Here is a 57,830-nt window from a genome sequence, read left to right on the forward strand (position 1 = left end):
CAATATTAAAGGAATGGATAATCATTGTATACAGTCAAGGAACATACTTCTAATGTTATCATACAACATTTGTGAGTAGGACACCAAAATATTTGCACACTAATACAAATGATTATACATAACCAATTTTTTCTGAATATCATACATATTATGTTAATAAGGCTATAACTTTTAGAAAGTCTTTACTTTAATTATGGTTAGTTAACATACAGTGTTATATTAGTTTCAAGTGTACAATATAGTGATTCAACAATTCCATACATCACCCAGTGTTTATCATGACAAAAGCACTCCCTAATTCCCATCACCTATTTAATCTATGCCCTGACTGACCTCCCCTCTGGTAACCATCAGTTTGTTCTCTACAGTTAAGAGTCTATTTCTCTTTTTTAATTATGTTTATTTAATTTTTTGGAGGGGAAGGGGCATAAAGAGAGAGATGGGCAGAGGATCCAGAGTGGGGTCTGTGCTGACAGCAGAAAGCCAGATGCAGGGCTCAAACTCATGAGCCCTGAGATCATGACCTGAGCCAAAAGTCAGACACTTCTTAATCAACTGAACTACCCAAGCACCCCAGGAGTCTATTTCTTGATTTGCTTCTCTCTCTCTCTCTTTTTCCCTGTTTCCCCATTATTTCTCTTAGCATTTTTTTAAGTTTTTATTTTATTTTTAAGTTTATTTTTAAGTTTTTATTTAAATCCAGTTAGGTAACATACAGTGTAACATTAGTTTCAGGTGTACAACTTAGTAATTCAAAACTTACCTACAACACCCTGTACTCATCACAAGTGCCCTCTTTAATCCTCATTTATTTTACCCATCCCCCCACCTCCCCTCTGGTAACCATCAGTTTGTTTTCTCTAATTAAGAGTCCGTTTCTTGGTTTGTCTCTCAATCTCTTTTTTACCATTGCTCCTTTGGTTTCTTAAATTCCACATATGAGTGAAATCATATGGTATTTGTCTTTCTCTGACTTATTTCACTTAGCATAATACTCTCTAGTACATCCATGTCATTGCAAATGGCCAGATTTCATTCTTTTTTATGGATGATTAATGTTCCATTATCTATATATCATCTATTTGTCTATCATCTATCTATCTATCTATCTATCTATCTATCATCATCTCACTCTCTCTCTCTTCCTTATCCATTCATCACTCAATGGGCCCCAGGCTGCTTCCATATCTTAGTTATTGTAATAACCCTGCTATAAACATCAGGGTGCATGTATCCCTTTGAATTACTGTTCTTGTAATCTTTGGATAAATACCCAGTAGTGTGACTGCTGGACCATAAGGTAGTTCTATTTTTAATTTTTTGAGGACCCTCCATATTGTTTTCCAGAGTAGTGGCACCAGTTAGCATTCCGACCAACAGTGCAAAAGCATTCCCACATTGTCCCTGACACCTGTTGTTTATTGCATTGATTTTAGCCATTCTGACAGGTGTGAGGTGATATCTCACTGCAGTTTTGATTTGCATTTCCCTGATGATGAGTGATGTTAAACATCTTGTCATGCTTCTTGCTAGTCATCTGGATGTCTTCTTTGGAAAAGTGTCTATTCATTTCTTCTGAACAAGGCTATAATTTTATAATAACAGGTAGCCAAGCATTTTCATAAACTCAAAAATGAACTTATTTGATTTTTTAGAGAAACAGTCACATAGATGACCAAATGCTCTATGTAGAATCACATAAAATCAGTGGTATGCTGGAGCTGGTGGCTTGAGAGCCAGTTGTGGGCATTTCTTCCCAAATCCATCACTGATGTCGCATCAATGGCTTGACATCAGCCATAGTAGTATTTACACCATGGAAATTAACAACTGCTACAGTTTTTTCTTCCCAGAAAGCCAGCTATTTAGCACTTATATGATACCACTGCATTCATTTATCATTCTCTCTATATATTACTCTATTGCATTAGTCGTCCTCTGTCTTTAGTTTCCTTCAATCTGAAATAATTCTTTAGTCTTGCCTTGTTTTTAATGACCTTGACAGTTTTTAGGAGTATCAGCCAGCTTGTCTATTTCTTCATGATTTATGAATTTTGGGGGCAGGAATACCTCAAAAGTGATGCTGTTGTTTTCTCTTCACTGTTTTGCATCAGGAAACACATGGTATAAATTTATGTCATATCTGGTGATGTTAACTCTTGTCACTCTGTTATTGTGATGTCTGCCAGTCTCCTCCTCTGTAAAATCGGTAAGTGTATTGTGCTTCTAAATTAATAAGTAATTGTTATTTTGTTGGAAATACTTTGAAACTTCTGTTGTAGAGTTGAATTTTCTCTTCTCCCCTATTTGGGTATTCATTTATTTATGTATATCAGTGTAGATATACATATGCTTGGATTCCTATTTTTACTTATTTGTAAGTTCCATTAATTACTGTGATCAAATTTGGCTAGTAGAGTTCCTTTAAGCTGACTTTTATGTCAAATTGACATCTCCCCTTCATTCTTTTTTTTTTTTAACAGAAGCTCTGTGAGAGATTCTTTCTACATCTGTTAATTCTCAATTGCCTTCAGCTCAAAATAATTTTCATTCCAAAGTGGCAGATATTGGGGTGGCATATTATAATCCCCTTCAGTGTTGTTCAAAATTTTGTTTTTTGGGCTGAAGGGTAGCCAAATATGCCACCCCAAAATATGCCCCTTTGGCATGCAGATCATTCTGAGCTGATTTTTTTTCTTTCTCAGTAAACTTTATTTTTTTAATATGAAATTTATTGTCAAATTGGTTTCCATACAACACCCAATTTGACAATAAATCCTCTTCATTCTTTGAGTACTTCCTTACTTTCTAGTAGATCATTTATTTATTTATTTATTTATTTATTTATATTTTTAATGTCTATTTATTTTTGAGAGAGAGACAGGGAGTGAGCAGGGGAAGGACAGAGAGAGAGAGAAGGAGACAGAGAATCCTTAGCAGGCTCCAGGCTCTGAGCTGTCAGCACAGAGCTTGACTTGGGGCTCGAACTCAAGAACCACAAGATCATGACCTAAGCCAAAGTCAGATGTTCAACTGCCTGAGCCACCCAGGCAAGATCTTTTAGACACATTCTGGTATATTTTTTTAACACCAAGCTGTTAATTCTGACACTATTTACCTAGAGATAGTGTCATATTCCAAAAGTTAAGGACTCAGTCCTATAAGACTGCCCTTCATTTCACACACCCTTGCAAGTCCAGGTTGTTACCTGTGCTTCTAACAGCTATAAATTGGAGGTTCCCACAACCTTCAGAGGTTTAGTAATTTGCTAGAGCACCTCACAGAACTCAGGAAAACAGTTTATTTACTAGATTGCTGGTTTATTATAACCCAGGAACAGCCAAATGGAAAGATGCAAAAAACAAGGAATGGGGTAAAGTGTGAGGCTTCCATGCTTTCTGGGTGCACCACTCTCTCCCCCTCTTCAAGAGTTCACCAACCTGGAAGCTCTATGAACCTGGTCCTTTTGAGTTTTATGTAGGTTTCATTACATATATTCTGTTGATTAAGTCATTGGCAATACTGGTGATTGCACTTAATCTCCAGCCTGTCTTCACTGAGTTTGGAAGTGGAGGTTGGGAGATGGGTCTAAGTTTTAACCTTTTAATCACATACTTGGTTCCTCTGATAACCAGCCCCATCCTTAGGGGGCTTTCCAAAAGACATATCATTAACATAAATAAGGTATGGTTGAAAGGTGCTTGTTATGAATACCAAAAGCCACCCTAATAGCTCTTACCATTTAGGAAATTCTAAGGGTTTCAAGAGCTCTGTGTGAGAGTATAGGTGGAAGAGCAAATATATACTTATTAATCATAATATCACACCTATTTTGTGTTTTCCCCGCCTCAGCCCTGGAGTCCACCATTTCTCAAAGGAACCTTCATTCCTTTTGTGGAAAACAGTACTAAAAGCTAAATTCTGGGTGCTAGGTGTGTTATTGTTTCTAAGCTGTCAAAACTGACAGAGCTAGGAACCATATGCATGCAGACACACATCTATCTACCTACCTACATACCTATCTACCTATACCTATCACATGTGTGTGTGCTCCACATATCTGTACATATAAAAAAAAAAGTGAGTTCATAGAGTTACCTTTCATTTTCTTCTTTCCTTTTTCTGCATTTTTTTATTTATTTTCTGACTGAGAAACCTCTCGGCACACTTAGGGAATTTTCTTATTTGCTCAATTCCTTGTTGATCAATTCTTGTCATTATTCATTATAATGTTCAAGCTGTCTCATAACTGGCTAGTGGAGCCTCTTCATCCTAGTTCCTACGTCCCCATCAGTTTCTGAGCACATTTGAATACACAATGTTCCAGATTCACCTGTACTTTCTCTGCTCCAACCCTGGAATCAGCCATTTCTCCAAGTTCATTTCAGTGAGAAGTGCCATTTAACACTGGATCTAAGCCCTAAGTGAACTCATTGCTTATGAAGTGTCATTGCTTCTAGACATTTTAGAACTAGAAAACATATACAAAAAGTATAAGAAATATACAAGCTAACCGATACTTCTTATCCAGTCCAGTAAGATTTACCTCCATCTTTCCTCCATTCCAGTTTCTTTCTGGTCTTCCACAGTGCATACTATGGCTAATGACAGCATGAATTTATTGTTATTCATTTGCTTTTTCTTACCATCCACACAAACAAGCTTTGGAATTCCCTATTTTTCTTAAAGAAAATCGTGTGTGTGTGTGTGTGTGTGTGTGTGTATTTATATGTATATATGTGTATACACACACATATAAGCAAAGGTTCCTCTTTTTGTTCCCTTTCTGCTGTGCTCTTTAGCCTTTGCTGACATTTTTGTGATGCTTCCTCCGTAGAAGCGGGAGAGCAAAAAGTATCCAGGAAGCCGCCAAAGACCCAGACCCGCAGGCAAAAGAGTGCCTCACTATAGGCCCAGGGTGGGATCTGTGGGCTCATAGGGCTGTAACCAGGTGTCACGGTCATCCTCTTCCAGGTCTTGTGTCCCCCTAATAGGCAATGGACAGATGGTTAGGGGATCCGGGTGTTCACCACCGTCGTGAGCTCTGGGCCTGAAATACGCACAGAGCGTGCCTGAGAAGGTGTCGGTAAAGGTGAAGATGTGGGTGCCGTCGGACACGTTGAAGAAGGACAGTTTTCCTGCCTCCCAGTCCAGGAAGATGCCCACACGCCGGGGCGGCACGCGCAGGGTGAGCGGGATGCGGTGTGGGTCCAGGACGAAGTACTCACAGTGGTTCCACAGCCCCATCACCCAGTAACCGCTGGCCGGGCTTAGGCGCACTGGCCCCAAGCGGGGAACTGCAGCCAGACACACACCCAGGAACCAGCGGCTGCGCCGTCCCACATACACTTCCCAGTAGTGTCGGCCAGCTGAGAAGCGCTCACAGCTCAGCACGCACGTCTGCTCAGAGAACCGCTGCTGGTCCCCCGCCACAGAGCCGGACACTGCTGCGCAAGAGGACACGCTCTTGCCATCCTCGGAGACCTCCAGGCTGCGGTGCGCCGAGGCCGGATCAAGGGTTACATGCACTGTGCAGAGGCACGGGTTTAAGGGTTGTGGAGGACGGTTCTGGGCCCTGCCTGTCCCCTTCCCTGACAAGTAAACCGTAGTGCTCCTGGTGGTCATTCCCACCCTAAAACCATCCCTGTTTACTGAAGCAGCTTGCAAGTCACTCCTGAGCACCTGAAAGCCGCAGGAGGAATCATATTTCTTTCCTGAAGTTTCCTGAATGCCATACTAGGTGCCACGGAGAGCAGAGATAGAAAGCAAGATAGATTCGTGGAGATGGAGGCAGGCTCACTTCTCCCAACTCCTGGTCAAGGTGAAGAGGCTCCTGGCTGGTCCAATTCCTGGATGCCACCACTCTGTGTGACCTTGAGATCATCATGTGAACTCTGAGCCTCAGTTTTATAGCAATGTTAGGATTTTAAAATGGAAAGGGACCTCTGAGATCATCTGGTCCAGTGCCCTGCACTTCAACACCTCACCCCTCAAAGCACGCCCATTTAATAGATGAGAACCTTAAGGATCTCTTCTTTCAGATAAGAGGTTCCTACAAACAGGCCCTAGCAGCCTTCCTGCCAGATGAAAACAAATCTGGTAAAACACAGAAAATGATGTGCTTTTAAAGAAGATATGCGCGTGTGTGAGTATAATGTGCATGCACAAAAATGTGCATGTGTGAGTATAATCAGATGTGCACATGCAGGCATATGTGTCATGTCATATATGTGCAAAGGTAGGATTATGCTGTATGTGTGTGTGTGCATGCAGGCTTCATACTTGGCTCTTGGACAGACCCTTCCTCTAATCTCAGATCTCTCCACCTCCCTTGTGTTTAAAATCCAGCCAACCCAATCACAAGTTACAGTCCCTTGACTTCAGTTACCTGCATACTGTTGGGCTGCTCTCCATTCTGAAACCAAGAAGAAAGGAAAACAGGTTTAGAGATCTGAGCCAGTAACTCTAGAACATTGAGGGAGACTCAAGATGCATGAGGAATGGCACAAACCCAATGATCTCCTTCCTACTGTGACAGGTAGAGTCCAGGCTGGTCTGGGTTCACCATGGCATTTCTCTGGGAATTTAGAATTGGGTAGGTGGGTGGTGTCATTGCTGGGTTATACCAAATCTGTATGCAGTCTAGCCTTGTGCTGAGAAAGGCAGGAGAACAAAGGATGTAGGCAAAGAGAACCAATACAGGTGGCTGAGATGCCCTGAAAGTTGCACATGAAGTTTCAATCTGACCAGCAGGCTCAGTCCAAGGGGGCCTGGTTGAACATGGCTCCTGTCCTAACATGTCCTTTAGACATTATGTCTTGCATCCTTTCTTAATATGAACCATTCTGAGTTGATTTCTGTTTTGTTTTATCTTATTTTGCTTTACAAAAGAGAAATCAACAAATCACAAAATAGCAAAAGTAATAGAAGTTTTCAGAGATTCATAAATTTATAGCAGGGCCTTTCAAACCTGTTTTTACATCAGAATAACTAGTAAAACTTTATTTTTTTAAGTCTATTTATTTTGAGAGAGCAAGCTAATGGGGGAGGAGCAGAGAGAGAGGGAGAGAGAGAATCCCAAGAAGGCTCGACACTGTCAGTGCAGAGCCTCATGTGGGGCTCAAACTCCCATGATGTGGGACATCATGACCTGAGCCAAAGTCAGATGTTTGACTGGGCCACTTAGGCACTTTTGGATTTTTTAAAAGGATTTTGTAAATTTATCCTAAAATTTAAAATGGACCTAAAAATGTCCGTTCACTTTTAAAAATGTCTGTTCACTCCTAGAAAAGGAGAATAACTTGTACTTTTGGGTACAAAAGCCACAGCAGTAAGAACAATGAAGTAATAGGTGGTCAAAATATAGTCCTATCTACACATGGGAACCAATTATTAACTAAGAGCAATACCCACATCAATGGGGAAATCACAGATGATGTAGTAGATGGCAACCTTCAGATGGATTAAAGACATACACATAACACATATAAAGTGAACAGAAGAAAGTGGAAGAGAGTATCTTTGTGACCTAAGTGTGAGGAAGTTTTTCTTCAGTAGAATTTCAAAAACACCTGACATAAGATAAAATTTTGATGAAGATATATCTGCATAAGAATATTAATCCCTCACTGGTATTAAACATTGTAAATTCCTTCTTTAATCTGTCACCTGCTATCAGCTATGTCCATAGTTTCCTACTGAAAAGAAATCATTAATTTTGATAAAATCTAATTCATCAAATTTTTATCTTATGACTTGAGTTTTTGAAACTTTGTTGGTGATATGTGTATGTATGTATGCATGTCTCCTTGAATCAATAAAAGAAAGATAGTAACCTCATACTAAAAATAGCCAAAGGACATGAACTGGCAATATTCAAAAACGAAGCCCCAAAAGTCATCTAGCAGATGAAGAGATGCCCAAACTTCTTAGTGTCCAGAAGAGGACAGACTGAAAGAACAATGAGCAATCATTCATCTCCATTGACAAGCTAACTTAGAAAGCTGGCTCATATGGGATGTAGCATGTGGAACCTCCATGTACTGCCAATGGCAGTATGATGATACTGCCTTTGGGGGATCCTTCTATCCCACTTAGTGACATATCCCCTCCCCCATGGACCAGCAATTCCCTTCCTGGGTACACATCCCAGAGAAATATCCACATAAAGCCAGAAGGCAACACATTTGAAGCTATTCAGTCAGCAATGTGTGTGGTGGTATGGAGTTAGAGGCAGGCTGGATGTCTGTTCCAAGAAGGTGGCCGGCTAAAATGGAGTACTCCACAGCAAGGAGACACAGACCAGATGTGGTGGCAGGGACGGGTATTAAAACAGTGATGAGTGAAAAAAGCAAGGAACAGCACAAGACTGTAAATGTCATTTACAGAAACTAAAATGCTTGTGCACAAAGAAGAAATTCACCTTTTGCAAGAATACATACAAAATAAAGCTACACATTAGACTGCTTTATGTAGGGAATGGAAGAAGGTATAGGGGAAAATATTTACATATAGGTCAACATGCCCATTCTAGACCCACAAGTCACAGTCTTTGAGGGTCGGTACCAGGATCTAGATAATTCTGATGTGCAACCATAATTTTCACCAATGGCTTACAATATGCTTACACCTCAGGACGATATGAAAGTAAATATGAGAGCAAAACTAGAATATGACTTCTATTAAGTGACATACATTAATGCATGCCATGTGCCTGTGGAATAAACCAGAATGAAGTGTGGGTGGTTAGTCAGAGTGAGTGACTGGGATGTTGAGATGTAAAGTGGACAGTGGGAGGGAGACAGATTTCACTCACCAGCCTGGCCTTCAGCCCTTCTCCAGTCTGAAGCAGTCATGGAAAAATGGAATCAGAACATCAGGTCAGTGCTGCTTCCCTGCTCACACACTGCATTTTGCACCCACCCCTGCCCTTCTCCCCTTTCTCCTGACACCCACATTGCTATCAGCATTTTCTCCCGCCACCCACATTGCTATCAGCATTCCATACTGGGCATCATAGTTGGTTGGGATATGAAAAGAACATACATGGAAAATCAGATGCTAAAAGATAGACAAGAAGAAATAATCCCAAAAGGGGTCACTTACCAAGCTCTGTCTGAAGCTTCCCTGTAAGCAAAACACACAGAGAAAACATCAGTCTTTGGGTAAGGGGAACTACCTTCCCAAGGTAGTTAGGCCACTGGGAAGAGGTTTCTTAGTCTTAAACCACTGCTCACCACATCTCATCTTTGTCTCTGTACCACCAATCTACGGGATTCTTATGCTTCATCCTATTCTTTGCTCTAAGGCAAAAATCTGCACAAGGCTGGAAAAGAAAAACAGGTCCTGATACTAAGGGGCTTCTTTCCAGGGCTCATGTCTGGTTTGAGAGACTACTGCTCTTTTGCCCTGAAGTCAGAAACTTTTCCTAGGGAGGAGGTCCTTCATAAGTCCAGGCATTGAACACAGCCTGTGTAAGTCTCAGGGTCACTTACTAGGTACACTATTTAAAAGACTGGGAAGACATCACACTCAATTATTTCCCTTGGCCAGATATTAAGACCTTGATATTTTACCACTAGAAATGCATTCCTTTGACTTCTCCACCTTATGTCTCATTTTAAAAGTAAATCATTCTAGCAAGAAGCTTGGGAAGATGGCAGAGGTGGAGGACCCTGAGTTCATCCCATCCCATATTTTCAACTAGACATCATCTACATCCAAGTTAATCAACCGGACAGCAATCTGAAGACTAGCAGAACAAACTCCACAACTAAACACAGAGATGAAGCTGCATCTGAAAGGTTAGGAAGGTCAGAAAGGTAAGGGAGGCTGTCTGTAGGAGAGAAGGAGCTGCACACATGGAAAGAGCAGAGAAATGGGCCCTCACACCAGGGTGTTCACATGTGGAAGAGTGAACCATATTTTAAATATTTTATTTCTTTTTAATTTTTAAAATATTTTATTTTAAATTAAAATATTTTAAAACCATAATATTTGGTTTTAAAAACCAGAGGGACTGAATTCCTTGAGTCTGTAAAACCAGTGGGACTTGGAGTCTGGAGTTTTAAAAGTCAGCTGACTCAGTTCTGGGCAAGTCCAAGGGTGAGTGATAGTTGGGTCACTGCCATTAAGGAGACAGCAGCCCACACAGAGAGGCAACATAAAAATCACAGTTTACACAACACTGGAGACAAGCAGGAGACAGAGCTGTTCATACTGGTTTCAGAGGATGTTAGGGGACTTCAAAAATGAGAGAGCTGGAAGATGCCATTTTCCTTCCCCAAACCCCAGCATAAACACAGAGCCACCTATGGGAGACAGGGCTGCACAGACACTTTCTATAAAACCCATTGGCAGTATGCCATGTCCACAAGTTCTCCTGGGAACTAGCACACACCAACCAACTTACTAGCTTTGATCCTGGGCTCAGGGAAAATTTTGTTAAGCCATGTCACCTCCAGTCATGCATCCCCAACCACTGTTGAGCACAAGTACCAGCCATGCCCAGCCATCCTCACTCTCTTGCCCAGGCTTTTGCCCCTAGAAACCCCATAACATAGCCACCAGCCCCTGGAGTGTTTCAGGGCATCTGGCATAGGATTAGTGATCCAGCACAAACTTTGCTAGCATTGTCACCCAGCTCCCAAGTTCCCCAGCAGTCATGCCCCCTTAGAGTTGAACTGCCTGGGTCCTACTAACATCACAGAGAGCAAGCACAGCCCACAACAGGCAGCTAATTAGAGAAGACAACTACACTGAAAGGAAAAGTGACTCAAGACACAACAGCAGGACATAAACAACACATATTGGATACTCTCATGAACTGCCAGGTGTGGTGAAGAGGGGACAATGTACTGCAGGACACTCCAGGACCCCTTCTTCATAAAGTCACTACTTCCAAATTCAGAAGACACAGTTGAATTTCTTGAATAGAAGGAGAGATAAAGAAAAAATGAAATATGGCCTTTTGTAGCAACGTGGATGGAACTGGAGAGTGTGATGCTAAGTGAAATAAGCCATACAGAGAAAGACAGATACCATATGGTTTCACTCTTATGTGGATCCTGAGAAACTCAACAGGAACCCATGGGGGAGGGGAAGGAAAAAAAAAAAGAGGTTAGAGTGGGAGAGAGCCAAAGCATAAGAGACTGTTGAGAACTGAGAGCAAACTGAGGGTTGATGGGGGGTGGGAGGGAGGAGAGGGTGGGTGATGGGTATTGAGGAGGGCACCTTTTGGGATGAGCACTGGGTGTTGTATGGAAACCAATTTGACAATAAATTTCATATATAAAAAAAAAATAAAAAAAAAAATAAAAAAAAAAAAAAAGAATCTCCCAGACACACAAAAACTAAAGGACTTATGACCACTAAACAAGTTCTGCAAGAAATACTAAAAATGAATCTTTGAAGATGTGGTATATATAAAATGGAATATTACTCAGGCATAAAAAGAGTGAAATCATTTGCAATGACATGGATGGAGGTGGAGGGTATACCATATGATTTCACTCCTGTGTGGAATTTAAGAAACAAAACAAAGAAGGAAAGGGAAAAAAATAAGAGAGATAAAGGCAAACCAAGAAACAGATCTCAATTATAGAGAATAAACTGATGGCTACCAAGGGGAAATGGATAGAGGAGGGGTTAAATAGGTGATGGGGAATAGGGAATGTACTTAATTTGATGATCACCAGGTGTTGTATGGAAGTGTTGAATCTGTTGAATCACTATATTCTTCAGCTGAAACTAATATTACAACGTGTGTTTACTAACTGAACCTAAACAAACACAAAAACAAAAAGACATAAGATGACAGAATGGTTAAAAAGGAAGACCCATCTAGGGGCATCTAGGTGGCTCAGTCGGTTAAGCATCTGACTTCAGCTCAGGTCATGATCTCATGGTTCATGGGTTCAAGCCCCATGTTGGGCTCTGTGCTGACATCTCAGCATCCATGTTCATTAGGGAATTTGGTCTGTAGTTCTCCTTTTTAGTGGGGTCTTTGGTTTTGCAATCAAGTTAATGCTGGCTTCATACAATGAGTTTGCAACTTTTCCTTTTATTTCTATTTTGCTATTTATGCTTTGCTGTGCAGAAGCTTTTTATTTTGCTGAGTTCCCAGTAGTTCATTTTTGCTTTTGTTTCCCTTGCCTCCATAGACGTGCTGAGTAAGAAGTTGCTGCGGCCAAGATCAAAGAGGTTTTTGCCTGCTTTCTCCTCAAGGATTTTGATGGCTTCCTGTCTTACATTTAGGTCTTTCATCCATTTTGAGTTTATTTTTGTAATACACATTCTTTTCAAGTCCGCACAGGATATTCTCCAGAATAGATCACATATTAGCCCACAACACAACCCTCAACAAATTCAAGATTGAAATCATACCGTGCAACTTTTATGACCATAATGCTATGAAACTAGGAAACAACCACAAGAAAAAAATATGGAAAGACTACAAATACATGGAGGTTAAACATCATGATACTAAACAATGAATTTCTGGTCAACCAGAAATCAAAGAAGAAATTTAAAAAGTACATGGAAACAGATGAAAATGAAACCACAATGGGCCAAAACTTCTTGGATACTGCAAAACTGGTTCTAAGAGGGAAGTTGAGAGCAATACAGACCTACCTCATGAAGCAAGAAAAAGCTCAAACAGCCTAACCCTGCACCAAAGAGGTTAGAGAAAGAACAACAAACAAAACCTAAAACCAAAAGAAGGAAAGAAATAATAAAGATTAGAAAATAATTAGGTGATATAGAAACTACAAAAACCATAGAACAGATTAATAAAACCAGAAGCTGGTTCTTTGAAAAAAAATCCATAAAATTTATAGCTCTTTATCCAGACTTATCAAGAAAAAAAGAGAAAGGACTCAAATAAATAAAATCACAATTGAGAGAAGAGAAAGAACAACCAACACCACAGAAATACAGTCATAAGAGAATATAATGAAAAATTGGACAAACAACAAATTGGACAACGTAGAAGAAATGGATAAATTTCTAGAAATATATAAACTACCAAAACTGAAACTGAAGGAAATAGAAAATTTGAACAGACTAATAACCAGCAAAGAAATTGAATCAGTAATCAAAAAAAAGTCCCAACAAATAGAAGTCCAGAACCAGATGGCTTCACAGGAGAATTCTACCAAACATATAAAGAAGGGTTGATTTGGCCATACTTTTGTGTGTCCAATTCTGGGTTCTCTATTCCATTCCATTGGTCTATGTGTCTCTTTTTGTGCCAATACCATACTGTCTTGATGATTACAGCTTTGTAGTACAGGCTAAAATCCGGAATTGTGATGCTTCCAGCTTTGGTTTTCTTTTTCCACATTACTTTGGCTATTCAGGGTCTTTTGTGGTTCCATACAAATTTTAGGATTGCTTGTTCTAGCTCTGAGAAGAATGCTGGTGCTATTTTGATTGGGATTGCACTGAACGTGTAGATTGCATTGGGTAGTATGGACATTTTAACAATATTTGTTTTTCCTGTTCATGAGCATGGAATGCTTTTCCTTTTCTTTGTGTCTTCTTCAATTTCTTTCATAAGTTTTCTATAGTTTCCAGGATACAGATCTTTTACATCTTTGGCTAGGTTTATTCCTAGGTATTTTATGGTTCTTGATGCATTTGTAAATGGAATTGGTTCCTTGATATCTCTTTCTTTTTTTAATGTTTATTTATTTTTGAGAAAGAGAGAGACAGAGAGCAAGCAGGGGAGGGACAGAGAGAGAGGGAGACACAGAATCTGAATCAGGCTCCAGACTCTGAGTCATCAGCACATGCCTGATGTGGGGATAGAGCCCACAAACCATAAGATCATGACCTGAGCTGAAGTCAAACGCTTAACTGACTGGGCCACCCAGGTGCCCCCCCCTTGATATCTGTTTCTGTCACTCCATTGTTGGTGTACAGAAATGCAACTGATTTCTGTACACTGATTTTACATCTTGAGACTTTGTTGAATTCATGTATCAGTTCTAGCAGTTTTTGGGTACAGTCTTTTAGGTTTTCCTGAAAGGTAGAGTATCATGTAACCTGTGAAGAGTGAAAGTTTGTCTTCTTCTTTGCCAATTTGGATGCTTTTTATTTCATTTTGTTGCCTGATTGCTTAGTCTAAGACTTCCAACACTATGTTAAACAAAAGTTATGACAGTGGACATCCTTGTCATGTTCCTGATCTTAGGGGGAAAGCTCTCAGTTTTTCCCCATTGAGGATGGTATTAGCTGTGGGCCTTTCATATATGGCTTTTATGATGTTAAGGTATGTTCCTTCTATCACAACTTTCTTGAAGGTTTTCATTAAGAAAGGATACTGTATTTTGTCAAATGCTTTTTCTGCATCTATTGATAAGATCATATGGTTCATATCCTTCTATTAATGTGATGTATCACATTGATTGATTTGCAGATATTGAACCAGCCCTGCAGCCTAGTAATGAATCTCACCTGATCATGTGCTATCAACAACAGTCAAATTATGGAAAGAGCCCAAATGTCTATCAACTGATGAATGGATAATGAAGATGTGGCATATACATACATACAATGGAGTACTACTTGGCAATAAAAAATAATGAAATCTTACCTTTTGCAACAACATGGATGGAACTGGAGGGTATTATGCTAAGTGAAATAAGTCAGTCAGAGAAAGACAGATACCATATGTTTTCACTCATATGTGGAATTTGAGAAACTTAACAGAAAACCATGGGGGGAAGGGAAGGAAAAAAATAGCCACAAACTGAGACAGGGCCAAACCATAAGAGACCCTTAAATATAGAGAATAAACTGAGGGTTGATGGAAGAGATTAGGGTGGAGGGTAAAATGGGTGATAGGCATTGAGAAAGGCCCTTGTTGGGATGAGCACTGGGTGTTGTATGTAGGTGATGAATCATGGGAATCTATTTCTGAAGCCAAGAGCACACTGTATATTCCGTATGTTAGCTAACTTGACAATAAATTATATTTTTAAAAAAGTAAAAAAAAAAAAAAAGAAAAGTTAATACCTATTCTTTTCAAACTGTTCCAAAAAATATAAAAGAAAACTTCCAAATTCATTCCATGAGGGCAGTATTACCTTGATGCCAAAACCAGATAAAGACACCAAGGAAAAAAAGAGAGAGAGACAGAGACAGACGGAGAACTACAGGCCAATATCTCTGATGAACATAGATGCAAAAATCCTCAACAAAATCCTAGCAAACCAAATCCAATAGTACTTTTAAAAAATCATTCACCATGATCAAGTGAGATTTATTCCTGGGCTGCAAGGGTGCCATATTCACAAAGCAATCAATGTGATACATCACATCAATAAGAAAAAAGATAAGAACCATATCAGCCTTTCAATAGATTCATAAAAAGCATTTGACAAAGTACAACATCCACGCATGACAAAAACCCTCAACAAAATAGGTTTAGAGATAACATGCTTCCACATAATAAAGGCCATCTATGAAAAATCCACAGCTAATATCATCCTTAATGGGGAAAATTGAGAACTTTTCTTCTACGGTCAGGAACAAGACAGGGATGTCCACTCTCAGCACTGTTATTTAACATAATCCTGGAAGTCCTAGCCTCAGTAATCAGACAACAAAAAGAAATAAAGGGAATCCAAACTGGTAAGGAAGTAGTAAGACTTTACTATTTGCAGATGACATGGTACTCTATATAGAAAACCCAAAAGACTCCACTAAAAAACTGCTAGAACTGATAAAAGAATTCAGTAAAGTCACAGTGTAACAAATCAACACATAGAAACCTGTTGCGTTTCTATACACCAAGAATGAAGCACCAGAAATAAATTAAGGAATCAGTTCCATTTATAATTATGCCAACATCAATAAGATACTCAGAGGGGCATCTGGGTGGCTCAGTCAGTTAAGTGTCCGACTTCGGCTCAGGTCATGACCTCACAGTTTGTGGGTTCGAGCCCCACATCAGGCCCTGTGCTGACAGCCCAGAGCCTGGAGCCTGCTTCCGATTCTGTGTGTCTCTCTCTCTCTGCCCCTCCTCTGCTCATGCTCTGTCTCTCTCTCTCTCTCTCTCTCTCTCTCTCTCTCAAAAATAAATAAACATTAAAAAATTTTTAATAAGATAATTAGAAATAAACTTACCCAAAGAGATAAAAGAACTGTATTCTGAAAACTATAAAACACTGATGAAAGAAATTTAAGATGACACAAAGAAATGGATAGACATTTCATACTCATGGATTGGAAGAACAAATATTGTTAAAATGTCTACACTACCCAAAGCAATCTACACATTTGATGCAATCCATGTCAAAATATCAACAGCATTTTTCACAGATCTAGTACAAACAATACTAAATTTTGTGTGAAACCATGAAGAATAGCCAAAGATATCTTGAAAAGGAAAAGCAAAGCTAGGTGAATCACAATTCTGGACTTCACCTTATATTACGAAGCTGTAGTAATCAAAACAGTATGGTATTGGCACAAAAATAGACACACATAGATCAATAGAACAGAACAGAAAACTCATAAATGAACCTACAACTATATGGTCAGTTAATCTTCAACAAAGCAGGAAAGAATATCCAATGGAAAAAGACATTGTCTTCAACAAATGGTGTTGGGAAAACCAGACAGCAACATGCAAAAGAATGAAATGGACCACTTTCTTACACGATACACAAAAGTAAATTCAAAATGATTGAAACACTTAAATGTGAGACAGGAAACTATTAAATTCCTAGGAGAACACAGGTAGTAACATTTTTGACATTGGCCACGGCAATTTCTTTGTAGATACATCTCCCAAGGCAAGGAAAACAAAAGCAAAAATAAACTATTGGGACTTCAGCAAAATAAAAAACATCTTCACAATGAAGGAAACAATCAACAAAACTGATTGTTTTGTGAATCTGATAAATTATTCACACTTTCTTGCAAATTAGTATCCAAAATCTATAAAGAACTTATAAAACTCAACAACCCCAAACCAAATAAACATGAATAGACATTCTTTTCCAAAGAAGACCAAGACATGGCCAACAGACACATGAAAATATTCTCAATATCACTCATCATCAGGGAAATACAAATCAAAACCACAATGAGCTATCACACCTATCAGAATGGCTAAAATCAACAACTTAGGAAACAACAGGTGTTGGCAGGGATATGGAGAAAGGGGAACCCTCTTGCACTGTTGATGGGAATGCAAACTGGTGCAGTCACTCTGGAAAACAGTATGGAAGTTTATCAGAAAGTTAAAAGTATAGACCAATTATGATCCAGTAATTGCACTGCTAGGTAGTTATCCGAAGAATACAATGAATACAATGAATACAAAGAATACAATGCTCATTATTGCAGCATTATTTACTATAGCCATGGAAGCAGCCCAAATGTCCATCAATTGATGAATGGATAAAGAAGAAGTGGTGTGTGTGTGTGTGTGTGTGTGTGTGTGTGTGTGTGTGTGTAATGTAATATTATTTAGCCATAAAAAGAATGAAATCTTGCCATTTGCAAGACATAGATGAAGCTGCAGAGTATGATGCCAAGCAAAATAAGACGGAGAAAGAGAAATACTGTGTTATTTCACTCATATGTGGAATTTAAGAAATAAAACAAACAAGCAAAAGGTAAATATAAGAGAGAAAGAGATAAAGACAAATCAAGAAATAGACTGGAACAAACAGAGGGGAGGTCGGCGGGGGTGGGTTAAATAGGTGATGGGGATTAAGGAGTGCACTTGTCTGTATGAGCATTGGGTGATGCATGGATGTGTTGAATAACTATATTGTACACCTGAAACGAATATAACACTGTATGTTAACTAACTGGAATTAAAAACTTTTAAAAAAAAGTAAATCCTCCTAGGGGCGCCTGGGTAGCTCAGTCAGTTGAGCATCTCACTTCAGCTCAACTCATTATCACCCAGTTCATGGGTTCAAGCCCCACATCGGGCTCTGTGCTGAACTCTTGCTCAGAGCCTGGAGCCTGCTTCAGATTCTGTGTCTCCTTCTCTCTCTGCCCCTCCCTTGCTCGTGCTCTCTGTCTCTCAAAAATAAATAAATGTAAAATTAAAAAATTAAAAAGTAAATCCTCCTAGGAAAGGCAACACTATACACTAATTTAGACCAGCGTGTTAATTACTTACAATAGTTGCCCTTCCACAGGACTAGGTGGACTACAACACAAGATTCTGGGACCTCATAATTTTGCCTGGAGTTTTATTGCAGCATGCAAGGTGGTTCCTGAGGTCTTCCCCCCACCCACCCACCCAATCCCCACACCTATTGTGGCCTTCTCCTCCATCTCTCCATTCCTTTGGATTCACTCTACCCTCCTCTGTTCAGGCACACAGCCCATGGTGCTGAGTTCCTTGGGGAGAAAAGTGAATCTGATAAATTACTCACACTTCCCTGCAAATTAAACGTGCCTCCCTTCTCAGTGTCATTTGCATTAAAAAGAGAAAGATATCCTAGGAAGATGAACGTTTAATGGTGGAATTGTAACCGAATCCTATAATTTGCAGGAGAGGGGCTGGCAGGGTTTGTCTGGGGGCGGGTCTGAAGTCAAACATACTTCACTGCTGCACGCGAGTTATTTGGGGGTGGAGAGGTGGGCGGAGCAGAAGGATGGGTTTAGAATTAGATTGTTGCGGTCCATCACTCTCCACAGGGAGCCTAAACTACTGAACATCTTCCACCCCGCACGCATCGGGTTACCCCACTAGTCGGTAGCCTCACTGTGGGCGTGGTACCCAGAACTTACCCAGCTCTTCTGTGAGTCTCCCTAGAGAAAAAACGAAGAAAAGAGGAACATCTCAATTGATGTACACTGAGGCTTCACTTCTCTAAAGAGCACAGACTCGGCCCCAGTGCGTTCTGAGGAACCAGGATGGGCTACACGCGAGGGAGGAGCGGGCTCCGTGGCAGGGGAAGTGGCAAAGCAAACCTCCGCCACCGCGTTTCTCACTTCCAAGCGCCCCGGGTCTGAAGTACTCGCCTTCCTGAACCAGCAAATTCCCCCTCTCCCCACCACCTTCAGCTAGTTAAGGGTGCGGGCAAAGAGCGCGCCTCTTTCCCTGCTTACCTTTGTCCTTCTCAGCCTGCTCCTTCAACTTTTCTGAAAAGAGGAAAGAAGGGGAGTGCACGTAACGGTACACACTCGCCTGCTGTTTCCAAGGCCCACCCCAGCCCCGCGTTTTCGCAAGACCGCACCTCTTTGGTGCCCTCTCCGCGGGCCTCCTCCTCCACTTTCCTCCCAGCAAAGCCTGAGCCTGGCGGGAGGCCCCCAGCCTGCCCCGTACCTTGGGACCTACGTTGCTTCTGAAAGAAGTACAGCGCCAGCGTCAAGAGAAAAGCCAGGAGGAATGGCAGTCCCACCAGAGACCCAAGGAAAGCTCTCTTCCAGGGTGAGGTTCCGGGTAAAAATGCATCTGGAAAACACCCCACAAGGAGTTGTTTCGCTTTAGGCACCACTAAACACTAAGTGAGAGGACTATTCTGGACCCAGCGTGCCGGAAATCCTTCCAAGTTGGCAGGCGTTAAACCTTCTGGGCAGCACCATAGCAATCTGTGAAAACGGGCATCATGACAGCGGCCGCACCACGCTCTCCCCAGGTAGGACCCTGAGGAATAGTGGCCAGCTCGAACTTGCTTAGTGGAAAAAGGAAATTGAAGGATGTGGAAGGGAGGTAGTGATGGACCCCACCTACTCTCCCAGCTTAGAACTTCTGTGACCATGGCTCTGTCCTCCCTCTACTCTCCACAATTGTCCTATATCTGAAGAACTTGAAAATCCAAGGTGTTGGTATCCAAAGAACGGTGAATTATTGCTCTCTACTGCTAGGGTCAACTCCACAAGTCATTTCATTTTGCCAACTTCTTACAAACACTTGCTTTTACTTCTCATCACACCTTTGGAAGAAATGTTAGCAAAATTGCTTAAGGGTTGACTACCAGTTCCCCCTTGTCCTCCCCAGGCTCACTGAGGAGGCTCTGCCCTGAAGCAAGATGTGGCCCAGGCCCACTCAGACAGGGGCTAGATGGCAAAGAGATACATGGAAAATGGAAGGTAACTCTTTCAAAATTCTTGTGGCAATTTAATGGAATAATTTGGTGTCTGTTAAAGATAATTATTTTTCAAGTGATGATTTTAGTTCAGTGGTCTTTTTAAAAATACATTTTTCTTTTTTATTGTGGTAAAATGTATAACATAAAATTTACCATCTTAACCATTTTTGAGAGTACAATTCAGTGGCATTAAGTTACTTTCACATTGTTATGGATCATCATCATCATCCATCTCCACAACTCTTTTCAAATTCCCGAACTGAAATTCTACTCATTAAATACTAACTCCCCATTTACCAGCCACCCCAACCCAGTCTCTGGCAACTCCTATTCTACCTTCCATCTCTAAATGAATTTGATGACTCTAGTCACCTCACTGTAAGTGAATCAAACAATATTTGTCCCTTGGTGTCTGGCTTATTTCACAGCATGGAGTTTCCTCAAGAGTTAAAAATAGAACTACCTTATGATCCAGCAACTCACAATTAGATATTTACCCAAGGATACAAAAACAGAATTCAAAGGGATTACATGCACCCGTATGTTTATTGCAGTATTATCAACAATAGCCAAGATATGGAAGCAGCCCAAGTGTCCATTGTCTGATGAATGGATAGAGAAAACATGTATACATATACAATGGAATATTACTCTGCCATAAAAAGGATGAAATCTTGCTATTTGCAAAGACATAGATGGAGCTAGAGAGTTTTATGCTAGGTGAAATAAATTAGTCAGATGGGGCGCCTGGGTGGCGCAGTCGGTTAAGCGCCAGACTTCAGCCAGGTCAGATCTCGCGGTCCGTGAGTTCGAGCCCCGCGTCGGGCTTTGGGCTGATGGCTCAGAGCCTGGAGCCTGTTTCCAATTCTGTGTCTCCCTCTCTCTCTGCCCCTCCCCCGTTCATGCTCTGTCTCTCTCTGTCCCAAAGATAAATAAAAAACGTTGAAAAAAAAAGAAAAAAAAAAAGAAAAAAAAAAGAAAAAAAATTGAAATAAATTAGTCAGAGAAAGAAAAATACCATATGATTTCACTCATGTGTGGAAATTAAAAAACAAAACAAAGGAACAAAGGGAAAAGAAGAGAGAGAGAGGCAAACCAAGAAACAAACTCTTAACTATAGAGAACAAACTAATGGTTACCAGAGGGGAGGTTGGGTGAAGGATGGTTAAATAGGTGATGGGGATTAAGGAGTGCACTTGTCATGATAAGTACATCATCACTGGGTGATGTTTGGAATTGTTGAATCACTATGTTGTACACTTGAAACTAATATAACACTGTATGTTAACTAACTGGAATTAAAGTAAAAACTTTAAAAAGTTATGGCCTTATTAATATACTATGTATGATATTCAAAAAAGTTGATTTTGTATAATCATTTGCATTAGTGTGCAATATTCATTTTACTGCTTTTGTGTTTCCTACCTTTATACTGACTGTCATTTTTGATCTCTTCTTTCCACACAAAGAGTCCCTTTTAATATATCTCCCAGGGCTGGTTTAGTAGGTCATTAACTCCTTAAGTTTTTGTTTGTCTGGGAAACTCTTTATCTTTCCTTCTATTCTTAATGATAGCCTTGCTAGATAGTATATTCTTGGCTGCAGATTTTTCCCATTCAGCACTTTGAATAATCATCATTTCCTTTTGGCTTGCAATGTTTCTATTAAAAAATCTGCTAACCTTATGGGCTTTCCCTTGTAAGTTATTGACTTCTTTTGTCTTGGTGCTTTTAAGACTTTTTATCACTATATTTTGCAAATTTATTTTTTATTTCTAAAAAAGTTTTTTAATTTTTATTTATTTTTGAGAGAAAGAGACAGAGCATGAGCGGGGGAGGGGCAGAGAGAGACAGAGACAGAGACAGAGACAGAGACAGAATCTGAAGCAGGCTTCAGGCTCTGAGCTGTCAGCACAAAGCCCAATGCGGGGTTTGAACCCATAGACTATGAGATCATGACCCGTCTTGATCAGTAATGTCCTTCAGTCTTTTCTCAAGTCCAGTGATTATCCTTATGGTTATTGCTTTAATTTATCTATCAGGTATGTTACTTATTTCTGTTTCACTTAGATCTCTTTGTGATAATTTTCTCTGTCATTTTGTCTGTTTCTCCATGTTAAGAAAGTTAGCTATGTTTTCTGCTTTTGAAAGTTACTTTATGAAGAATCGATCCTGGAGTGCCCTGCAGTACAGTGTCCCCTGTTTACAAGGAACAGGCACTTCAGGAAAACATCCTATGTGTTTTGCTTATGCCTTACTGTTGAGTTTGAGTCAGTTTTCTTTTCAATGTAGTTGTCTTCCCTCACTCTTCTCTTGTTGTGGGCTATGCTTGCTCTCTGTGACATTAGTGGGACCTAGGCATGCTAGCTGTGATGGACACTTGCGAGTGTGGTGGAGGTGTTAGCAATATTTGCATTGGACCACTTCTCGTATGCCAGATCCCCCGGAACACTGTGACAGCTGGGGGCTTTCACCAGGCTGGTAGGGAAATGAGGCTGGTCACAGCACTCAATGATGGCTGAGTGTGACTGAGTATGGCCCATGATGGTGGCTCGTGGTGCAGGGCTGGGCACTGCACTGCAGCTGGGCAGGGTAGGCTGTGGAGCTGTGCACCTGTCAGCTGGGTGGGATGCATGTGCAGCTTTAACAAAATTTGCCCTGAACTCTGGGTCAAGACTACAAGTGTCTGTGCAGCCTCACCTCCCACAGATGGCTCTGTGTTTATGCTGGGAGGTGGTGGAGAAAAATGTGCCTGCTAGCTCCCTCATTTTTGGAGAATTCCCCCAACACTCTCTGAAATCACAATGAACAGATCTGACCTCTGTTTACCCCAACTTTGTGTCAACTGCCTTTTTTTATGTTGCCTCTGTGTGCAGGCTGCTGTCTTTTTAAGTGACCCAGCTGTCACACTCCCAGCTCACCCAATGCCAAGTCAGCTGACTTTTAAAGCTCCAGGCTCCAAATCCCACTGTTTTTACAAACTCACAGAATTCAGCCTCTCCAGTTTTTAATGACAAACATTATGGGGAATAGTCTTCCCCATGTGAAATCCCTGGTGTGAGGGCTTGTTTCTCTGCCCTCTCTATGTGGGTAACCTCCCTTTGCATTTTTGACCTTCCTAACCTTTCAGCTGCAGCTTCTTCTCTATATTTAATTGTGGAGTTTGTTCTGCAAGTCTTCAGATCACTCTCTAGTTTGTTGACTTGGATGTGGATGATATTTAGTTGTAAATGTGGGATGGGATGAGTTCAGGGTCTTCCAACTCTGTCATTTTCCCAAGTTCCTCTCTTCCTTATGGGTTTCTTAATAACATTTTCTTTTTTCTAGCTTACTTGATTGTCAGAATACAGCATATAATACATATAACATACAAAATGTATGTTAAGCTCCTATTTGTGTTATAAATAAGGCTGCCAGTCAACAGTAGATTATTAATAATTAAGTTTTGGGGAGTCAAAAGTGGTCAGCACTCTTAACCCACTGAATTGTTTAAGGTCAACTGTAATATAACTTTATTTATACCAATGTGAAAAATGCTCCATAGGTTAGGTTTATCCTCAAGACTTAAAACAATTGGTCATGAAAATTAAAACCTTCAGTGTGTGCCTTATAATAAAATTTTGGCCCTAGATAATGGCCTCACCCTTCAGCTCATTGCCTAACCATCTTCTTCCCTGACCTACCACTTTTAAATCCACATACACACCCTACCATGCCCTAGCACACTTCCCTGCTTCATTTTCTGTACAGCACCTAAAATACTTCTTTTAGCACCTAACATCCTCTAACCTTACAATATAATTCACTCTTTTATTTGTATTTTCTCCACAGGAATGTGAACCTGAGTGCAAGAGTTCGATATTTATTGAGGGCTCTCAATAAATATCATTTAAGGGATGAAATTAGGAACACATGGGATCTAATGATGACCTCTAATTAATAGTTTCTGGATTTCAGGACATGGACTTTAGTGCATAAGTTGGTTCCCTGGGGCCTCCCCTGCATACTGTTTGGGTGAGTGGTAGCTGTTGTACTCTTAGTAGGTTCCTGATATCCAAATCACTAATTTTTCAGGTGTCAAGACCAGCCCACCCCATAGACAGCCAGGCCCCAGTACCACTGTGCCCTTTTAGATGGCCTTTGGAACATACAGGGAGGACATGATGAGTAAGAAGATGAGGGTTAGTTGGCACCAACTGACCTGCTATCTGGATGGTGAACTCTTTCTTCTGTATCAGGAGAGAGTTCTGGATGGAGCAGGACACATTACTATGGGCACCCCCTTGAACAATCACAGATGTTTCCAGATTGAACAGGCCCTTGGAATCCTGGACTATGGCTTCCATCTTTGGAGGCAGGCACTGTCCTTTATGATCTTTCCACTGAGCCTGGGGCTTGGGGTACCAGCCACTGGAACTGCACTTCAGCTGAATGCCTCCCTCCTTGAAGCCCTCAAGGGAGATGTGAGGGTCTGAGCCCATCCCTGGGAAAAGCAAGAAGAGTGGGAAAGATCAGGCTCCTTCCCAGAAGTTGTACATGATGTTCATGCCACCACTCACCATCTGCAGTCATTATAAGGAATCATGACTGTGACTGCTCCTAACACACATGTGGGCTCACAGCCCCCACCTGTGGAATGTAAATTACAGTTTATTTTTAAGTTTATTTATTTATTTATTTATTTTGAGAGACAGAGTATCTGCATGTGCAAGTTGGGGAGGGGCAGACAGAGAGGGAGAGAATTCCAAATAGGCTTCATGTTGTCAGCGTAGAGCCCCATATGGGGCTTGATCCCACAAACCATGATATCATGACCTGAGCTGAAATCAAGAGTTGGATTATTAACCTACTTAGCCACCCAGGTGCCCATAAATGATATTTTAAATTTGTGGTGGCATGTGGGACATGGGAACAGTAGTACCCATGAAGGACATTTGGAAATATTATGGGGGGCTATTTGGCCAAGAAGAGCTGCTGGAATTTAGTCATATTACATAAGGGACAGTCCCTTGAAGTAAAGAAAAATCCCACCCCAAATTTCAATATATTGCCCTCTGTGTCTCTTGAATCCCACCAGCATTCAAGTGCCTGTGTCACATGCACTCCTTTATTTCTCCATCCTGAGGAGCTAGCTTTATATTTTGAATATGCAAAACATTAATATGTTTAGCAACATGCAGAAGAATGAAACTAGACCACTTTCTTACATCATTCACAAAAATAAACTCAAAATGGAAAAAGGACCTGAATGTGAGACAGGAAACCATCAAAACCCTAGAGGAGGAAGCAGGAAAAAACCTCTCTGACCTCAGCCGCCGCAACTTCTTACTCGACACATCTCCAAAGGCAAGGGAATTAAAAGCAAAAATGAACTATTGGGACCTCATGAAGATTAAAAGCTTCTGCACTGCAAAGGAAACAATCAACAAAACTAAAAGGCAACCAACAGAATGGGAAAAGATATTTGCAAATCACTTATTGGAAAAAGGGATAGTATCCAAAATCTATAAAGAACTCACCAAACTCCACACCCAAAAAACAAATAATCCAGTGAAGAAATGGGCAGAAAACATGAATAGACACTTCTCTAAAGAAGACATCCAGGTGGCCAACAGACACATGAAAAGTTGCTCAACATCGCTCCTCATCAGGGAAATACAAATCAAAACCACACTCAGATACCACCTCACGCCAGTCAGAATGGCTAAAATGAACAAATCAGGAGACTATAGATGCTGGAGAGGATGTGGAGAAACAGGAACCCTCTTGCACTGTTGGTGGGAATGCAAACTGGTGCAGCCGCTCTGGAAAACAGTGTGGAGGTTCCTCAAAAAATTAAAAACAGATCTACCCTATTAACCAGCAAAAACACTGCTAGTAATTTACCCAAGGGATACAGGAGTGCTGATGCACAGGGGCACTTGTACCCCAATGTTTACAGCAGCACTTTCAACAATAGGCAAATTATGGAAAGAGCCTAAATGTCCATCAACTGATGAATGGATAAAGAAATTGTGGTTTATATACACAATGGAATACTACTTGGCAATGAGAAAGAATGAAATATGGCCTTTTGTAGCAACATGTATGGAACTGGAGAATGTTATGCTAAGTGAAATAAGTCATACAGAGAAAGACAGACAACATATATTTTCACTGTTATGTGGATCCTGAGAAACCTAACAGAAGACCATTGGGGAGGGGAAGGGGAAAAAAAAGTTGGAGAGAGAGGGAGCCAAACCATAAAAGACTCTTAAAAACTGAAAATAAACTGAGGGTTGATGGGGGGTGGGATGGAGGGGAGGATGGGTGATGGGCATTGAGGAGGGCACCTGTTGGGATGAGCACTGGGTGTTGTATGGAAACCAATTTGACAATAAATTTCGTATTAAAAAAATAAAAATACATTAACATATTTAAAGAGCCATACTGTAAAAAATGTGTACCAGGAAAGCCCCAAACCTTTCTCCATCCTTTCCATCCATTGCACCTTCCCCCCTCTCAGGTAACCAATTTCATTAGTTCCTAGTGTATCCTTCCTGTGTTCCTTTTGTGCAATGTTTATTTTTCCTCCCACAAAAGTTTAAATGCTATAGAACTCTTTTGCACCTGTTTTTTTCTCTTGCCAACAACCTAGAAGTCACTCCACATCAGTTCATAGAGCTCCTCCCCATTTTTTCAGCTGCATACTGTGGATCATTCCAATGTGTGACATAGTCAACACCTACGCTTAGATACTAAGGTAGTTTCCACTGTTGTACAATTACAAATGATGTTACAAAGATTAAATTTATATGTATGCCTTTTTCATATTGGAGTTGTAGGAGGTTTATCTTCAGGGTAAACTCCTAGAGATGGGGTTGCAGTTTAAACGGTAGATGTGCAAGCTATCCTGTTAACTATTGCCAAATCCCCCTGCACTGGAGTTTTGCTTTCAACTTCATCATCAGGGTACAGAGCAGAAGGCCTGCTTCCCCTGTATGGTCAAACTGTTGAATTTTTGCCAATCTCTGAGGTAAAATATTGCGCAGCAGGGTAGCTTTAATTTACCTTTCTTTCATGATGAGTAAAGGTGATCATCTTTTTATATGTTTAAGGGTCATTTGTATATATTTTTTGTGAACATTTACTTTGTTCATTTGCTAATGAATCTTTCTTTTTAATAGTTTTTTTAAATTAGATATATTTTCCCTTTCTCCATGTTTCTCTGTCTACTCTTGAGCAAAGCAAATCTGTCCAAATGGACCCCTTTCTCTGTCTCTCCTACTGGGGCTTGGCTAGGTCACATACCTGCTACCTCCAGCTCCCAGACTGCTTCCCTAGAGAAGTTGCTGGAGAGGAAACGGCACCCATACAGGCCCTCATCAGCAGGAATGATGCCAAGGAGTTGCAGGTTCACACTACCATCCATGATATCATCTTTGAAGAGTTTGGTCCTGTTCTGGAACTGCATCATCTGCTGGCTATAGAGCTCCTGCCGCCCCTGGTACAGGTGGACCACTTCAGAGGTCCGACTCCGGAACCAGCGGATCTCCATATCCTCAGCATCCAGGTATGGTGACAAGTGGCATGAGAACTCCACTTCTTCCCCCACAAGTGCCAGGATGGATTCCCCAGGGCCTACCACACTGACCTCCTCTAGGATGAGAAGCCAGAAAAACAGCCCAAATCAGTTCTCATCAAAGATAAATTTTTATCACATTCCTTTGCAGCTCAGGAATCTATAGTAAAAAACTCAAATGACAAAAGTAAGACACTTTACAGAACAATGGTTTTGGCTTCTTGAAGAAATAATTGTCACAAATATGCCAAGTTAAAATATACACAAGGGATATTACAACCAGATACAATGTGTGGTGCTGGAGTGGTAATTTGTTTGAACCAACCATTTGCAAATGTTGCTTTGGGGACAGTTATGTAAATATAGCCAGGACATTACATGAAAAGAAATCTTTGACCAAAAAAAAAAGAGGCAAGTTTCAGAACCATATGTACACTACTCTTTTATTTGATTAAAAAGTGACATGTTTGCATAAAAACATTTGCAGGAAAAAAAAAAGCCTGAAATGAGATATACCAAATGGTTGGTGGTGATAATTTCTGCATGATGGGAATAGATGTTTTCTTATCTTTTTCTTCTCTGATTTTCTAAATTTTTATAATGCACATGTACAGCTTCTCTAATAACAAAAGGTATTAAAATAATCTATGGGGGGCTCCTTGCTTCATGGATTTTTCTATCTAAAGGCCAAATCTTGCCTTCAAGATTTTTATTTATTAGAATTTTTTAATTTGATCACCCTCGTAAATGGTGTCTCCATGTGGTTCCTTTACTCCCTGTTTTTTGAAATTTCCATGAGAGTTGCCATTCCTGTAGCAGTCCCTTTGCATATTGTTTCCTGCCACTCAGCATGCCCTCACTCTTCTTTCTGGCTTCACCTTTTCTCATACCTCTTTTTCTTCCTTTGAAGCTCAGCTAAAACCCAATCCCAAAGCTCTCCCTTCATGGATCCTTCCCATCCTTCACTTTGCTCATAGAATATAGTGGTGACTTTTTTTGTTTGCCCCATTTGAGACTCCTTCCTGCCCTCTGGGTATAGCCCTAACACACTTCCTACTAGCTTCCCTTTTCAGATTCCCTCAAGTTGTCTCTTCACCCACACCTGATGGCTGGCCCTCTCCTTGGGGCATGGCCTGCCTCAGTTAACACTCCATCTGTCATCTTCTTGAAAAATATATGTCCTTAAAGGGTCCACTCAAACAGTACCTTCTCTCTAGGGTTCTTCTTGGCTTTTTGGAAAAGACAGGTTTGTCTCTTACCTGTGCTCACAAATCTTTGGGTATGTTTCTCTTGCAGCCTCGTTCACATCCCTGAACAGATTTTATGTCACATCTGTCCCCCTCCCTTGACCTTCTTAAGGACCTGGGATGTGCCTCATCATTTTGGTATCCCTGGTTTCCAGCTCAGGGAATTCGAGAATTATGTTTGCATAATTAGTGTATCATCTCTGTTGGCTGCTTCTTTCATGAGAGCTGTTAAGCCTGAGGTCCTTTCTGCCCTTCAGAAGCTATGGCTTATATGTGGGAGTGGAGCACTTGGCATGGCCTGGTAGGGTATGGATTTCAGCTCTGGAAGCACCTGGCAGGAGGGGTGGGCAGAAGTAGAGGTGCGCATGGCCTGGCTGGCTGGGCTGCAAGTTTGACACACTACCTGAGTTCATCTCTCCAGGCCAAAGAAGAAGAAGGAGATGTGTGAATAAGAAGAGATTGTTGGACAGAGGTACTTGCTGGGAGAAGTCTGGCAAGACTGGGAAATCCACCATTTCTTCTTGGCAGTGGGGCCACCTGGAGAGGAACAAAGAGATGCTGGAATGGATGCAGAGGAGCTGGAACACAGCCCAGCAGGCCTGAGGTCTGTTGCTGCCTCAATTATTTTTTATAATTACTTTTTATAATAGTTCTTATTAATCCCAGTGCTTAGCTTCTTTTAAACCATAGCCGGATGTGAGAGCTGTTTCTAATTTTACCAGATATCACTGCTAGTGGTGTTCCTGGCCGTGCTTGGATTCATGGAGCTGCAAGGAGGCAAGGCCAAAGGGTCCCAGAGGAAGCAGCTTCTCAGGTTTTCATTGTTTAGAGTCAGGAATAGAGCCACACATTGTGTGTGGGCTCAGCTGGGACTGAGTGACTTTCCCCAAACAAAAGGAAATCTATAAGGACTCTCAGAGGCATTTTCATTCTCCCTGCCCTACTTCCCTTTGTCCTAGAACATCAGGTCCACAAACAGAGGAACAAACAGAGTTCTGATTGTTCAGAAGTGGGATGCATGCCTGACAGCAGCCTGACAGCTCCAACCACAGCTAAGACACCTTCCTCCAGTCCTAAAACCTCAAGTGAAGCCTCCATGAGGTCAGCTGGTGACTGTCTCTGTCCCTGAAAGACGTGTCTTCTAGGCCACATTAATGGAGTCATCCCATCTAGCCACACCCCCATTAGGGATCCAATAGACTCAGCCCTAGCATAGGCAAGGGATGTCCCCTTTCAGTCCTGAAACTCCCATGGGACCTGTGGTAACATTTCACAGTCTGATAGCCAGTGAGTGTGGGCAGCCCATACATCTTGGGAGACATACAAGCCTTTCCACATCTCTCCTCAGTTTAGTGGTGGGACTTTAGGCAGGTTCTATAGCTGGCTGAACCTTGATTTCTTTGCCTGAACAATGGAAGAAACCAATGCTGACTCAGGGGTCATTAAGCCTTCCATAGGAGGGCTAGATGCTCTTTAATAAATAAAATCCAGCACCTCCTCTCTCTCTGCCTCCACCTTCCAAACTTCTTGTTCTCCATCTTCTTTTAGAGACTGCACCCTTCTCCTTTCACTCCATCATAATACCCGCAAGGGGAAGGAAGCATTCTTCAGCCCCCCAGTCTCCCCTTCTCCTTTTTCTGCCACCCCACCCCTTTGCTTTATTCTCCTTCTCCTGAAAACATGTTCTTGGTGTCTTGTGGCTGCAAAACACTACCCACACAGCAATAGCATCATCAGGGTGTAAAGTAAAGACTTTAAAAGCTGCTGGATCCTATAGCAGAGGAGTGGTCAGAGGAGGTATATAAGCAAGTTAATGGTGTGTGTAAGTTGGGGGGAGAGGGAAATCCCTGAACTGGAAGGACCCAACCAATGGGAATACAACAGTGAGTGGGCAATGGCCTGTGAAGCCCTCCCCTCCTGGAGCTCACATGCAGGTGGGCAGGCAGAAGGGTAAGTTGGAACAGCTCCATTAATGCTTCAAAAGGGAACCTTCAGCAGGGAATGTTAGATCCCCCAGAGAGGGCTGGACTATTTTCATGGCCAGTAGCTATTGGAATCACTAGTTATAGAATAGCTAGCATAAATGGGGGCTGTGGGCTGAGGTCCAGGCTCTTGCCAGACCAGCCTCTTCCCCTTTTGGTGATGACAATAAACTGGCAGCAAAGGATTCCAGAACAGGAAGATCACCCTGGCTTTGCATTTTCTCTCCCTCTCCCTGTTCCCTTCTCTTGTACTTTATTGCTCAGTGTTTCCTGGACTCTCAAGATAGAACCCCATGAAGGCAAAGCAATGAAGGTATATCAGCACCAGCTAGTACTTTGCAAAACATGAGGGGCTCATAGACTATTTATGGATCCATTTAGATGAGTCAGATTTTGAGGAATCAGTCAAGACTTGTGTCAGGTGGTAACTCGGGTTCTCCTACCACACAGAGACAGAGCATTAGGCTCATAGTTATGGGCAGGTGGGCCTCAGAGGAGGAGCACATGCCCTGCTTTCCCTACCTCTTGGGGGGCAGTCAGTGTTCCAGGCCCAAGAATGACTAATGTGACCACAGTTCTCTGTTGTGATACACCCATGTGAATTCCATCACTAAGGCTACAGGGGAAGGAGGTCATACACACACACACACACACACACACACACACACACACAGGCATACATGTGCACCATAATAAAAACTAATATGAACTGAACACTTACTATCTACCAAGCACTTACCTACACAAGGAGTATTATTATTATTATTATTATTATCACTAATAAGTCTGAGTCAAAGACAAGTTAACTGAAGCACAAGAAGTCTAGGCAATATGCCTTCACACACAGCTAGGAGGTGGTAGAATTGGGGGGAGACAAGCCCTCACTTGTCTGGATACAGATTCCTCACCAGCTGTGTTGTTTGCCAGGGCTGGATGCACCCTCAGTTTTCCTGTGCCCCGGAACATGGCTCCTGTTAGGGACCACCTGACTACAGCACTCACAGCAGCTCACATGCAGTGAGGAAGCAGACTGAGTCCCCAGGTGTCAGCCACAAGACCAAGCAACCAAGCATGAGCAACCAAGCAACTAATGAATAAAACCCCAAATCTCCCACTACTCATAAAACAACTCAAAACTGGAGTCTTCCTCAGACCTTGCCAAAAGCATCTTCTTGGACAGAAGGGACATGCCCTGTGATCACTTTGCTCCCAATGCACAAGGCATTGAAAAGCCTTAAATTGGAGGAAGACTGGTGATTTCCTGAAGGAACTTCAGAGGAGCTGAATGCTCCCTAAAGGGCCCCACTTCTTCCCACCTGCTGCCTGAAGTTCGCCTTTTCTGAACTCACTGTCCACCTTAAATGCTCTAATCCTCACAGGAGTGCAAGTACCCTGTGAGGGGAGACACTTTCGGATCTCAGCTATTCACACCACAGTATAGATTGCAGACTATTTCTGGTGAGGAGGTTTTGCTTGGGACAGAGTCTGGAGACATAGGATATCGGAGGAAGATTGAGGACCCAGGAAAGAGAAAGACAGCCAGAAAGAGTCTTGGAATGGAGCTAATCTTTGCAGGTGGGGCATATTCTTTATATTCTCCTGGATCTTCTGGGATGTCTCCTGAATACACTTGGAGGAGTAAGGGTTGCACACACTGAAGATAAAGAAATGCCACCACCCTCCACCCAGGGAGGCAGCCCATTTCTCCCCTTCCTTCTTTTCTTCTCATTTTCTCCCTGGCCTCACCCAAACCCCATTCCAGTCTCTTTCTGCATCTCCAATTCCTAAACAATACTTGATGTTCTCTTAGTTTGCATTCCCTCAGCTCTTAAGTATCTCTTTAAAGATTATTTTTTACTTTTACCACTCCCATGAGCTTGGGCTGTGTAACAGCAGTGTGTTTGTCCTTCTCCCATTCCTGCATCTCAGTCTGTACACCTTGAGGGGTAGAGTACTCTCCCACCCTCTCCCCCTCCAGTACCCACTGCAATGTTTTGCCCTCCACAAGCTGTCAATTAATGCTCACTGGCTTACTCTGGTTTGATTTCAATTGAACCACAAGATTTCCACCCCTTGTCTCCAAGGTAGATGAACTGACCCAAGAAAGGACCTTAGGGAGGCTGGAGGGGGGAATGGAGACCATCAGAATCCTACCTCCTCAGGTGGACCTGCCTGAATGAATATCTCCTCTTAGCCACACTTGAAACAACCCATCCTGCAGCCAGGTTCAGTCTATAAGATGGTGTCAACTCATCTTGTCCTCTCTTCAAAGCCATCATTTTCTTCTTTCCATTTCTGGAAGGTGGGGGTTTAGATAGGTGTTGAGAATGAGCCACATACCTGGCAGGAAGCAGCAAGGGGTCTGGAATGGCAGATGATTCCTGGTGATCTTAGCTCCCTGCAAAAGACATGACTGTAGTAAAATGTCTTGGTCTCAGATACTAAGGTCCCCTGGACATGAGCTGGTAGCTAAGTTCAGGGGACCAACTCATCTGTGACAGAATTACCCACCCACCACCTTCTACCTTAATATGCATGCTGCTTGCTCTTCTCTTTGCTATATAAAAAGATAGAGAGAACAAAACGAGGAAGTCTCTGTCACATCCTGTCTCTGTGAGAAAAATCATGAATTGAATTTCCATAGACAATATCCCCCTAAGGTCTTAGAAGGAGGGGAAAGGTAGCTGGAAGCTTTGCAGAGACCGTGAATTGCAGAGACTCAGAGCAGGGAGAAAATACTCCAGCTGGTTGCCTGAGATTTTTGGGGCCCCACGGAGAGAAGATGGCCATCCTCAGCTAGCCCCTCTCTGCTCAATGGCACAAAGATACAGAGACTGGACTGGACTATGCACTAATGGCTGGTGTCCAACTCTTAACCAGCTATACCCTTCTCTGCATGGCAAGGGCAGTAAAGAAGATAGACTTGGAGAAGTTGCCATAAGTAAAACCTGCAAGAGCTTTTCACATACAACTTGGAACTAGATTTCCAAGGATTTCTGGAACTGGGATTTCTCTGGGCACTGAACTGGGATTTCTCCAATGGAGTGGAGCTCAACAAAGAAGAAGCAAACATACCTCACCCTACCCCATTACCATAGGCCACAGTGCAGCCACCTGGATGTACGCCTTCCTGATATCTTTCCTAAGGGGCAGGTCAGAGCTGGGACATAGGGTACCTCCAGTACAGGCAGGATGCTCTCAAGGACTCCCAGAAATGCCTGATGTTTGGGGAGGGGCCTGTGCAGGAGCCAGGGCTTTGAGTAAGTGGAAGTGAGAACAGTGGAAGTGAGCTGACGGTGACATTCCATGTGCAGGCAGGCTGCTGCATGCATCATAGGCTTATGCATGCATAAAAATGTCCTAGGATGGCAAAGGGACTGTGCAGCAAGCTCAAATGGTGGGTCCATGTCCCTGGAGCTGGAGAAATAGAGGAGAGCTCAGGAATAGATTAAACATAAAATCAACACTAAACAAGATCAGGAGCAGGAGCAAAATAATGATGAAGACAAGGGGAAGGGAACAGACATTCTGAGTGGAAAGAGGTGGTTAGCATGTGTGGGTAGGAAAAGGCTATGGGCTTGCTCTGACAGTTTATGAAACTCAGCAGTAGAAGGGAAGGCTGACCAAAAAATATGAAGCAAAGTAATATGATTTAGCTCATATGTGGAATTTAAAAACAAAACAAACAAGCAAAGGGAAAAAATGAGAGAGAGAGAATCAAAGCAAGAAACAGATTCTTAACTGTAGAGAACAATCTGATGGTTACCAGAGGAGAGGTGTACCTAAGGGGCGCCTGGGTGGCTCAGTCAGTTGAGCCTCCGACTTCGGCTCGGGTCATGATCTCGCTGTCCATGTGAGTTCGGCCCCGGATTGGGCTCTGTACTGACAGCTCGGAGCCTGGAGCCTGTTTCAGATTCTCTGTCTCCCTCTCTTTCTGCCCCTCCCCCACTCACACTCTGTCTCTCTCTGAAAAATGAATAAACCTTAAAAAAAAGTGCACTTGTGATGATGAGCAGCTGGTATTGCATGGAAACTTTGAAATGCTATATTGTCCAACTGAAATTAGTGTAACACTGTATGTTAACAAACTGGAACTAAAGTAAAAACTTAAAGTAAAAAAAAAAATAGATGGGATCAAGTTGCAAAGGATCTTTCCTGTCACACGGTGAAACGGAACATTGGTGAAACGGAACATTGCTCTATGGACAGCCAAGAGCTATTTTGAAGTTGAAAGGACGTGAATTGATTCAGGCTAGAGAACAAAAATGGTGACCACACTGACAGGCTATTTGGCAACATTTATCTTGACCTTTTTATTGTCCTTCCCCTGGGGTCCTCCACAGTGCCTGGGGAAAAAAGGAACTGTCACAGCAGAAATGCCAAGGCCACAGGCAGAGTCCACTTGTGTGACTCTGGATACAGCCCTGCTGAGATGTGGAAGGCAGACATCACCTGCTACTCCCTGCACATCAGGGTGCATCTCCAGCAAGGACAGGGCCCCGTGCCCCATCCACCGGCTGCATATGGGTACCTCAATTTGAAGTCCTTGGGAAGCACATAAAGGCCTGTATCCAAAAAAAGAATGACCTCTGTACTCCCGGAGGCTGTAAGTGGGGAGGGAAGAACTTCCACCTGCCCTTAGACAGTGAAGAACCCACCTCCTTAGAGCTTCTCCATCAGTTCATTTAAACCAGTTCTCTTTGGTGTACCCTGGCCCTCACCAGGAGGTTGTCTAAGGGAACTTGGGGGTGGGCCAGAGAATCCCCTCCACAGCACAAAGGCCACTCTCCAACACCACATTGGGGCACTGGAGGAGATGCAACAAAAAGTATTGCTGAATACACAATGAGATGAATTAATCCTCCTCTTCCCAGGAAAGACAGCAAAAGAAATGACAGTAAGAGGGGCTTATGATGAATTTGTGAGCACAGAGGCAGGCTTGGGAAGGATGGGGAGTCATGTCTTCTCCTTAGTTTGAAAAAAATCTGTTTTCCTTCATCTTCAGAGTCCATGCAGAAATGTGTGTCACCTCTATCTCCACCTCTCAGACTTCTCTCCTTTTATTTTTGGCCCCTAATCTTCACCAGTCAGCACCTGCTGCCATCATGCTTTTTCACATGGCATTCTACCCACCTCTTCTCTCTGCCAATCCATGCTCTTTCCCCAAGACCCTGCTCATAACTCCTTCTTCCAGTATCTTCATGGGTGAACTCTACCTCTCTTTGTGTATAAATATCTTCCTTCTCACTCTTCAAGTTGCCCCTCATAGTTTGAACTTATATAAATGTCTCATAGGGACACATTTGTGTATGTCTTTATGTGGCTCTATTTTCATCTATAATTCTGGCCCCTGGAGTTTAGGGACCAAGTCTTCTTGGCCTTTGCCATGTTCTCATACACCAGCAAATGACTCCTTACAAAGGAAGCTAGTCAGTTGTGTGGATTGACATATGAAAGAAGAGACAATTATTAACAAAGATGGATTTTGCTCTGTACTATTCAGGGGCAGAAAGAATGGATTTGCTAATTTCTCATTGCTTGCTCCCTCCACCCCGCTCAGCCCAAAGCATGGCCCCCTGAGCTTTCCTCATTACATAACTTCCTTTGTTGTTTTCCAAAAGCTCAGACTGAAAGTCCCGTGCCTGTCAGCCAGCATGAACCTGATGAGGGAAACAAAGGCAACAAAAATGTAGCTTGAATTAAATCTCCTTACAGCTTGCAGCCCACTAATAGACAACTGAAACATGCAGAGTGTGACCTTGCTCAAGCAACTCATGGCTGCCTTACCTCCTTAATGTTTTTGTTTTATCAAAGACTAAAAGTAATTTTATTTTAACAGTAGCTAGCCTCTCAAGGTCCTGAAAGTCTTGTGTTCAAATTCCTAAGTGACTTAACACTATCCCTAACCCCCACTAACTTAAAAGTATACAATCAGTCACTCCTCACAACCCCAGTGCAGTTCTTTCTGCCCACAGATCCTGCCCTTGTGCTTTAATAAAATCACTTTTCTTGCACCAAAGACTTTCAAGAATTTTTTCTTAGCCTTTTTCTCAAGAACCCCATCATACTCACCACTGTACATTTGTCATACAGATGGTAAAGCACACACACACACACACACACACACACACACACACACACACAGTGAGAGAGTGGGATAAGTACACTGTCTGCTCTCTGAGTTGCAGGCACACATCCTTAGCTGGGTCCTGGGAGGAGGGAGGGGTTTGGAGCAGCAAGGGCTTCACACACTGCCCAACAAGCCTGAAGTCTACAAGGTCAATGGACATTTCTGGGATAACTTGAAGAGTGTGCCCTAAGTCATCAGCATTGGGCACTCCCACCTCAGAAGACTTTCTTTGCAGTAGAGTTAGCCAGCATCCTCTCATAATATGCAGAACTGTGTAGAATGAGAATTGGTTGTAAAGAAGCCGCCAGCTGAATGCAGGCCCTTTGAGAACAGCATTCACATGAATCCTTTCCACTTGGAGGAAGGAAGTGGATGAACTCTGGTTACTATACTTTGATTATGCTTTTTCAGAGAGTTGGTCCAAACTTAGAGTTGGACAGAGACTGAATTATATAAGGAGGTTGTAATGGAAAAAAAAAAAAAAAAGATCTGATCTTAAAGATGGTGCTCCACATTCATGGACATCAAACCTGTGATTCTTTCTGCAGTAAAGAGAGAGCTCTATTACGTCATCTACACCAATGCTGAAGAGTTCTTGTATTCCTAGAATAAATTCTACTCAGTCCTGGTGTAGTACTTTTACAATATTCTTCTCTGTATACTAATATTTAATATCAGCTTTTCTTCTATATTCATTAGTGAGGTAGGTATGTAATTTCCCTATATTTAATTCTCTCCCCACCACCACCCACAGTGTTATTCTCATCAATTTGGAGTAAAGATTATGTGACTGGAGCACCTGGCTCAGTTGGTGGACCATGTGATTCTTGATCCCAGGTTGTGAGTTCAAGCCTCACCTTGTGTTTCTTAAAAATAAAATTATAAAAAAAAAGATTGCACAGCAATCTTAGAACAAATAATGAAACTTTCCATCTTCTTTGCCAAGATTTTTTTTTTTTTATGCACCACAGAACTGTTGGTTTTCTAGCATTAACTCAGGGAACCATCTGGACAAGAGCTTTGGGGACAATTGATGTGTAACTTGTAAAAATATATTCAGTATCTGAATAGACCAGAATTGACAAATAAATCAATTTTGGTCATTTATATTTTCCTGGAAAATTATTCACCTTACCTGTATTTTCATATTATTGGTTTAAGTCCTCTGCAGAGCTCATCCTTGCTTGCAGTGGTGGAGTGTTTGGACCTTTAACTAAGTCTGATTTGATCTGTTTGTTGAAGCAAACTTGGAAAAAATGGGTGGAGCATGATCTCAAAAAAGGAGAAAAGAAAAAGGAACATTTAAAAAAAGAGAATAAAAAAATATAAGGCTTATTCCAAAGAAAAAGAAAGAAAAAACTAAGAAGAAGAAAGGAGAAGAAAAGGAAAAAAAAAAGGAAAAAGAACAGAATAAAGTGTGGTCAAAAGAGAGAGAGAGGGAGAGATATAAAAGGAAATGGAAAAACAAAAAGAAAGAAAGAAACATGATCCTGATTCCAAAAGAAAAAAAGAAGGTGGAAAAATAGGGAAAAAAAAGAGTTGTCTGGTTTTTGTGCATGGGTGTGGGAGACAGGTGCTGGCTGTGCTAGTTTGGAGATGAGGCCAGCTGCGTTTGCTCAGAGTCAGTCTTGCCCCAGTAAATAAGCAACTGCCAGGCTAGGAGGGGCAGGTAAGTGAATCCTGCCTCCAGTGGGGGCTGTTGTTTTGCTCTCTGAGGTCCCACCGTGTTGGTGTTGTGGGGAAAATGCCACCATCCCAATCTTTCACCCCTAGACCAGGATTTTCAAACCTGCTGTTCAGGCAGCCCTCACAGAATAGTGAGGGCAGTCAGCTCACTCTGCCCCACAACTATCCTGTATTTTATCTTTGGCATATGGCTGAGATTCAAAACCTAAATTCTTAAAGGACCCAGCATGGCATGGATCTTCTCCCCTTGTTCAACATAGAGTCTCTCCACCTTGCTGATGAAAGGCCTTTGCCTGGCACCTGCAGGGTCTTTTGTCCTTGTGGAGTCAAGAAACCCTCTTCCAAAAGTACTCCACAAAGGTGACTGTTCTCTCCCAGTGCACCTCAGAGATGTCTACACCTCATTATGCACTCTGGGACCAGCTCCCTCCTCCCCAGAAGTGCACACCGCAGCTCCACTCCTGAGAAAGTCACACACTTCCAAAACCTCAGAGTTTGAGCTCCAAAAGCTGTTTGAAAAAAAGAACTGGAACACTCAGTACTTCTCCCTCCCCAGTCCATGGTCCAGAGAGGTTTTTCCCCTTGTGCTAACTCAATGCCACACTCTCTCAACCCCTCTCTCTTTCTAGTCCTTCTATCTCTACAGAAACGGTTCCCTCCCCCTTTGTGGCACAGCCATTTTTCTCTCCCCCAATTCACTTCCACATACCTCACACCTACCAAGCTGTCTCCCTTCCACTGTGGAGATCATTCTACCAGTCCTTAGATCAATATCCTAGGTGTTCCAAGTAATCAGACCACAGTAATCAGACCAGTTCAATAGAACTGTGTTTGAGGGATGAAGAAAGCCCAGGGTCCCCCTACTTTAGCGTCTTAAGCCTTCTCCTGTATATTCTATATATATTGTGTATATAACCCCTTATCAGAAATATAATTTGCAAATGCCTTCTCCCATTTGGTAGGTTGTCTTCTTGTTTTGTTGATGGTTTTCTTTGTTTAGCATGAGCTTTTTATTTTGGTGTATTTTCAATAGTTTGTTTTGCTTTTGTTTCATTGCCTGAGGAGACATATCTAGAAAAGCGTTGTTGCAGTCAGTGTCCAAGAGATTACTGCCTATTTCTTTTAGAAGTTTTATGGTTTCAGTTATCAAATTTAGCTATTTAATTTTTTTTTCAGTTACCACAAAGGTACTTTTGTTTCTACCCAAGTTTAGGCATTTCATCCAATTTGAGTTTATTTTTGTGTATGTGGTTTTAGAAAGTGGTCCAGTTTCATGCTTTTGCATGTAGCTCTAGTTTTGTCCCCCCAAATTTATTGAAAGTACTATGTTTTTTCATTGTATAGTGTTGCCTCCTCCTTTTATATAAATTAAATGATAATATAAATGTGGAATTTTTCTGTGTTCCACCGATGTGTCTATTTTTTTGCGAGTAGTATACTGTTCAGATTTCTATAGCTTTCTAGTGTACTTTGAAATCTTGAATTGTAATGCCTCCATATTTTTTTCTTCTTTTTCAAGATTGCTTTGGTTATTGGAGATCTTTTGTGATTCCATATGAATTTTAGGATTTTTTTTAGTTCAGTGAAAAATGTTATTGGTGTTTTGATAGGGATTACACTGAATCTGTAGGTTGCTTTGGGTAGTGTGTACATTTTAACAATCTTTGTTCTTCCAATACATGAGCATGAAATATATTTTTATTTGTTTGTGTCATCTTCAATTTCTTTTATCAATATCACATAGTTTTCAGAGTATAGGTCATTCACGTTCTTGGTTAAATACATTCCTAAATTCTCTTTCTGCTACTTCATTATTAGTGTAGTGATATTCAATGGATTGCTGTACATTAATTTTATATCATAGAACTTTATTAATTTTTCAATTCTAATATTTTTAGCGGATTCTTTAGAGTTTTCTATACATAGTGTTGTGCCTTCTGCAAATAATGATGGTTTTACTTCTTCCTTAGCAATATGGATTAATTTTATTCTTTTTCTTGTCTGATTGTTCTCGCTAGGACTTCCAGTACTATTTTCAACAAAAGTGATGAGTGTGGACATCCTTATTTGGATCCTAATCTTAGAGGAAAACTTACCTTTTTTCACTATTGAGTGTGGTGTTAGCATGGGCTTGTCATATATGCCCTTTATTATATCAAGGTATGTTTCCTCTAAACACACTTTGTTGAGAGTTTTTATTATAAACAAAGGCTTTATATTGTCAAATACCTTATCTGCATCTATTGAGATGATCATATAATTTTTATTTTTCCTCTTGTTAATGTTATATATCACACTGATTGACTTCTGAGTATTTAAGCACTCTTGCATCTCTAAAATAAATCCCATTCGATGGTGGTAAATTATTTTTTAATGCAGTGCTGAATTCTGTTTGCTAATATTTTTTTGAGGACTTTTTTGCATCTATATTCATTAGAGATTTGGGGCTATAGTTTCCTTTTATTTTGTTTTTGTAGTGTTTTTGTCTGGTGTAGGTATCTGTAATTTTGGCCTTGTAGAATTAATTTGTAAGCTTTCTTTCCTTTTCTATTTTTTGGGGATAATTTGAGAATAATAAGTACTAACTTGTCTTTAAATGCTTGTTGGATGGGGCACCTGTGTGACTCAGGTAGTTAAGCATCCAATTTCAGTTCAGGTCATAATCTTGAGGTTTGTGATTCCGAGCCCTGCTTCAGGCTCTGTGCTGACAGCTCAGAGCCTGGAGTCTGCTTTGGACTCTGTCTCCCACTTTCTGCCCCTCCTCCACTTTCTCTCTCTCTCTATCAAAACTAAAAATAAACATTTAAAAAAATTTAATGTTTGGTAGAATACACCTCTGAATCTACATGGTCCTGGAGACTGTTTTTTGAGAGATTTTTTTTTATTACTGATTCAATTTCATTATGAAAAAATTGAAGTTTTCTATTTTTTTCCTGATTCAGTTTGGAAGATTATATGTTTCCCATAATTTATCAATTTATTCCACATTGTTCAATTTATTTACATATAATTTTTCATGTATTATGAAAGGAGGAAGCAGGAAGAAGAGAAAGTGCCACAGTATGTGTTTGAAGACTTATTTGGACATTCTTTTTTTCTTTTTTTTTTGTCATTATTTATTTATTGTCAAATTTACTTACATACAACATCCAGTGTTCATCCCAACAAGTTCCCTCCTCAATGCCCATCACCCATTTCCCCTCCCCCTGCCTCCCCCCATTCACCCTCAGTTTATTCTCTGTATTTAAGAGTCTCTTGTGGTTTGCTTCCCTCCCTCTTGGACATTATTTTTTTCTTAATTGTCTGTTTTGGTGATTTTTTTCCCCAGTAGCATAAAGTTTACTTCAGTTCAACTATACAAACACCTATGAGTCCTTTATATGGCCATTACTATTATTGGTGCTGAATATAAGATAGGCTAAATTATGATATTTTCAGAATAGTAAAGCAAAACACAGAACAGTAAAGCAAAAAGAAGAGGAAGAGGAAGAAGGGGAAGGAGGAAAAGAAGGAGAAGAAGAAGAGGAAGAAGGAGAAGGAGAAGGAGAAGGGGAAATTCATGTATCACGGGAGTATGGGAAATGGGTACACATTATTACATTATTCTGGCATGATTGAGAGTATGTTGTGTGAGATTTCTTGATGATGATGATGATGATGATGATGATGATGATAGATGATAGATTGTAGATAGATATAGATACTCAATTTGATGTAGAAATAATGTTGAGACTGTATTTCTAAAACTTTATACAACATAGGTTTACTGATTAACTGGGTGAAATAAAAAAAAATGGTGATGATTTTGACTATAGCATAAATAACATGGATGGTGTGAGGTCTTTTTTTCTAGATGTACAAAATTCATTTCTGCTTTTCCACTATGATGATTGCACTTTCCATGCATGTTACTATTAAATTATGTCAATTTTTACAAGTTGGCATTGGAATCTTAGCCAACACCTTCCTCCTCTTCCACATCTTCACATTCCTTCTGGATCACAGACCTAAGCCCACTGACCTGATCATCTGTCACTTGGCCTTTGTCCACATAATGAAACTCTTCACTATACTGTTTTTGTTGTCTAGAGCTGTTTGAATTACCAAACTTTCTGAATGATTTCAAATGTAAGGCTTTATTCTACATGAGCAGATTTGATGAGAGGTCTCTCCATCTGCATCACCTACTTCCTGAGCATAATCCAGGCCATTACAATCATCTCTATCACCTCCTGGTTGGGTAGATTTAAACATAAATGCACAAATAACATCTTCCATTCCTTCATCATCTTGTGGTTTCTCGGTTCGTCTCTCAGTATTAATCCCATCTTTTTTACTGTTGCATCTTCTTTAAAATTTTTAAATATTTTTTTTTATTTTTGAGAGAGAGAGAGAGAGAGAGAGAGAGAGAGAGAGAGAGAGAGAGAAGGAGACTGAGAATGAGTCAGGGAGGGACAGAGAGGGAGACACAGAATCCGAAATAGGCTCCAGGCTCTGAACTGTCAGCACAGAGCCCAATGCGGGACTTGAACCCATGAACTGCAAGATCATGACCTGAGCCAAAGTCAGACCCTTAACCAGATGAGCCACCCACGTGCCCCTACTGTTGCATCTTCTAATGTGACCCAGACCAGTCTACTGAAAGTCAGTAAATACTGTTCACTTTTCCCTATAACCTCCAGCATCAAGGCACTGTTTTTCACTTTGACATTATACAGAGATGTCTACTTCATAGGAGTCATACTTCTCTCAAGTACATACATGGTGACTCACTTGTTCAGGCATCAGAGGTGGTGCCAGCACCTTCACAGCACCAGCCTCTCCTCAAGAGTCTCCCCAAAGGAAAGAGCCAACCAGACCATCCTGTTGTTGGTGAGTTTCTTTGTGATTGTGTACTGGGTGGACTTCATCATCTGTAATCCTGTTATGGGTGTGTGTCACCATCATCCTAGATTGCCAGAAGATTTGGGGCAATGTCTATGCCACTGTCAGTCCTTTGGTACTAATTAGTTCTCACAAAAGAATAAAAATATGTTGCAAAAATGTGGCAAAATTACAATCAATTTTAAACAACTTATTCATGAAATAATTATCCAAAAACTTATTTTCTCTTTAATAAATTTTTATCTTATACACTAAATTCTTTGGTATTTTGTCTATGTGTATATGTTTAGATATTGCCTAACTCATGTGTAATGGTTAAACACTCTAGCTTTTTAAAATTTCATATCACAATATCACAATATTATTAATTTCACAACGACATTCTTTATTTACTATGCCATTTTTATATAATTATATTTAAACTCACTTTTGTGCCCTAACTATTGATGCAAAAAAGAAGGTAGAGTTAGTCCACAGTCTTGATAAAATCCAAAATGAAATGGGATATTTCCCTATTTGTTTTTATTCTGTACTTTCTTTGTTCCAAACAATAAATATTAGTAGTAATTACAGAAGTGATAGGTATATGGGGCGCCTGGGTAGCTCAGTTGGTTAGGCGTCTGACTCTTGGTTTCGGATCAGGTCATGATCTCACCATTCATGAGTTTGAGCACCACATCGGGATCTGTGGTAATAGTGAAAAACCTGCTTGGGATTCTCTCTCTCTCTCTCTCTCTCTCTCTCTCTCTCTTTCCTGCTCTCTCTGATCCTCCTACGTCCTATCTCTCTTTCTCTCAAAAAAAAAAATAAAATAAACTTAAAAGAAAAAGGAGTGGTAGGTATATTCTTCTTCCTGCAATTTTATAATCTGTGACAGTGGTACTCATAAATTGCCCCCAAAGTCTCATTCTCCTACATTATTACTCTTTGTTTTTCCATCTCAATTTGCATGGAAACTTACAAACAAAGAATACTACCAATTAGAATTAAATTCCTACATAGGTACAAATAATCTGAGTAAACTCGGGAGGGGATAGAACACATGAATAGACCTGTAGCAAGTAAAGAGATTAGGGAAATATTTCACAAAGAAAAACCCAGACCCTATGGGCTCACTGATAAAGTTATCAAGCATTTAATAAGGAATATTTACCAGCCCTTTATAAACACTTCAAAAGTGGGGAAGAACTGGGAAATTTACCAATTCATTTACCAGTTTATTTTATGAGGCCAGTTACTATCCAGATAATAGAACAAGCAACACCATCACAAGTAACCTACAGACCATGTATTTCATGAACATAGGCACATCCACTTTCCAAAAATAATGTGTAAACTGAATCCACCAGTGTATAAAAATAATTACACATTATGAACAGGTAGGATTATCTTTAAAATGTAAATTTGGTTTAACATCCAAAACTTAATTAATGTAATGCATAATATTGGTAAATTATAGGACTAAAAATAATTATTTGAATAAATATAAAAAGCATTTGACAAAACAAAGACCTGATCATTTTATTTTTATTTTATTTTATTTTTCCCCAAGTTTTTATTTAAATTCCAGTTAGTTAACATACAGTATAATATTAGTTTCAGGTATAGAATTTAGTAATTCATCACTTACATACAACACCCGAAGCTGATCATTTAAAAACCCTCGGATAACTAGCTGTATAAGGGAACTGTTTATATCTACCAAAGCACATCTAAGAATCATATACAGCTAATGTAATATTTAATCATGAATAAACAGGTGTTTTATTTTTTTATTTTTAAAGCTTATTTAAATATAGTAAATAAACAATGTTACATTAGTTTCAGGTGCGTAACATAGTGACTCAACAGCTCTATATGTCATTATGCTGTGCTCACTACAAGTATAGTTACCATCTGTGACCATGCAACACTATTAAAATACAATTGACTGTATTCCTTCTGCTGTAACTTTTATTCTCATGACATTGTGTAACCGGGAGCTTATTTCTCCCACTTCCCCTTCACCCATTTTGCCACGCCCCAACTATCTCTGTCTTGGCAACCATCACTTTTTCTCTGTATTTATATGTGTAATTCTACTTTTTGTTTGGTTATTCATTTGTTTTGCTTTTTAGATTCCACATATAAGTGAAATTATATAGTGACTTATTTCATTTAGCATAATACCCTCTGGGTCCATCCATGTTGTCACAAATGGCAAAATTTCATCCTTTATTATGACTGAGTAGTATTCCATTGTATATCATGTGAAATGAAGATCTATATTACATTTCCCTTAACCATTCTTCTACTGGTGGACATTTGGGCTGTTTCTGTTAAAAGGATTGCCCACCACAATCAAGTGGGATTTATTCCACAGATGCAAGGATGGCACACAGTCACAAATCAATCAATTTGGTAGAGCACACTAAAAAAAAACAAATGATAAAATCATATGCTCATTTAAATAGATGCAGGAAAATCATTTGATGAAATTCAAAATAAGTTTATAATAAATACTCTAAACAAAATAGGTTTGGAGAGGACATACCTCAACATAATAAAAGCCATATACAAAATACCCACAGTGAAATTCATCCTCAATGGGGAAAAACTGAGAACTTTCCCCTAAGGTAAGGGAGAAGACAAGGATGTCCACTCTCACTACTTTTATTCAACATAGTACTGAAGTCCTAGCCACAGCGAAAAGCACCCATATTAGAAAGGAAGAAGTCAAACTGTCACTATTTGCAGATGGGATACTATAAAACCATTAAAAATAACAAGTGCATGTATTTTATGCTACAGTTTATGTATGACCAAGAGAAGAATGTCCAATTACACCACTTCTATCCAAAATTATACTGAATAGAATACCATGTAACATGAAGAAACAAATGGCTTCCAGATTGGAAACCTATGCGGATGACATTATCTTTTATATACTATTTGCAAGGTTAATCAGGAAAAACCCACTAAAACTAACAAGTTAGTTGTACAAATTGGACTATAGAAGAGTAACATACAAAATCAGTAGAATTATTATACACTAAGAATAAAAAATCTCAAAATTATATATTTTTATTTAAATTGTAGTTAGTTAACATACACTGCAATATTGGTTTCAAGAGTAGAATTTAGTGATTCATCACTTACATACAACACTCAGTGCTTATCACAAGTGCCCTCCTCAATACCCATCACCCATCTAGCCCATCTCCCACCCACTTCTCTCCATCAACCCTCATTTTTTTCTCTATCACTAAGAGTCTCTTGTGGTCTGTATCACTCTCTCTTATTTTTCTCCTTCCCATATATTCACCTGTTTTGTTTCTTAAATACCACATGAGTGAAATCAGATAGTATTTGTCTGTGAGTGGCTTATTTCACTTAGCATAATACATTCTAGCCCTATCCACATCATTGCAAATGACAAGATTTCCTTCTTTTGGTGGCCGAATAATATTCCATTTTATATGTATGCCACATCTTCTTTATTCATTCATCAGTCGATGGACATTTAGGCTCTCTCCATTGTTTGGCTTTTTTGATAATGCTGTTACAAACATCAGGGTGCATGTACCCCTTTGAATCTGTGTTTTTGTATCCTTAGGGTAAATACCTAATAGTGCAATTGCTAGGTCATAGGATAGTTCTATTTTGAATTTTTTGAGGAACCACCATACTGTTCCCCAGAGTGGCTACACCAGTTTGCATTCCCACCCCAGTTTTAGAGGGCTCCCCTTTTTCTGCATCCTCACCAACACCTGTTATTTCTTGTGCTGTTAGTTTTAGCCATTCTGACAGGTGTTAGTATCTCATCATTGTATTGATTTGTATTTCCCTGATGATGAATGATGTCAAGCATCTTTTCATGTGTCTGTTAGGCATCTAGATGTCTTCTTTGGAAAAATGTCTATTCATGACTTCTGCCTATATCTTAACTGAATTATTTGTGTTTTGGGTGTTGAGTTTAATCAGTTTTTTATACATATTGGATACTAACCCTTTATCAGATATGTCACTTGCAATTATCTTCTCCTATTCTGTAGGTTGTCTTTTAGTTTTGTTGACTGTATCATTTGCTGTGCCGCAGCTTTTTATTTTGATGAAGTACCAATAGTTCGTGTTTGCTTTTGTTTCCCTTGCCTTCAGCAAGATGTCTAGTAAGAACCTGCTATCACTGAGGTCAAAGAGGTTGCTACCTGTGTTCTCCTCTAGGATTTTGATGGCTTTCATCCATTTTGAATTTAGTTTTGTGCATGGTGTAATAAATTGGCCCAGTTTCATTCTTCTGTGTGTAACTGTCCAGTTTTCCCAATACCATTTGTTGAAGAGACTGGCATTTTTCCAATGGATATTCCTTCCTGCTTTGTTACAGATGAGTTGACCATATAGTTCTAGGTCAATTTCTGGGTCCTCTATTCTGTTCCATTTATCTATGTGTCTGTTTTTGGGCCATTACCATACTGTCTTGATAACTACACCTTTGTAATATAGCTTGAAATTCGGAATTGTGATGCCTCCAGTTTCATTTTTCTTTTTTAGGATTGCTTTGGCTATTCGGGGTCTTTATGGTTCCAAAAAAATTTTAGGATTGTTTGTTCTAGCTCTGTGAGAAATTCTGGTGGTATTTTGATAGAGATTGCATTAAAGCTATAGGCTGTTTTGGGTAGTATAGACATTTAACAGATTTATTTAACATTTACCTATCTATCTGTTTATCTTTCTATCATCTATCTATCATCTATTTATCTATCATCTATCTATCTATCATCTATCTATCACATGTCTATCTGTGTTTGTTTTTCCAATACATGAACATGGAATACTTTTTTATTTATTTGCATCCTCTTCAATTTCTTTCATTAAGTTATAGTTTTCAGCATACAGATCTTTTACTGTTTTAGTTAGGTTTATTTCTAGGTATCTTATTGTGTTTGGTGCAATTGTAGATAGGATCAATTCCATGATTTCTTTTTCTTCTGCTTCATTATTGGTGTATAGAAATGCAGCACATTTCTGCATGTTGATTTTATATCTTGCGACATTGCTGAATTCATGTATTAGTTCTAGCAATGTTTTGGTGGAATCTTTTGGGTTTTATACACAGAATATCATTCCATTAGCAAATAGTCAGGGTTGACTTCTTCCTCATTGATTTGGGTGACTTTTATTTCTTTATGTTATCTGACTGCTGAGGCTAGACTTCCAGTACTATGTTAAATATGAATGGTGAGAATGGACACACTTGTCATGTTCCTGACCATAGTGGAAAGGCTCTCAGTTTTTCCCCATGGAGGATGACATTAGCTATGGGTCTTTCGTATATGGCCTTTATGATGCTGAGGTATGTTCATCGATCCCTACTTTGTTGAGAGTTTTTATCAAGAATGAATGCTGTATTTTGTCAAATGCTCTTTCTGTATCTATTGAAAGGACTACTTATGGTTCTTATCCTTTCTTTTATTAACGTGGTGTATCACTTTGATTGGTTTGCAAATATTGAACCAGCCCTGCAGCCCAGGAATGAATGCCACTTGATCATGATGAATAATTCTTATAATGTACTGTTGAATTCAATTTGCTAGTATCTTCTTGAGAATTTTTGCATCCATGTTCATCAGGGATACTGGCCTGTAATTCTCCTATTTAGTTGGGTCTTTGGTTTTGGAACCAAGGTAATTCTGGCTTTGTAGAGTGAGTTTGGAAGTTTTCCTTCCATTTCTATTTTTTGGAACATTTTGAGAAGAATAGACATTAACCCTTCTTTAAATATCTGGTAGAATTCCCCTGGGAAGCCATCAGGCCCAGGAATCTGGTTTGTTGGGAGATCTTTGACAACTGATTCAATTTTTGTGCCGGTCATGGGTTTTTCCAAATTTTCTGTTTCTTCCTGTTTCAGCTTTAGTAGTGTGTGAATTTCTAAGAATTTTTGCATTTTTGCCAGATTTCCTAGTTTATTGGCATATAATTTTTCATAGTATTCTCTTATAATTGTTTGATTTCTGTGGTGTTGGCTGTGATCTCTCCTCTTTCATTTGTGAAATCTTTTCTTTTCTTATCTTTTCTTTTTGATAAGTCTGGCTAGGGGGTTTTCAGTTTTGTTTATTCTTTTGAGGAACCAGCTCTTGGTTTTATTGATCTGTTGTACTGTTTGCTTTTATTTCTATATCATTTTTTTCTTCTCTAAACTTTATTATTTGCCTTCTTATGCTGGCTTTAGGCTTTATTTGCTGTCCCTTTTCTAGATCCTTTAGGTGTAAGGTTATACTGTGTATTTGGGACCTTTCTTGCTTCTTGAGACAGGCTTGAATTGCAATATACTTTTCTCTCAGGACTGCCTATGCTGCATCCTAAAGGGTTTGGAATGTTGTGTTTTTATTTTCATTGGTTTGCATGTATTTTTAAATTTCTTCTTTAATTTCCTGGTTAACCCATTCATTCTTTAGTAAGATGTTCTTTTACCTCCATGTATTTGAGTGTTGTCCAAATTTTCCTTGTGGTTGACTTCAGCATTTATTGAACTGTGATCCTCCAGAGTAGAGCCTCTCCATCCTGCTGATGAAAGGCCTTTGTCTGGCACCTGCAGCGTATTTTATCTTTGGGGAGGCAATAAACTCTTCCAAAAGTACTTCTGGAAGGGGACTGTTGTCTCTCAGAGCACCCCAGAGGTGTCTACACCATGCTATGCACTCCAAGACCAGTTCCCTCCTCCCCAGGAGCATACTCCATGGCCTTGCTCCAGAGAAAGTTGAGCACTTCTAAAACTTCAGAGTTTGAGCTCCAAAAGCTGTGCATGGTCCATAAACATTTCTGCAGCCATGGGTCCCAACTCTCAGCACCACCTCTGTCAGTGCCATCTCTTTCGTGCCCCGCTCACTTTATCTTGGGTTCCACCAACCACTTAATAATTAGATCAGGGGGGCAGGCTTAAAAGCAACAAAAATGATAATCTCATGATTTTTAAAACTCTATAACTGTTCCTTTTGTCTCTGATATTAATGTGCCACCCCCTTTCTTCCTTCCTTCTCTCTTTCAAAGTATTGCTAAAAAGTGTATTTTATTGGGGGCACCTGGGAGGCTCAGTCAGGTAAGCATCTGAGTTTGGCTCAGGTCATGATCTCACTGTTCGTGGGTTCGAGCCCCACATCAGGCTCTGTACTGACAACTCAGAACCTGGAGCCTGCTTCAGATTCTGTGTCTCCCTCTCTGTCTGTCCCTCCCTTACTTGGCTCTGTCTCTCTCTGTCTCACAAAAATAAATAAACATTTTAAAAATTTTATTTTATTGGCCTTTTGAAAGAAAAATCTATTGTTTTATTGAAATTATTTCCTATTTCTTTGATAGCTGTTTTTATCTTTAAGATTTTGTTCTTTCATACTTTTGGGGGAAGACATTTTATTATCCTTGTTCTGACATTTTGATTAATATGCCTGTGACCTCATTTATTTTGTATTTCTCCTGCTTTCTAAAAATGAAATGTAAGTCTGGTCATTATTCTCTATGTATCCTGTAGACCATATCCCACATAAGTTTATTAATTGCTGTTTATTATCAGTAGTCTGTACTTGTAGTTTTGTTTTCCTTTTTAATAGAAGAATTATTTGGAAGAATACTTTTTGATTGTCCATCCCTTTGTTTATAAACTTTCTCTGTGATCTTGTTTTAGATATTACTCTAAATAAGTTACAATATACTATTTGTTTAATGTTTATTTATTTTTGAAAGAGAAAGAGAGACAGAGCATGAACAGGGAAGGGGCAGAGAGAGAGAGAGGGAGGCAAAGAATCTGAAGCAGGCTCCAGCTCTGAGCTGTCAGCACAGAGCCTGATGTGGGGCTCAAACTCATTGACCATGAGATCATGACCTGAGCTGAAATCAGATGCTTAACGGACTGAGCCACCCAGGCACCCCTTGTTTGTTTGTTTAAATTCAAGTTAGTTAACATACACTGTAGTGTATTTTGAACAGTGTCTGGCATATAATTGGTGTCTGCTATTTCCATCATTATTATGATCTATTATAAGAACATAAGATTTTTTTTTCTGCCACAAGATAAAGTCGTCATATTTTAATAGAACTTAATTTGTCACATTTACTGTGGTTACCGATTTTTGACTTATTCTCCCCTATCTTACATCCCTATGAAACACGCTTTCTTCTTGTCTATTTTCTTTCCTGACTAGATGGGTCATGGAGGTTTTCTTCTTTCGTGCCCCCTCTAGTGGTTTGAAAGCTCTATAACCTATTTTTATCTATAATTACCCTTAACAATTTATACATCTATACATATTTTTTCTCAATGTCTAGAAGTGCTGGTCACTTCTGCATGAGAAAAAAATATTGAGCTTGCCTTTATTTAGCTTCCCCTCCTTTCTGCTTTTTCTCCTCCAAACTCCCAGGTTTGGTTGAAATCATCCAAAAGTTTTATTTCAGATGATTTTATAATTTTCCTTCCATTGTAGAAACTTTTTTCTAGAAATTACACTAAAAATTACAGGTGCATTAGCAGCAGTTATAGTAATAATCACCATTTTGGTAAATTTTGTTCATCTCTGTTTCTTGTGTTACATGTCTCATCTATTTTTTTTAAGTTTATTTGTTTTTTTTTCCAATATATGAAGTTTATTGTCAAATAGGTTTCCATACAACACCCAGTGCTCATCCCAAAACGTGCCCTCCTCAATACCCATCACCCACTCTCCCCTCCCTCCCACCTCCCATCAACCCTCAGTTTGTTCTCAGTTTTTAAGAGTCTTTTATGCTTTGGCTGTCTTCCACACTAACCTCTTTTTTTTTTCTTCCCCTCCCCCATGGGTTCCTGTTAAGTTTCTCAGGATCCACATAAGAGTGAACACATATGGTATCTCTCTTTCTCTGTATGGCTTATTTCACTGAGCATCACACTCTCCAGTTCCATCCACATTGCTACAAAGGGCCATATTTCATTCTTTCTCATTGCCACGTAGTCCTCCATTGTGTATATAAACCACAATTTCTTGATCCATTCATCAGTTGATGGACATTTATGCTCTTTCCATAATTTGGCTATTGTTGAGAGTGCTACTATATACATTGGGGTACAAGTGCCCCTATGCATCAGTACTCCTGTATCCCTTGGGTAAATTCCTAGCAGTGCTACTGCTGGCTCATAGGGTAGGTCTATTTTTAATTTTCTGAGGAACCTCCACACTGTTTTCCAGAGTGGCTGCACCAGTTTGCATTCCCACCAACAGTGCAAGAGGGTTCCCATTTCTCCACATCCTCTCCAGCATCTATAATATCCTGATTTGTTCATTTTGGCCACTCTGACTGGTGTGAGGTGATATCTGAGTGTGGTTTTGATTTGTATTTCCCTGATGAGGAGCGCCATTGAGCATCTTTTCATGTGCTTGTTGGCCATCCGGATGTCTTCTTTAGAGAAGTGTCTATTCATGTTTTCTGCCCATTTCTTCACTGGGTTATTTGCTTTTCGGGTGTGGAGTTTGGTGAGCTCTTTATAGATTTTGGATACTAGCCCTTTGTCTGATATGTCATTTGCAAATATCTTTTCCCATTCCGTTGGTTGCCTTTTAGTTTTGTTGGTTGTTTCCTTTGCTGTGCAGAAGCTTTTTATCTTCATAAGGTCCCAGTAGTTCATTTTTGCTTTTAATTCCCTTGCCTTTGGGGATGTGTCGAGTAAGAAATTGCTACGGCTGAGGTCAGAGAGGTCTTTTCCTGCTTTATCCTCTAGGGTTTTGATGGTTTCCTGTCTCACATTCAGGTCTTTTATCCATTTTGAGTTTATTTTTGTGAATGGTGTGAGAAAGTGGTCTAGTTTCAACCTTCTGCATGTTGCTGTCCAGTTCTCCCAGCACCATTTGTTAAAGAGACTGTCCTTTTTCCGTTGGATATTCTTTCCTGCTTTGTCAAAGATTAGTTGGCCATACGTTTGTGGGTCTAGTTCTGGGGTTTCTATTCTATTCCATTGGTCTATGTGTCTGTTTTTGAGCCAATACCATGCTGTCTTGATTATTACAGCTTTGTAGTGGAGGCTAAAGTCTGGGATTGTGATGCCTCCTGCTTTGGGCTTCTTCTTCAAAATTCCTTTGGCTATTCGGGGCCTTTTGTGGTTCCATATGAATTTTAGGATTGCTTGTTCTAGTTTCGAGAAGAATGCTGGTGCAATTTTGATTGGGATTGCATTGAATGTGTAGATAGCTTTGGGTAGTATTGACATTTTGACAATATTTATTTTTCCAATCCATGAGCACTGAATGTTTTTCCATTTCTTCATATCCTCTTCAATTTCCTTCATAAGCTTTCTATAGTTTTCAGCATACAGATCTTTTACATCTTTGGTTAGATTTATTCTTAGGTATTTTATGCTTCTTGGTGCAATTGTGAATGGGATCAGTTTCTTTATTTGTCTTTCTTTTGCTTCATTATTAGTGTATAAGAATGCAACTGATTTCTGTACATTGATTTAGTATCCTGCAACTTTGCTGAATTCATGTATCAGTTCTAGCAGATTTCTGGTGGAGTCTATTGGATGTTCCTATTTATTTGTTTTGAGACAGAGACAGAACAAGTTGTGGAGGTGGGGTTGGGCAGAGGGAGGAGGGAGAGAGAATCCTTCATCACTGCCAGTGCAGAGCCCAACATGCGGCCCCAACTTACAAAACCTTGAGATCATGACCTGAGCTGAAACCAAGAGTTGGGTTCTTAACCGACTGAGCCACCTAGGCGCCCTAACATCTGTATTTTCTTGGGTTTATTTTGTTTGAAAATCCCTCACACATTTTATTTCAATAAATTTCTTTTGGAAATATATTTCTCTGATTCTCTTTATTTCTGAAGATTTCCTTTCACTTTCTTAACTGAAAGGTGATTGTTTAAAAATGTAGATGTGACCATGGGAGGAAATAGGGTCATAACAGAGTCAAGTGGGAAGAGGAGTGGGAAGGTACAGGGTGGGATAAATGAGATGATCCTGATCCTTCAGAGCAGTCAATGGACAGGATGTGGTGATATAAACATATCGTTTACACATGTGAGAGGTAAAATGAAATGGAGTCACTTATATCAAGGGGTTTTAAAAGAGAGCCAGGGAGGCCATTAAGGAGCTGGGCTTTATGCACATTCTCATCAGATGAAACCAGAAACTTTGAACTGGGCTAACCTGAAAATATTCCAAGGTCTCTGTCCAAACACCTGCAACTTGCTACAGTAAGAGATTTTGTTTAGTGACAGCCAATTGTATTCAGTCAAAATTAGTTTTCTGCTGCCAACACCAACCAAAATTCTTTGGTAAAAACCCATACAAACACTTCATCTTTTGATACCTTTGGCCTTTTTCACTAGAGGGACACAATTTCTGTTGCTCCCCAAATCTATGCTACTCAAATTGTAATTCTGAGACCTCAAATAAATGTTTTTGTTTTATTTCAGCCCTTCCTTTTTTTCTCGTTCAACAGACATAAGGAAGTAACTACAGAACAACCAAAACCAAAAGCCACAAAGTTCTCCTTCTGGGCAAAAAGACTGGGAAGGGTAGTGAAGAGATGAAGGAGATAAAGAGGTTAGAGGACAGTTGCTTTTTATTACAATGCCTTTTGTCCAATTTCACTCTTTAAACATGACCCTGCATTACTCTCATTAGAATAAGATAGTTTTTTTCAATACAAATAAAATACAAAGGAGCTTCTTAGCTCCAACCAGATCTGGAATGTAAAGTCAGATTTTACATGTGAGTGACTTAGTTAGTGACCCCAGCTGCACAACTTTGAAGACTTTGTCTTCACTCTTGATTTACTGATTGGGAATCTATTGGTGAGTCTAACTCCTGATTCAGTGCTCTGAAATACATGTTTGTTGACATCAGTAAGGGCAGATTTTTTACTCTTAAGATTCTAAGTATATTCTACAAGCTAAATTAGAATTGTAGGCAAACGGAGCCTCAGACTTCCCTGTTCATAAGACATAAAGTCTGTGTTAAAGGCAAGTTTCTTTGCTTGCAAGATACCATTAAGAACATAGCAGCTTTTCAGTCAACTGAAATCCTTCTTTCCCAAACCCTCACTGACTGTAATGCTTTATCAGTATGGCATTCATTCTGTTTACTTCCTTTCCTGTTGGGGTGGTTTTACTAGGGATAATTTGGTATTTCAATGGCTTCTTTGAGAAACTTAACATCTCCCTAAACCATCTCATCTAAGATGTATCCTCTCCCATCTCCTTCACATCTCCATCCTTTTACTACCTCCAACCTTCCCTGTGGCTCCCTGAGATCTTTTGATATGTCACCCTTCATACCCCTACCTCTTGCATCCTTCTGCTCACCCCTGTAAGATCTTCCTTTCCCATTCTAGCCCCTCAACTCCTTGTAGTCACTCTAACTCTGTGCTCCCCTGTAAGGGTTCCCTGTAAGGGACGCAGGGACTCCAAAAGCAACCACTTGAAGTTGAAAAGGGAAAAAAAAAACTAATTGGAGGTAGACTGGCTATTTTACACACTCATATGGGCTTTGGAGAAACCCAAATGTCCAGTGTCTCTTCAACCCATCAGTCCAGATGTAATCTACAGCCTCTGTGACATTACATACCAGGGCAAAAACAATCTTAAAAGTCTCCTCCCACAAATATGGTGAAAAGTTTATCTTGTTGGAGAAGTGGATAAAGTACACCAAAGATAGCTGATTGGACTAAAACAAACTCTGGTCTCTAGCTTAGAGACCCCTCCTCCGGGTTCGTCTTCCTTTGCTGCGTGTGCAAAAAACAAACCCCCCCCCCACACACACACACAAATATGGAGGCTGATAACTATAAATTACCCTTCCCGCTCACATTCGGGGCTCAGATCTTTGGAGAAACAGTCTCCTCTGAGCCTCGGGTGTTAAATAAATCTCCAATCCACCAAGATCTCAGAGTGCCGCTTGGTTTTTCCACCAGTGTTCCAGCCTGGTTCCGTAACAAGCTCCCATATTGATCTGGTAACTGTAACTTCTTCCATCTAGCAGAAACACAGTTCTTTCTTTCTTTCTTTCTTTCTTTCTTTCCTTTTTAATTTACATCCAAATTAGCATATAGTGCAATAATGATTTGGGGAGTAAGACTCCAGTGATTCATCCCCTACATATAACACCCAATGCTCATCCCAACAATTGTCCTTCTTAATGCTCCTTGCCCATTTAGCTCACCCACAACCCCTCCAGCAACACTGTTCTCTATATTTAAGAGTCTTTTATGTATTGTCTCCCTGCCTGTTTTTTTTTTATTATTTTTGCATCCCTTCTCTTCTGTTCATCTGTTTTGTATCTTAAATTCCAAATATGAGTGAATTCATATGATATTTGTCTTTCTCTGACTGACTAGTTAGCAGAAACATATTTCTGATAAAAATATAAAGGACAGAAGTGAGTACCAATGCTTATACACACTATTAAGTTTTGTATTCTGTGTTTACACCTTACTCATGGCTAAAATTTTAGAATGAAAGCCATAAAATTTCTATTTGTGCCTGCCTGTTTGTTTATGTATGTTCATTTGTATGTTATGTATATGTGACATTTTCCTACCTCCAGATGGTATTACCAAATTAATTTATAAAATCCCTTAAAGAAACTATATTCTGATTGGCTTGGATAAAAATAAGTGCTTATATAAATTACATGTTCCTGAAACTCCAAGAAATATAGAAATGTCTTTCAAATTCACTTTATTTGAGTAAATTTGATTTGATAAATAACATTATGTTGATACTATAAGTTTCATAAAGAAACAGCCATGTCTTCTGTATGTATGTATTAGCATTAAATGTAATATATACATACATTTTTATTCTAGTTGAGTTTACTAATCATATTAACTAATATATTTGTTAGATGTATAAGATTCTAAAATTTTAAATTATATTTTAATCAAAAAAAGTCATTCTGGAAAACTTTATTTCAACAATAATTGTTTTACAATATATCCACTTAAAAGTAGTTTACAAAATATTTTTTATTATTGAAATATAATTGACATATAATATCATATTAGTTTCAGGTGCACAACATTAAGTTACAGAGAGGAAGGGAGGCAAACCATAAGAGACTCTTTTTTTTTTTTTGAGGACCTCTTTTTAAATTTTAATTCCAATATAGTTAACATACAATGTACCGTTAATTTCAGGTGTACAATATAGTGTTTCAACAATTCTATATATTACCTGGTGCTCATTATAGCCAAGTGCACTCCTTAATCCCCATCACCTATTTGACCCGGGGGGGGGGGGGGGGGGGGGGGGGGGGGGGGGGGGGGGG

The 57,830-nt window shown here is 40.0% G+C and overlaps 1 protein-coding gene and 1 pseudogene across 4 annotated transcripts; one reads left to right on the plus strand and one right to left on the minus strand.

Annotated features, from left to right (window-relative positions):
- Positions 1-3,287: 3,287 nt before the first annotated feature.
- BTNL9 (butyrophilin like 9) lies at positions 3,288-33,366 on the minus strand. 4 transcript variants are annotated; one of them, XM_040454357.1, is made up of 11 exons: positions 33,202-33,366; positions 29,283-29,416; positions 27,362-27,709; positions 24,273-24,554; positions 19,307-19,435; positions 19,090-19,122; positions 18,769-18,789; positions 9,106-9,126; positions 8,816-8,842; positions 6,389-6,415; positions 3,288-5,528 (listed from the first exon to the last, which is right to left on the minus strand). In XM_040454357.1, exons 2-11 carry the CDS (start codon positions 29,392-29,394, stop codon positions 4,906-4,908), a joined length of 1,623 nt encoding a protein of 540 aa, XP_040310291.1. In that variant the 5' UTR covers positions 29,395-29,416; positions 33,202-33,366; the 3' UTR covers positions 3,288-4,905. The 4 variants fall into 4 exon arrangements, with proteins under 4 accessions (XP_040310291.1, XP_040310294.1, XP_040310292.1 ...); XM_040454360.1 differs by lacking the exon at positions 29,283-29,416; XM_040454358.1 differs by lacking the exon at positions 19,090-19,122.
- A 9,194-nt stretch (positions 33,367-42,560) lies between these two features.
- LOC121016659 (putative vomeronasal receptor-like protein 4) lies at positions 42,561-43,816 on the plus strand (annotated as a pseudogene).
- Positions 43,817-57,830: the final 14,014 nt, after the last annotated feature.

The sequence above is a fragment of the Herpailurus yagouaroundi genome, unplaced genomic scaffold, assembly GCF_014898765.1.
Source record: "Herpailurus yagouaroundi ecotype Mexico unplaced genomic scaffold, PumYag 212, whole genome shotgun sequence".
NCBI classification, from domain to species: Eukaryota; Metazoa; Chordata; class Mammalia; order Carnivora; family Felidae; genus Herpailurus; species Herpailurus yagouaroundi.

Bases quoted from the DNA above. Each gene is read 5' to 3' on its own strand.
- BTNL9 (XM_040454357.1), bottom strand. From the start codon at position 29,394: ATGGTGGATTTCCCAGTCTTGCCAGACTTCTCCCAGCAAGTACCTCTG. The intron at 24,555-27,361 runs GTATGTGACCTA...TGCTTTTCCCAG, and splicing joins CTGGGAGCTGGAGGTAGCAG to GGATGGGCTCAGACCCTCAC. The intron at 5,529-6,388 runs GTAACTGAAGTC...GCCTCTGCACAG, and splicing joins AGCAGCCCAACAGTATGCAG to TGCATGTAACCCTTGATCCG.